Below are 72,089 nucleotides of genomic sequence, written 5' to 3' on the forward strand. Positions count from 1 at the left end.
TATCACCTGTGGTTTAGATATAGAGACTTAATTAATTTCAGGTTGGATTTCTGGCAAGGCTGTGTCACAGGTCGCATTATATACTTGTGTCAGGAGGCACATTACATCAGGTTATCTCTTGTTTTGTGATGTTAGCAGCCATTGACAATCGGTGCCTAGATCCATCCATTAGTCAATGTGGGATTGTGAAATGAAGATTTTATCGGCCATCACTACATAAGAAAGGATCAAAGTATCTCTGCGCCATGACTTTCACTTCATCTTGTTTCCAAAGCAAGTCATATGGCCAAAGCCAAAGTTAGGAGGTAGCAACATAGTTCTGCCTGCAGTGATAGGTGAAGAGTTAGGCCCCAGGCCACAACTCTGTGTGCGACCTCTCAGACCTATGGGCAATTACAAAGCTTTGCCAGGAAAGCCTCATAGGGGGAAGTTGGCCCTCCCCACACCACACTTGGTACAAGGCACAGTCTGGAGGTGCAGAGAGGGACTCGGGCCCCTCCCCCAGAAGCCATGCTCTCACACATGGCTGCTTTCTTAGCCCAGGTGCCTCCATTCAGACTTCACTTTGCAGGAATCTCAGGTGAGGCCCTTCCCAGGTATAGGCTCCAAGACTCATCAGGACCTTTGTTGAGGCGTTTTTCTCCACTTGGACTAGTAATTTTGTTCTCTGAGCTCTTCCCTCTCTCCTTCCTCTCAGTCCCTGGGTCCACAAAAAGGCAGGAGCCTTGGGTCCAGGCTTGTTGGAGTGAGCTATTCTCCCCATCTTTAGGGCTTCTACTTGCCCCTGGGCCCGTGTAGTTCCCTAGGGAAAACCTGAACACTGCGGGGGGGGGGGGGGGCGGGGGCACTGGTGCCTTTCTCCTTTGCCTCTTACCTGCGTTGTTGCCGTAAGTAAATGTGGCTGAACTGTTGCTGTCAGTTTGGCTGTTGCCCTAATGGACTACCTTGACAACTGTGGTTCGACAAGGAGCATTGCAAAGTTGCATGAAAAAGGATGTGGATCCTGGAGAGAGTGAAGAATTGGGCCAAATGTATCAAATATTATTTTTCCCTTATTAATTAGCTAGAATATTTCCTTTAAAAGATTTTTAAAATTTTTATTTAACAATTATTCATTTTTTGTGAGACAGAGAGAGAGCATGAGTGGGAGACGGGCAGAGAGTGAGGGAGACACAGAATCCGAAGCAGGCTCCAGGCTCTGAGCTGTCAGCACAGAGCCCAACACAGGGCTCAAACTCATGAACCATGAGATCATGACCAGAGCTGAAGTTGGACGCTTAACTGACTGAGCCACCCAGGCGCCCCCCCCCCACCCAAAAATGTTTATTTACTTATTTTGAAAGAGAGAGGGCACACATGCTCACAGGGGGAGGGGCAGAGAGAGCGGGAGAGAATCCCAAGCAGGCTCCCTGCTGTCAGCACAGAGCCCAACTCAGGGCTCAAATCCACAGACTGTGAGATCATGACCTGAGCCGAAATCAGGAGTCAGATGCTTAGCTGGCTGAGTCACCCAAGCGCCCCCAGAATATTTCTATAAAAAGAAACTTACTAGTTTTTCAAAATAGTTGGTTGATACTTAGCATGTTCAAAAGCTAACAAATAAATCTTATAAGATTTTTTAAAAATTAACTTATGGATTTCAAACATATTTGTTACTTCAAAATCTATTGCAATTACTAATCTGATTTTGCTTAAATGATTCCATCTTTTGCTTAGTGAGAACTTTATGAAGTTACACCTGAACCTTTCTTATATGACCAAGTAGTCTTTGATAGCTTCATTGTTTCTGGTACGACAGGAGGCTTCAGACTTCACATCAGGCATTCAACACTTAATTTTATAATATATAGACAGATCCAGGGATGGAGGGTCAACTTAATTTTTAATATATTTGAAGAGAGTTTATTTTCAGTTGGAAGATTAAGTAAGTTTGTGACCAGGACAAATTGTATATAAAATATGCTTTAAAAATTCAAAATTTTAAATGTGGTAGTGAGATTGTTTTCACCGTGTTTCAGGAGAGTCAAGCCATGTCTGGTGAGGGCTAACTTCAGAGAGAATAAGGGGGGACAATCACCATTGTATCTTATGTCAGCTTCATACTCCCTTCAGTACTGAATCCAGGGCCCAGAATGTGACATCTTGCTATCATTGCTAAAACCTAGTATTCATCTTTGGCTTTACTCAAACCTTTTAGATGGCACATACATCTCTCCTGTAGTCAAACGTATTTAATTCATCAAGTACTAACAAGTACTAACTGAGCTCTACCATTGTATAGAAGCAACAAACTGAAGCATCTGGGTGGCTAAGTCGGTTGAGCGTCCGACTTCGGCTCAAGTAATGATCTCGCGGTCTGTGAGTTCGAGCCCTGCGTCAGGCTCTATGCTGACAGCTCAGAGCCTGGAGCCTGCTTCGGATTCTGTGTCTCCCTCTCTCTCTGCCCCCTCCCCTGCTCATGCTCTGTCTCTCTCTCTGTCAAAAATAAATAAACATTAAAAAAAAAAGGCAACCAACTGGGCTCTGTAAAATACAGAAGAAATACATGAGAAAGGTGAAATATATTCCCTGCTTATACAGTCAGGCTGGAGAGACAAGATACAGGAAGAATTAGATTTTGATCCCAGATAATATGTAATTATATGTTCAAACAAGTGACACTAATACTTATTGCTATGGGATTTCAGAGGACAGAGATTAATTAGCTTAGCATGGTCTGAGATGGATTTATGGAGGATTGTTCCTTGATCCAAATACTGAAAAATGAGTGTCATTTCCATGGGTTGAAGTAGAAAGGGAGTGGGGAACATGAGCAGTTTATAAAGATGAGAGTAAAAATGGCCTGGAGGACAGTGGGGTGGCTGGCCACTTTGCAGCAGAGGGCACAGGCTGGAAAGCTGAGTAGATACATTGGAATACATGGGCCAGAATCAATCTCCTGGCAATTTGAGCGCTAGGCTGAAGAGCTCAGATTTCAGAAAAGCATTTGCCCTTCGTCTCAGCTGCCAAGGTCTTTTCTGTTAACCAATAGCTAGCATATTTATTTCAGAAAAAAAATCCAAGTGTATGATTAAAGTAGGAAAAAACTATCAGAGTTTGAAGTGGTAATAGAGTTTGCAGAGTAGAGACTTAAGTGAATGGTAAGGAAAATAAGGTAGTAAACTCAAAGAGAAGAGTCTACTCATTTATGTAACAAATATTTATTGAATACAAACATGTGCAAATCATGGGCTAGGCACTGAGAATGGAGAAGAGTACCATTCATTAAGAACTTATTAATGGTTTGAATAATTGAAGAAGAATCAACACCTTAATATAGATGACTTAATAATTTATTTCCTAACAGTAGAATTTCAGGCTGTGTACTAGTCCACAGAGGAGGTGTTTTTTGTCATACTTGCCTTTCCTGTCATCTCAGGTGATCCCACATGCTCACGCCTACACTACACCCATGTGTTATGCCACACTTGAAAAGTGAATTGAACTCCTCCAAACTGTTAATCTCATTCTCTACACTCTCGTGTTCTTGGCTTTTAAGAGCTCCCAGAAGGACAAGGGAGCAGTAAAGCAAGAGTTCTGAAAAGTTGAAGACAACAACATTAAGCGTAAGCTAGCTGCTCTGGAGCAGGGACCTTATTTAGGAATATTTGTCAGAGAGCATTTATCATGTACTCATTCCATCAGTAAATATTAATTTAGGGGCGCCTGGGTGGCGCAGTCGGTTAAGCGTCCGACTTCAGCCAGGTCACGATCTCACGGTCCGTGAGTTCGAGCCCCGCGTCAGGCTCTGGGCTGATGGCTCAGAGCCTGGAGCCTGTTTCTGATTCTGTGTCTCCCTCTCTCTCTGCCCCTCCCCCATTCATGCTCTGTCTCTCTCTGTCCCAAAAATAAATAAAACGTTGAAAAAAAAATTAAAAAAAAATTAATTTAGCTCCTTTTATATTTTAGACACTAATCTAGATGCTGGGGATACAGTCGTGAACAAGACTGAAAACCTTCCTGTACCCATGGAGCTGATAATCTGGTGGAAAACAAATGAATAGTGGTAAGTGCTATGAAGAAAAGTATACAGCGAGGCAGGATGATGAAGAGTGACAGGGGTGGGAGTGGGTGCAGTGATGGGAAGGCAGTAATTTTAGATTGGGTGGATTGGGGAGAAACCTCTCTGAGGAGATGACATGGAACACTTCAGGAATAGTGTTCCAGGAGAAAGAATGGCAGATACAAAGGCTCTAATGCAGGAAGGGCTAAGGATGGCAGAGGTACTGCAAGAAGGCAGTGTGGATGGAATCCTGTGAGCAGGGGGATACATGGCAGGAGAGGGAGGTAGGGGCCAGTGTATCTAGGGCCTTGTAGGTTCTGTAGGAATACTGGATTATTCAGTGTGATAAGAACTGTGGATGGTTTTGAGAATGGGAATGATATGACTTGATTTATATTTTTAGATGATCATTCTAAATACAGTCTGGAGAAAAAGACTGTATAGGGGAACCGTGGATGCAGGTCTGTAGTGAGGTGAGAAGTGACAGCGGTTTGGACTAGGGTGTGGGGGGAGAGGTTGTGAAAAGTGCCCAGACTTTTGAAGGTGGAGCTGGCAGAACTTGTTGATGTACTTGGGTGTGAGAAAAAAAGGTGAATAAAGGCTAACACTCCCCTACCCCAGGGTGAATGGTACGCCCATTTACTGAGATGGTGAAAGGCGGGGGGAGGAGAAGGTTTGGCACTTATTATTTGCTGAACGATCCAGTAAATCCAACAATCAATGATGGTCCAGAGTGAGGTAAGATGGTAAGTGCATGTAGTGACCGGGAATCATTCTAGATCATCAGAGAATTTCAGGCATTGGGGTATAGAAACCCTTGAAAAAAGAGAATTTACGAGTGCCGTGGCAGAAAGAAAATTAGCTAGTAGTTAGCACTGGACTGAAGCTCAGAACATTTTCAGGGTTTGAAATAAGGGATGGAAGAGAAAGAATTAGGCATTTCCCCCTAAGGCCTCTAACTTTTACGTTGACCGTGTTCCTCCATTGATCTACTATTTTAGACGCTCAAGAAAGTAAATTTTTTTCTTGATTGTGTAGGAATAAGCTGCCCCTTCAGCTGGAACAGGGAGCTAGAGTATCTCTCCATCCAAGTTTTACAGGCTTTCATCCAAATCTAGCATTGGCATATGTTGCCTAATAAGAAAAGCACAACACTTCCTGAATTGGCTTAACTCCATCTCACATGTGAACCTTGCTGTAGCCACATAAGTAAACCATGCTTATAGCAGATGGTGGAGGTGTGGTTTCCATTTGAGCAAACTGTCTTTCACTCTTCTCAGCTGTATGCATTCAAGCAACTTCCAAGAGTAAGTTAATTTTCCTTATTTTATTTTGCACATATGTAATTTTAAAATTCTTTATTTTGAAAACTTTAAAGTTCCAGAACATTGCCAAGAATTGTACAATGAACTCTCATATACTCTTCCTCTAGACTAATTGCTGGCATTCTGCTATATTTGCCTTACCACCATCTCTTTAGATGTATATATTCATATAACTACACATACATGTGTATTATTATTACTGCTATTTGTGTTGTGGAACCACTTAGTGTAAGTTACAGATACCATAACCCTTTATCTTTTCCTGATGTATTTCCTGATATTCTCTTATATAACCACAGACAAGGACCAGGTATCAAATTAACTTTGATACCCATTACCATCTAATGCACAGTCCATATTCAAATTGTACTTGATGTCCTAGTAATGGCCTTTATAGCTTTTTTTCTTCTGATTCATTGCACTGTATTTAGATGTCACCTTATGACATATTTGATGTTCTTCTTTTCCTGTCTCTATAGTCATAACTTATGTTGTAAGTCTTTCCCTCCCTTATTTAAGTCACTAAGCCATTAACCATTTAAGGGGAGGGGAGGACAAAAAAGTAGAGAAGAAATTTCCCATTATGTTATTTCTTGAGAAGACAATACTTCCATTCATGACATGACAAGACTATAGCTTCAAAGCTTCAAGTGTGAAATAAGGTATATGTAAGAGCTCAAGGAATTTAGAGAATAAGGGAGGAAATAGAAAAAGGAAGGAGGAAAAGGAAGAAGGAGAGACAGAGAGGGAAAGAGAGGGAGAGGGAGAGAGAGGGGGAGAGAGAGAGAGAGGCAAAGCACCATAGGGTCAGGGTTAGCCTCCAACTTAGAGAGCCCAACTCTCTGAGGTGGGTTGGGCATTTCTTTACTGGATACTAAAGTAGGAGTGTAACCTGCACCAAAGGTTTTAATTCATGTAATTCTACCTTGGTCCTTAGGTTGAGAGTCATTGTAACACAATCCGAAAACATCACGGTAAGCCAAACAAACTGCTCATCCTGTGCGTTCTTCTGATGTTGGTTGGATCTATTTTGGTTTGCAGGTTTGAGACGTCTATATTGACCTCAAAACACATCATTCGACGTATGCATTCCCAGTAGGGGCAATCCTCCAGGGAAAATTTAGTCTACTGTTCAGTAAATCTGTGAGTAACATATTTCCATTCATTACACCAAGGTATCTCAGCCTCAGCACTATTGACATTTTGGGATAGGACCATTGTTGGCACTACCGCCATTCTTTGTTAAGGGGATATCCTAAGTTTTAAAGGTGTTTAGTACCATTATTTGCCTCTACTCACTAGATACCAGTAGCACCTACCCCATTGTGATAACCATAACATATCTCCAGAGGTTGCCAAATGTCCTTTGCAGGGTTAAAATCAGCTCACTGAGAACCACATTAGACGGAACTCCTCAGGGATGGGTCCATTTCTGATTAACTTATTATTGTGTGATAAGCACCATGTTTGCTACAGAATAAGTACGTGGTAAAGAGCAAGCTAGTGAATTAAAGTGCTATATTTGTGCTAATTTGCTCAGTATCCCTATTATGTTTGTACTCCGTTGTCTCCACTACAGACTTTCTCAGGGATTGAACAAGGAAGGGCTGGCTTGGCTCCGTGTAATCTTTATGATGAAAATACATTTCAATTAATAATCAAAGTCCTCGTTGACCCATCAAATGCAGATGAATAAATACAACCCAGTATGCAATTACTGATCTTCCTCAACTGATGATAGAGTTACGGGCTGATAAGCCCATCATAAATTGAGACTATTCTAAGTCGAAAATGCATTTAATACACCTAGCCTACCAAACATCATAGCTTAGCCTTGCCTATCTTAAATGTGCTTAGAACACGTACCTTAGCCCACAGGAGGACAGTATCATCAAACACAAAGCCTATTTTATAATGAAGTGATAACTGTCTCATGGAACTGATTGACTATTGTACTGAAAGTGAAAATCCGAATGGCTACATGGATACACGGCGGTTGTAAGTGTATTGCTTGTTTGCCCTCGTGACTGTAAGGCCGGCTGGGAGCTGCAGCCCGCTGCCCAGATCACAAGAGAGGATCCTATCGTGTATCACTAGCCTGGGAAAAGATCCAATTTCAAGTTTCAAAGTACAGTTCCAAGTGAATGCATATCACTTTCACATCAACATAAGAAAAATTAAAAATTGACATACGAAAAATCATTAAGTCCAACCATATTTAGCTGGGGACCATCTGTATGTTCAGATCTATTCATTTCATTTATTAAAGGAAAAGATCATTGACAGTTTAAGGGGGGGGGCAGGGAAGGTGGTGGGACAAAGACAGCTGACATCTCTCACTGAAAATTCCTGGGTGGAATATACAGAGGGGCGGGTTTTAATGCCCTTGGGGGAATGATCAACTTGGTCTGTCGGGAAAATTGAAGGGTCAATCATCTAAACTACAAGAGACTCCTTTTTAGCTGTAACAGATGCACAGTGTGCAAAAGAACCTTTTGTTTATTTTCATCAGACTGGAAAGGCACGGAGAGATGGGGTGTATGTTAAATCACCGCATTTAAAATACTACCTTAGGGGCGCCTGGGTGGCTCAGTCGGTTAAGCTTCCGACTTCAGCTCAGGTCACGATCTCGTGGTCCGTGAGTTCGAGCCCCGCGTCGGGCTCTGGGCTGATGACTCAGAACCTGGAGCCTGCTTCCCATTCTGTGTCTCCCTCTCTCTCTGTCCCTCCCCCATTCATATTCTGTCTCTCTCTGTCTCAAAAATAAATAAACGTTAAAAAAATAAAAAAATAAATAAAAAAATAAAATACTACCTTAATCTGTGCAGGATGCTAGTAGGGGGAGGCTGGGTGGGTAGGGGGCAGGGGGTACACAGGAACTCTATATACTTTCTGCTCAGTTTTGCAGTGAACCTAAAACTGCTTTAAAAAAAAAGTCTATGGGGAAAAAAGAAATGTCATAACATTTGCTAAGACATTAATGCTAAGTTTAGTGGACTCAAACTACATTTTTCAAATTTTCCTATTTCATGTGTCCTTCTCATACTTAATGACCTCAAAAATCATACGGTTTCAGTGATAACAGCTGCTCCAAGGAGACGATAATGATGCAAACTCCTGGCAGGGGGAGAAGCTGAAGTGAAGGTCATTCTAAGATGAGGCTTTTCTGACAGCTTCGGCTGCCTGGTTTTTTTCACCACCCGCACCTCCCTGATTTTCAAAGTACCTATTTTATATCTTAATTGAACTGCAGTTTAAAACCCTTGAAAGCACAACACAGGATTTTTGGAAGGTGAAGCAACACTTCAGGTATTTTAGATTTTGCAAGATTCGGCTTTTAACATCTGGCCTAACAATATCCACATAAATGATAGCTCACTACTTAAAAAAAGAGAGAGAGATCGAAGATTTAAATGCATCTTCTAGGAGGCAAATTAAGGAGATTTTCAGCAGGATTTATACTCCCCCCACCTCCTGCAGCACAGTGTTCTGGTTGCCACACCCTATCATTACATTAGTTGGTTCCCCTCCTTTTCCTGGCTTGGAGCAGCACTCTGCTTTGACACCTGTTAATCCCATTTCATGCTTTGGAGTTGCCCACTTGACCACTGGTTTTATCTTTGATATTTTCTAGCAGCTGTCATAGATAGCACAGGATAGGATTTGACAACACTGTTCTGTATTTCTTGCTCAGTTCCGACCCATCTACCTGCTCAGCCAGTTTTACCCACTCAACAGATATGCGCATATGCTCCAGGGACTCTCTGAGGCACTGAAGATATGCACATTGTGCTGTTGGGAAGATATTTAATACTCTTGGTGGCGATACCACATCCAATTCATCGGCAAGTTCTGTTTCTAAAACCTATCTTAAGGTTGTCCAGTTGTCTACATTTTCATGCCTTCTCATCAAGCCTGAGACACCATTGTCTCAGGACTCCCACAGTGACCTTCTGATCTCTCCACTTCCTCTTAACCCACTCCCTATGTGTGCTTCCTATGGCAGCCAGAGCAATTTCTTTTTTTAACATCACCCAGAATGTTGTCGCTTCCTTGCTTAAAACTGATCAATGGCTTCCCATCACACTAAGAAGGGAATCTTAACTCTTTACTATGAGCCTCAGGACTCTGCACATGGGCTGCCACTTGCCACTCCCATCTCATGTTCGTGTTGAACACCTGGTCTTCTTTATTTTTTGTTTAATGTTTTGATTTTTTTAAACTTTATTTATTTATGTTGAGAGAGAGAGAATGAGCAGGGTAGGGGCAGAGACAGGAAGGAGAGGGAGAATTCCAAGCAGGCTCCATGAACCATGGAGCCTCGAACCCATGAACCATGATATCAGGACGTGAGCTGAAACCAAGATCGGATGCTTGATTACACCTAGTCTTTCTTAAACCCACTGCTGATTCCTCCATGGGGTTGTTCTCCCCACAGACTGCAGTTCTCCATTCCTGGCTCAGTCTCAGTCTTTAGAACCAAAGTCATCTGCTTAGGGTCTTCCCTGACAGATCTATTGGAAATGAGCCTTTCCTACTTACTAACATGTCTCCATGTTTACTTCCTTCTGAGCATTTATCACCATCCATATTTGCTTATCTATGTACCTCTCCCTTCTAGAAAATAAACTTCATAATATAAGAGCCCTATTTGTTTTGTTTATTGCTATGTCTCTAGGTACCTTGAGGTTAAGGTCATTCTTAGATGGTCCAGTATCTTGAATAGAGGATGGAACACAGTTGGCACTCAATAAATATTTGTAGAGCCGATGGATATTTGCCCCATATTGTCTAGCAATGGTCATTCAAGAGAACATCAATAAATATTTTTTGATCAATTGCCCTATGAGGGCCTATGATAGAAAACAATACCTTGGCAGAATTATGTTTTGAGTTATAGTTCTACATTTTATTCTTCAGAGTTACTAGGAATTATAACATCATAAACTTACGGTATAAAATATTTAGTGTAAGTGATATATATATTATATATTATACATATATATGTATATGTATATGTATATATGTATATATGTATATATAATAATAATATATAATATATATACACATATACATTAGTACAAACATGTATTGCAACACTTTCTAAAGGATGTCCTATGCATAAAATGGCACACTTAAATATTTAAAAATTATAACATTATGAATAAACTTCACTTACTAACATGTATTTTTTGTGAGCTCCAGAAGCAAAACCAGGTCCTTGAAGTCTTGTCTGAAGCAAAGGTCCCAGAGCCATCTTAGGATCTCTCAGGAATGTAACTCTGGCCACAGAAGCAACTCCCCTTCAATAGAATCACTTCCTAGGAAACACCCTTTCACTTGGTTACGGGTAACTTAGTGATGTGGTCATTTTCTGTGCCCCCCACACATTCTTGGGTACAAACCAGGAGAATGAAAGTGGTGATGGAGAACAGCTGCTTTTAAGGAATGGGCTCAGTCATTTTAGGTCACTAAGTATAAAAGTCTCCCTTTTTAGACTTAGTATTAGTAAGTTGAATCTTTTTATGAATTAATTAATCTCAAAGGGTAGAGGAACTCTTTCACGATTGCAAAACATAAGCCTGTCTCCATGAGACAGATGACTCTCAAAAGTCAAATGGGGCCTGGACAAATTGAACTCCTACTACATGAACTACCCAGCATGGACAACTTGTAGCAGGACACTATTTTTAGTACCTTTGGTTTATAACCTGAATTCACCCAGGCTTTCAAGTGGGTACAAGTTCACAGTATCAGCTAGATCTCTCGTTTCACTGGCTTGCACTCTTATCTGTACACATACATAATGCTGGGCCTCATGCCCTGAAAGATCTCCTATACCCCCTAGTGATTTCTGGAATCTAGATGCTCCAAACATGTGCTCACACAAGAGCCTTCTCTCTCTTTTGGATGGTGCTTAATTCATGAGGATGAAACCATAATGAATGGGATTCATGCCTTACAAAAGCAGCTCCAGAGAGAGATCAGTGAGATCAGTGACCATGTGAGGGCAGTGAGACACAGTCCTGTCTATGAACTAGGAAAAGGGCCCTCACCTAAATGCAACCATGCTGGTGCCTTCATTTTGAACTTCCCAGCCTCCAGAACTGTGAGAAATAAATTTCTGTTATTTATGAGTTACCCAGTTTGTGGTATTTAGTTATAGCAGCCTAAATGGACTAAGGTCGCCTCCCTTTGGGCCACAGTGAATAGTGCTGCTATGAACATGTGTGTACCTGTAAGTGAGCTTTCTCTTACTGGGTGAAACCACTACATTTGGGGCACCACAGAGGGCGTCTACCTCTCAGCATCATTGTTGCACTGCTATGCACCCTCAACAATGACTTTGATGGCATTAAGGTTGTGTGGTTCTCATTTTGTGTGTTGTGTTCTATTCTTTTAGAACGCTGCTTGTTTCTCAATTTCTTACAGAATTTTGAAAGGAAGAGCCCTTTCTCTGTTACTTCTTTCTGCTAGTGTTCAGTGAGGCTGATATGCTAGAAATGAGAATAATATAAGATTTTACTTAACATTGCTCCTTTTCTCTGAGGACCAAGACTTTCTTACAGGGCCACAGACTTGCTCCTGGCTTCTTTCTTTCTTAGGATGAGCCATTTTCAAGAAAAACCTTGGTCTTCACGTGCCTGCCAATGAGTCCCAGATAATTCCGAATGCCTCTTAGACTCCAGCTAGAGCTCCTATTACATATAGATAAAAGGATTCATGGTTAAACCTTCAATAATGGGTACATAATGGTTTGGGTTAAGTTGACTATAGCAAATACATGTGGTTGTTTATTCAGATGTTTACTGGTTGTGGTTTTAAAATATGTCCACAAATTTGATAGTTCCTTCTATCAAAGGTGGAGCCTAATTCTCACACCCTCTATCCTTTCCACCTCTCCAGTATATGGGCTGGACTTGGTGACCTGTTTCTAATGAGTAGAATATGGTGAAAGTGATGAAGTTGCTCTAGGAGCTAGGTCATAGAAGACACTGTGGTTTCTTCCTTGCTGTCCCTCATACTGCTTGCTCTGGAGGAAGCCAGCAAGCCACCATGTCATGAAGACACTTAAGTAGTCTGTAGAGAGGTTCACTAAGGGAGGAACTGAGGCCTCCTGTCCTTAGCCATGGGAGTTTCCCATCTTAAAAGCAGAGCCTTCAGCCCTGTTCCAGCCTTCAGGTGATGGCTGCCCAGCCGCCATCTTGATTGCAGCTTCATGAAGAAACCTTGAGCCAGAACCACTAAGCCAAGCCACTCCCAAATTCCTGACCCACAGAAACTAAAAATTTGTTATAAAGCAATATATAATTAGTATATTTATTGAATGAGCTAGACTTTGCAGGATGCAAACAGGTAATAAGAGTATTCTTTCTCGCTTTTTTTACCTAATAAATATGCCTTCTCTGTTTTTTGCTGCTCAGAATGAAATAATAGGCATGTTGTTTAGCTTTTCTGGACATTTTTGGGTATTAAAGAGCCCATTTTTGTCTAATAATCTTGTAATTTGAGCTCATATACAATTTAAGTTTCATCCCTCTGCCAACTCAGGGGTATATTTCAGGCTGGAAAGCATGTGGTTGGGAGGGAAGTGTGGTTGGTTTATTTCCCATCTTTCTCTACTTCCTCTTCCCCACTCCATAGGCTGTGTCTGATGCCTCTGCAGGTAGGGGGTTGGGTAGAGGAATGAAGCCAGGTAAAGGTCTTGACTGGTTTGGTGGCATTATGACATTTGTGACTTCTGGGAATGGCACAGTGGTACACTCATTTGCCTGTACCAACTTGCAAGAGCTAATTGTTCAATTATCAGGGATATTAGGTGGTTGTTAAACCTAGCCATCATTAAAAATTAAATTGTACATAAACTTACAATTGTTTTAAAATAAAAGATAATAAATTCTTGTCACCTCCTACTTAACTGCATTTGACTGCAATCTATGTTCCTGAGTTTACTCATGTCTACTGCATCTGCAAGGTGGAAGTACTTTATAATGGTGTTCTACCTTGCATCTTTTCCCAATGCCACGCAGATGTCATGTGGGTAGCCTGAAGTTGGCTGTGGTGGGAGTCTGGAGCCATGGAATTATACCTTGTAAATCAGAAATGCTACAAATCTGGATCCTTTTCCTGAAGATCTAGTTGTTAAACCTTTACCAGAACACCATTGCTATGGTATATTCCAGATGCAGATCTTCATTCTCCTGGAATGCCTCTGGTGGAAAATGTGTTTTCTATAGTTGCCTTTGCACATGCTGTCTCATCTACTTGACCACTTATAATTTTCCCCCCAAGTAGTTTTCTGTTAGGAATACCCCATTCCTCTAGGCAGCCCTAGTGTAGAGAGTTATCCAAATCGCTCCTTCCTATGGGGTTCCCTTCTGGCCCAGGAGGAACTCACCTTCTTTTGCCTCATCTGAAAGTACAGGCCGTTCCCATCAGAATTCCCTTTGCTCATCTTGCGGTCAGAGCTGCAAGCCTTCTGCAGGCTGCAGCTGCATCCTGTCACTCTCAGATTTGGACACCAGTCTTTGTGTTCCTTACTTATAACATGTGCCACGACGTTTGAATGCTCTTTTGATGTGCCTGCCCCCTTGGTTGGCTTGAAGAGAAGCACACGTCCCAATTCCCTATGGGGATATTCAGATTACATGACAACTGTCTTCAAGCGAATATTTTCCCATATTTTGAATCCTTTCATGGATTCTTAGTCTGCATATACAGCTTGGATACAAATGGTGTGCTAATGGTACAAATGGAGTTGGACACCCCCTTTATAAGTCTCCCACAGACTGTTTGAGACCTCACCTTAAAAATGACTCTCTTTGCTACCTATTGTTTATTCTGTGTTTTGGGGCCTCTGCTCAAAGCAGAAGACAAGAATAGTCACATCTGGGGTGCCTGGGTGGCGCAGTCGGTTAAGCGTCCGACTTCAGCCAGGTCATGATCTCGCGGTCTGTGAGTTCGAGCCCCGCGTCAGGCTCTGGGCTGATGGCTCAGAGCCTGGAGCCTGTTTCTGATTCTGTGTCTCCCTCTCTCTCTGCCCCTCCCCCGTTCATGCTCTGTCTCTCTCTGTCCCAAAAATAAATAAACGTTGAAAAAAAAAATTTTTTTTAAAAAGAATAGTCACATCTAACAACCTGTTACACGTCTTAGCCTCAATCTGTTTTTTCTTTCAAGTCTTTTCAGTTGGGAGTTGAGGCAATGCAGGCCGTACAAAGGCCACATGGGCTTCATAGGTTGCATGGGCTGAGGAAGGGTTCCAGGGACTATGAAGCTCAGTCTGAGTTGTTTACTTAGTGCCTAGCAGCAGATGGGAGCTCAGCTGTTGGTGCAAATGATAAGAGAGGAAAGATCCAACTCTGTGCTGGATGAGTGCTATCAGGTATCAAGTATCAGGAACAGAGTACAAGCCAAAGATGGGGGATACAAGAATAAGTTAGAAGCTGAGGTCAAGATCACGTTGGGAAGTGGATATGGCTCTCAGAGAACTCATTACCATGCTCTAGCCTGCTGGCATGGGCCACTCAGCTGGCTGGGGCCTGGTCAGCTGGTTGAAGGCACAGGGTGGGCATGGACAATGCCATTTTAAGTTCCTCGCGATTAATTAGATGGCCTTTAGTTTCTTGTCTAGTACCTTGCTGATTATGTTTTCAACGGGAAGATACAAAAGGAAGTAATATTCAAGTTAAGACCCTTTTCAAAATGAGCATCAATCTGGTGGCTAGCACAGAGTGCTAAAGGGATACTAGAGAAGCACATTTAGATTCAGTATTTCCTAGCTTAGCAAACACTTGCCCTATTTACATAGTCAGTTTTGCCTATAACATGAATTTCTTGAAGGCAGGCTCCTCGTTGTATGCAATGTCCCCACAGTACTACCACACTGGTAAGTGTCAAGTGGGTAGTCAGTAATTTCTGATTTACTAAAAGTGTTTCTCTTATTTAAAATTCTTAGTTTCCATCATATATAAAATAAAAGTCCAAACTCTCTAACCTAGTTTCCAGAGCATGCTGCAACATCAGAACTCATCTGATCTGTCTCATTTCCCACTGTTTCTCTACATACATGCTGTGCTCTGCCCGATCAGTTTTATAACTTGCCTCTGGACACACCTTTTACTGTTGCTCACGTAGGGGACCAGAATATGCCACCCCAAAATATGCTACTTTGGCATAAGGATTATTTTGAGCTGGAGACAAAAGAGAATCAATAGACGTAGAAAGAAGTCTTCCCAAGGCTTCCCTTATCTGACTAAAAGGAGAAATTTGTGAAAAATGAGGACTGTCATTAATAGGAAGTTTCATGGCCATGAAGAAGGTGGAAGGTCAGTGTCAAGATGAACCAACACAAACCTTATTCCGTTAGTTTCTCTCGTATATTTACCTTCCATTGGTTTAGTGCTCTTAAAAGTTTAATAAAACTCTTTCTCTGTTGTTTTGTTATTTCTCTACAAATTATTGTTTTGTTAAGAGCCTATACTAGCCCATGTTCTAACCACCCCTTTGAGTTACTCTTCATTGAGGTTTCTCCTGAATGATGAGTGTTGTACATGTTAATAAACTATTTTTATTTGATCAGTCTGTCTTTTATCAGTCTAATTTTACACCGTATTAGCAGGAGAACCTAGGGGGAAAATAATTTTTCCTCCCTGACACTCAGACTTTTACTCTCTTAGGAAAAAAAAATATCATTCTTCTCCCTGCTCCCTCATTAAATCCTACACATCACTACACACTACACTACACTACACATCACTCAGATTCTGCCTGTTCCTAAAGCCTTCTCTACTTAGATGTTTGAAGTGATCATGCCTTCAGAACTCTAGTCCATGCCCTCAAAGACATGGCAATGAATGATCATCAATCAAGCACTGACTTGGCATGCCCATTCTATGTACATTTGGAACTTTTAGTCAAATTTGTGTTGATATTTTGCTCATCTAACCTGCCTTTAAACCCTTTAAAATCTAAGACTTGGTTGTATTCAATAAACCCCAGTACCTGAGATACCTCAGAACCTCCCAAGTTTATGACTTTCCCTGAAGCATATGATTTACCCCATAAAATTCAGTAAGGGACACATTCAAAAGCAGTCTTTTCTATACCACAATTTGTTTAATTGCAAACCTCAATCCATTAAACTATGTCTTGGAAGCAAATAAAATCAAATATTTATTGAGCTATATGCCCAGCATGCTGGTAGCTACTTCAGAGAATAGAAAGATACATAGACTTTTGTGAGACTGAAAATACAAAGGGACAAAGACCAGAGCATATATAAAAATAGAACTCTGACCCACAACCATTGCAGCAGTCAGTTCAGAAAGCCAACCACAATCTCTGCGACAACTGGCCCAAAATGGCCAGGATTTGATCAGTAACTCCTAGTCATGTATAATTTTACTAGAGCTTGAATTGAATTGTAGTCTTTGAGGCTGGTGCACAGGAGAGTTAGCTAGTGGCTGCTCTGTACATACACAACTTTGTTTTCGTACTCATATTGTGACATGTGTATTTTGTGGGAGAAATTACAGTCTACATTTCTGGTGGGTTTTTTTGAAGGTGTCAGGCTTAATACCTGATGAATTTTAAGGGTCTACTTTTGTGAGATCTCAGTGAAGAGTGATCAACTTTGAAGAGTAAAAAAGGAAATTAATAAGTTAACCGTTTAGTCCTGTGAGACTAGAATAAAGGTGGTACCAACTGACAGAAATGGAGACTTGGGAAAATTAGGTATAAAGGTCAAGAGACTGCAGGAAGTTCAAGTTCATTCAACAGATATTATTGCCAACTCTGTCCTAGGTATTGTTCTAGATGGTGAGGATATATGGAGAATGATATTGACAAAAATCCTTGCTCTTGTGGAACTTATATATGAAAATGTAGACAGTTGGTATTTGGTGTGAGATTTTGAAGTTACTGAGGACTTATCCTTGAGTATATATTATCCAAGATATATACTTGGGGTCCAAAGAAAGCAATGCCTGAAATTAAGATGGTATCACAGCACAGAAATCACACTAGAATCTGTTGTCACAGAGCAATACAGTGGAATCTCCTTCAGAGGGAACTGGGGAAATACATTAATGGACGATTAACCTAGGGTTGGAGACTGCTTGAAGAGCTGGTCTAGAATTAACCTTATCTTCACTATCACAACAGTATCACAGCATTGTCCTTTAGCAGATGCTGTGGAAACAGGTGGTAATAATGGTAACCTGCATTTACATACATTTACAAAGTACTATCATTTGCATTATTTAATTAAGAAAAAACCAACTGCCTCCCTATGTTTACAGATGAAAAACTGAGGCCAAATTGAGAGTAGAATCATCCTCAAGATTAGTAAACAAATTGTGGTCAGATTAAGAATGAGAAGTTTTCATGATCCTTAGATACTCAGAGGTATTTATATTATTATTTTTTCAGTCTGTATATTATAAATGTAGCATATAATGAGCTTGTCACCCTAAAGAATGTTAAAGAAAAGAATAAAAAGGGTGCTGATTATATTACTTACTATATGCAACCACATTTCCCCTAAGTAGTAATTTTAAGAACATGGTTAAGATTTTTCCAACTCTCAATGACAGGTTTCTGAATAATTCATTAGAGGTGCTTGATACTGATCATTTATTAGAAACTGGTTGAGCAACACAAAAAATGTCCATTGATATTGTTTCATTAGTCATCTGAATATGTAATTTCAGTGAAACAAAAGATTTAAAAGAATTAAAAAATGTAGTATATTGTCACTATGGCAAAAAAGTTAAATTCTTCCTATTTCTTACTATTGCACTTGAAGATGTTAAAAACGCACTGGTGGTGGATAACTCCAGTTAAATTACAGAAGCCTTTAGTCTTGTTTTTCTTTTCTAAATACAAATTAGGACGTTGATCAAGCATTTTTTATGGGATAGTCAAAAGATAGTTAAGAAAAAAATCTATACAGCTTACTATTTACATTTGTGGAGTTCCATGAGCCATGAAATTGATCTAAGCCCTTCACATTTGTAAACTAATGTAATCCTGGCATGCATATGTATGTGTGTGTGTGTGTGTGTGTGTGTGTGTGTGTGTATACACACAAGTGTGTAGATATACATAAACAGATGAGGCAGGTGCCATCATTTTCTCACCATATGAGAAAACTGAGAGCCAAGGAGGTGAAGTAGCTTTCCCCTAGGGACACAGCTTCTACCTCCGAGAACTGGGATCTAGTTTTACACACAAAAGGTTCCAGAAAGCAAAAGTTCTGCCAAGCCACTTTGCTTTTAGGTCCTCTCCAACTCTAGGAAACGGAGCTGCTAGCTTTGGTTCTAGGGCGGGGCCATGTGGAGCCTCGGCCACCTCCCTCGTCCTTCATTCTGCCCCAGCCACCCACGCCCGTTTCCCTCTTCTTCCACCACACCCGGCTTTACTTTTTCTATCTCCGCTCCTCCCCAGCGTCACTGAATGGTCTTCGAGCTCCGCGCCCTTGCAGCCTGTAGTACTCCGCTCCAAGCAGCCAAGTCACCTTGGAGACGCGCCCACGCGCGGTGGGCCGTCGCGCCGCCGTGACGTAACCTCAGCGCCGCCGCCAACGGGCTGGGGGGGGCGGGGCGGCGGGGTAGGCTGGCCGGCTGGGGGCGTGGCCGGGGTCCAGCTTCGGGCCTCCGCGGCCATCGCTGCCTGAGCGGTCCCTTCCCCTCGCCCACTCCCGCCCTTCTGGGCCGAGTGGGGCTGGGTGGCGTCCGCAGCCTCGCCCCGAGGGACACCGCGGCTTCAGGTGCTGGGCCTCCAGCGCAGCGCAATGTCAGGCGCCGCGACAGCTCTGTGAGTCCGAGGCCGCGGCCGTGGCGCTGGGCGGCGGCGGGTCCGGGCCGAGGCCGCTCATGGTGCCGCCACGACACCATCGCGGGGCAGGAAGGCCAGGTAGGCAGGCAGGGGAGGGCCGCGAAGTCAACCTGCGCCCAAACCGGCACCGAGTGTTCACGAACGGTTCCACCCCCAGCTGTTGGTGGCGGTCGGAGCGCCCTGGCCGAAATGGTACTGGTCTCCGAGGGGCGGCGTGAGGGGAAGGCTGACAGGGGCGTGTGAGCCTGGTGAGGACTCAGGCACTAGTGGGAGCTGCTCGAGCGCCGCCTCCGGGCTTTTTCTCACTCCCTGAGGAGGCGTCACCGGCTTAACTTTTGTGTTTTTTTTTTTTCCCTCAAAGGAAGAGGATTCCCTTTAACAGCTGTTTCCTCACTCGTCTCGTGAATTTCTCTTTCGATCTAAAGAAACTAGATGCGGTGACAGGCAGGGGTGGGTGCGGGAGCGTGGAGTATCCTCCCCTTCTACCACGTGAGGCGTTTGGAAACGTGCCCTCAAGACTCAAATCACTTCCTCTCAAATAATCAAACTCCCCTGCCAAGAGACAGGGGACCCAGAAGACACTCAGAAACAGGCGCGAGTCTAGATCTTGCCCCCTGTGGTGGATTCCTCAGTAGGGAGAGGCGAATGGAGTTGTGTATTTACGAAACTTGGAGGAGCTATTTACCAGTAGTTAACTATTGTTAGATACTGCCGTTTGTTGAATGCTGGCCCCTTTTTTTTTTTTTTCTGTACTGTGTACGTTTCTGAATATAATTTGAAATATACAGTGAATACCATTAGAGGCTAGAGAATAGTGTCAATTGTATTTAACACACTTAGGTGTTTTTCTTTTCATTTGTTCATTTTGAATTTTAAGACTTAAAAAAGATGTGATGAACCTTATTTTGAGTCGTTGATGTTTTCATAATCATCATTTTATGGTTGTTTTTAGGTGTGCTGAGTTCTTTACCTCCTTTTAGACTCAGATCTGCCAAGTTTCCAGGCATTCCTGTTGAAGATCTCAGAAAGGCCTTCAAAGTAAGGTAAATCCAACTTTTAATTTACCGTGTGACCTTCAAACTGAACCTTAGCTAACAAGTGATGTTTATGTTTCTCTTACGCGAATTTCTCATTTTCTATGGTTATTTTTCGAAATCTTCTCTAATGGGATCTGTATTTTCTACAAAACAGACTGCAGATGGTGTGTGTATTTATCATGAACCGGATGAATTCCCAGAGCAGTGGTTTCACCCAGCGCAGGAGAATGGCTCTTGGGATTGTTATTCTCCTACTTGTTGATGTGATATGGGTGGCATCCTCAGAACTTACTTCGGTATGTAATTCTTGTGTAGGATTGATGTTGCATTCTAGTAATGCTGCTGTCAATCTGCAGTATCTCTCTAATCATTTCTGTCTCTCGTGCTTACTTCAAGCAGTATTTTGGGGGCACCTGGGTGGCTCAGTCCTTTAAGCATCCAACTTCGTCTCAGGTCATGATCTCACGGTTTGGGAGTTCCAGCCCCGCTTCCGGCTCTGTGCCGACATTTTGGAGCCTGGAGCCTGCTTCAGATTCGGGGTCACCCTCTTTCTCTGCCCCTGCCCTGCTCATGCTCTGTCTCTCTCTCCTTCAAAAATAAAATAAACATAAAAATATTTTTTTAGAAAAGCAGTATTTTGAACGTTGAATTACTTATATTCTTTGATAAGTGAATTCGTGTCAAGTTGAAACAAAAGATACTCTTTTTTGTATCGTAGAGTTTTCATCTGTCTTCTAGAGAGTTTTTTTTTTTTTTTTTTTTAACGTTTATTTATTTTTGGGACAGAGAGAGACAGAGCATGAACGGGGGAGGGGCAGAGAGAGGGAGACATAGAATCTGAAACAGGCTCCAGGCTCTGAGCCGTCAGCCCAGAGCCTGACGCGGGGCTCGAACTCACAGACCGCGAGATCGTGACCTGAGCCGAGGTCGGACGCTTAACCGACTGCGCCACCCAGGCGCCCCTAGAGAGTTATTTTTAAAAAAATGAGACTATGTGCATGTTTTCTTAATATTTGAATATTGAATATGTATCTGCTGTTTTCTTGTAAATTCAGGGTTTTTGTTGTTGTTTATAAATACTGTTTTCTAGTGGAACAAGTATCTAGGATGCAAAACCATTTGTCACCATTTAGTGGATAGTAAGAATGCTTTTGGACAAATGAGTGAAAGTGATCAGAGTTTTCATTATTGTGCATATACATGAGTGCATGCACAGTTATACATTTGCCGATTCAAACATTGTAAAATACATGGTACACAGCGCATTCAGTTAAATTTTATTTTGCCTTTATCAGAGTACTCGTGATAGTAATGTGTTATTTTGAGTGCACAAAGTAGTTTTTCTTTTTAATTATATATGTAGTTATTTTTATTTGTTTAGTTAATCTCTATAAAAAGACATGCTTTTTATAAAGAAGCTTCACTTTCAGAAATTACTTTTCAACTTACATGTTGCAGTCTTAAGGCTAATATACAAAAGGAAACTAGCATTTATAAAATGAACTTAAATGTGAAAAAAAGCAGTTTGCTACTGCTGGTCATCTCACATCATAGCTAAGTAAATAATTGATATTGACATTGTAGCCAATGAATAAATAAATTTTTAGCTGTTTTGGAAGTAGGCTCTGGAATACAACAGCCATTTATTTTTCACTCTTCTATAACTTTTTTTTTTTTTTTTAGATTAACATTCTGTAGTTTAACCACAAAGAAATCTCTTTAATGTTGACAGGGAAACAAGCCTATCTTTAAAAATTTATTTTAGTTTTAAATAAATGGTTTTATTTTTATTTATCTGGTAATAAAATTTAGGACAGAAGAGGACCTGATCAAATTATAATTTAAGCAATTCCAATCTGTTGATAAGAGAATATTTTATAATTTTGTTATCCAAGAGCATATATGATGTGTCTAATTTTTCAGCCAAATATGCTCATTAAACTTTTGAGATATATTGTGTATTTCAACAAGAAAATCAATCTTTGTATTATAAAAATTTTCTAACATCTACAAAGTAGAGAGAATGGTATAATGGATCTTCATATACCTAACAACTATCAAATTTTGCCAATCTTCTCTTACCAACCTCCCAGACATGTTTTCCTGGACTATTTTAAAGCACATTCTAGCCACTTATCCTTTCACCTATAAATTTTTTCATATTCATCTCAAACTGAAAGGTCCTAATTTTTAAAAATATGATCACTCTGCCATTAACATATCTAACAAAATTATAATTTCTTAAAATCATCTGGTACCTGATCCATATTCAAATTGCTTTTAATTCACTTTTGTTCCTTAACTATACTCCCCCACCCCTGCCTTTTTTAAAAATCATGCTATTAATTTATCGGAAAAGCTGGATCATTTTTCCTATAGGATATATCACATTCTGGGTATCACAACAAGACTGCCGTTAGCCTGGGTGACTCAGACAACAAACATTTATTTCTCACATCTGTGGCCTGGAGAGCTCAAGATCAAGGCACTGGCAGATGCAGTGTCTGGTGAGGATATGCTTCCTGGATCTTAGGTGGCAGTGTTCTCACTGTGTCCTCTCAAGGCAGAAAGGGCAGCATCCTGTGGTGTCTTTATAAGGCACTAATTCCATCCATGAGGGTTCTGTCCTTAGTTATCTCCAAAAGCCTCACCTCCAAATACCATCACATTAGGGGTTAGGATTTTAACATATGAACTTGGGGAAGACATACATATTCACTTCATAACACACATCCCAGATTTTGCTGATTGTTTCCTTGGGGTGTCATTTAACTTGCTCCTCCTTTTCTCTTACTTCCTGTAAAATGGTACTTAGGTTAAGTCTTGATTTGATTCAGGTTCAGTTTTTCGGGAAAAATACCCTGGTGGAACTGGGTACCTCCTGTGATAACACATGAGTCACAAATGGCTGCAAGTCTTACTTTGGGTGATGCCAACTTTGGCACTATAAAATTTCTTACCAACCTTTAGGTAGTAGTCAGTTATCCATATGATTATTCTCTTGATGGACTATTTCATTTAGGGGTTGTAAAATGATTATTTTTCTAAGGGTCATTACTTCCGCATTTATTAGCTGGAATTCTTTACAGAGAGCTTTCTGTAACTACTATGTGGTTATCCTGAAACATGGTTCATATAGGAAGGGTTGAATAAATCTTGATTCTTTTCTTTTGTTCATTTTAGAGTAATGTTGCTTAGCAACTTCCATTAGTAACCATAGAGTATCATTATACATTCATGGATTTTTGTATATTTACTGTGTTTCAGACAATTGTAGTTACTCCGTTTTATGCTTAAACTGTCCTATCTTTGACCAGTGGGGGCCCCTTCAAATTGGCTCTACTGTCCTTTGAGTATGATCCTATTAATCTTTAACATCCTATTTGTTTTCTGGTGCAAGATGCCCCAGGCTCATCTGGTACTTTTCCTGCTCCATACTTGGATTTGGTCATTTTTTTTTTTTTTTTAATTTTTTTTTTTTCAACGTTTATTTATTTTTGGGACAGAGAGAGACAGAGCATGAACAGGGGAGGGGCAGAGAGAGAGGGAGACACAGAATCGGAAACAGGCTCCAGGCTCTGAGCCATCAGCCCAGAGCCTGACGCGGGGCTCGAACTCACGGACCGCGAGATCGTGACCTGGCTGAAGTCGGACGCTTAACCGACTGCGCCACCCAGGCGCCCCAGGATTTGGTCATTTCTTTAAGAACCCATGGTTTCTTTTAGTGGAAGATAATACAGATTACCATCAGGATTCTATAGGTGCTTACTCCTCCTGGGTCATTTTTTCCAGGCCTTTCAGTATACATAACTAGGAATATTTTTTTAGGAACAAGAAAATCATGAGTTATAAGTTAAATGAAGGTGACAGGTTTTATATAATTTCCTAACAATATTAAACTTCATGCAATTTTATTCATACACTATTCTGCTTTATTACCTTCCTTTATGCTGTTTCCTCTGGGCTATTATTCAGTCCCCCACACTCAGCTCAAGAATAGCTTCTCTTAGGAAACTTCCATAATCCTCAAAATGGTCTGTCTCCCTTTGGTAATTCCATGGTACCTGTATACCCCTATTGTGGTACTTAACACATTATGCTGTTCTTTTCATAAATATATGAAAAGAACGGCTGTCTTATTTTTCCTTAGCCTTTAGCACAAGTACTCTTTCTTGCATAGTAGGTTTTGATGAATGTTGAACAGAACATTTTTTTTGGAAGTTGTTGCTGTTTTGTTTGGGAATATTCTTTGTATACAAGCAAATACAATATTTAGAAATGAGTATAAAATATTTTCATAATCCTTTTTGATTTTCTGTTTCACTTGAACTTCTAGAGTTAAAAATCATGTAATAGGCTTATTTTATTAGAGATAAGTAATAAGGTTTAAAGTCATTTCATAGTTTCTGTAAATTTTTCCTCTACAGTATGTTTTTACTCAGTACAACAAGCCGTTCTTCAGCACCTTTGCAAAAACATCTATGTTTGTTCTATACCTTTTGGGCTTTATTATTTGGAAGCCATGGAGACAACAGTGTACAAGAGGATTTCGAGGAAAGCATGCTGCTTTTGTAAGTTTTAAATTTTAAGTGCTTGTTGGAGAGGGGATTTATTTTTTCAAAGTGTAAAGTTAGTAGTGTCTCAAAGGACTGTCAAATTTCAAGTTGTTAAAATGAATGAAGATAACATAAGAGAAACCGACTTTTGTCCAAAATTTTAAATTCTTCTTCTAATCAACCTGGTATCAAAACGTCTTATGAGAAATCAAAGGTGCATAATCACTTTCTTGCTGTTACCTCATAACATCCTTTGAGTTGTTAAAAATTATTAAGCTGGCCCAAATCAATTAATGTGGAGATGAAGATGAAAGTGAGGAGTAAGAAGAATATCTGGAGTCTTTGGTCATTTGCACACTGGTTGAATAGCATCTAATTAGTGGTAAAGTTGATTGTAGAAATGAAGTAATTCAAGGTTTTATTTATTGAAATGAGAATAGCATATTTAGACCATGTTTCAGATGTTTGGCTAACCAAATTATATTCTTTCATTGATAATCAGCACATAATGTGCTGATTCATAGAGTTGAGAGAAATGGCAGTTTATATAGTGATGTATCTTCCTTGTAGAAGTAGACACTGAATTTTTGAGAGTGAAGAATATTAAACTGCCTCTTACATTCTCTTCTTTTTCCCATCTCTCTCCTTTTCTCTTCTTTTAAAATTGTGATAGAATATGCATATCATCAGATTTACCATTTTAGCCCCTTTTCTCCCCCCCCTTTTTTATTGTAGTTAGATATAGATGGCATAAAATTTACAATTTTAACCATTTTTAAATGTATAGTGGCATAGAGACACTTTGGTGGCTCAACTTGATTGAACGTCCCACTTTGGCTTAGGTCATGATCTCACAGTTTGTGGATTCGAGCCCTGCATCAGGCTCATTGCTGTCAGCACGGAGTCTGCTTCAGATCCTCTGTTCCTGCTCTCTCTCTGCCCCTCCCCTCATTCTCTCTCTCTCTCTCTCTCCCCCCCCAAAAAATAAATTAAAAAATAAAAATAAATGTATAGTGTCATATAATGAACATTTTAAATGCTCGGTGGCATTAAATATATTGTCTTTGCTGTGCAGCCATCACCACTATCCATCTCCAGAACTTCTTCATTATCCTGAACAGAAACTCTATCCATTAAATAATAACTAACTCCCATTCCCCACTCTTTCCAAATACTTTCTTTCTCTTTTATTTTTTTGGTGTGTATTATTTTTTGTGCATTAGACTAGTATTATTTCTTGTCTTTTCTAATGAACACGTTCTATTTTTTACTTTGCAAAGGTAATGTACATTATATAAATGTGTATACATTGTAGTATTACATGTAGGAATATGTTATGTGTATATAATACATGCACATTATTGAAAATTTAGAAAATACAGAGGGACAAAAAGAAGAAAATAAGTAATTCCAACATTCACAGAATAACCTCAGAGTATTTTGGCATATATCCTGCCATTCTTTTTCATGTATTTTCATTTTATATTTTATAAATTGGAATTGTACCATTATGTCCTGTTTTACAACTGGCTTTCTGTTCTTAGTGGTATATCATGAACAATAATGTAGTATTCCTAGAACATTTTTTAATGTTTTTTTTATAGTAGTGATGAATGTTTATTGTTGAAGACAAATTATGGTAATAAGAAGAACAAGAATAGTCTGTCCATAATCTCACCATTCTAACACCACTATATATATTTGATACTTTCTAGAGCTGTGTATTTATGTGCATATATTTAAAATTATAGTAGAAATAAGTTTAATATCATTGTCTAACCTGATTTTGCCTTTCATGTAACAATATATCATAAACACTTTTCCAGGCCAATAAATAAACATTTGTTATTATCTTTTCTATTTTATTTAACTGTTCCTTGATAATTAGGTTGTTTTCACTTTTTCTTTTGATGTAAATAAATAGGAATATTTTTTATACACATCTGTAGTTATTTACTTAGGATAAATTTTGCAAAGCCTAATTGCTGGATAAAAAACTAATGCCATTTTTCAGGCTTTTGCTTCTTACTGCTAAATTACTATGTTTCATATCACTGTTAGCAATGCATGCGATTGAATCCTTACCAAACCCCAACATTTATTAATTTGACAGGTGAACAGTGATACTTTGTTTAATCTGCCTGCTTTTGGTAGCTTTTTCTTTTATTTGTTGTGTAATAGAATTCTTTTTGAGTTGTCTATATCTTGTTTATTTTTCTACGTTGACTCCTTCTTATTGACTTATAAGAAATCTTTTAAGAGCCTGGGCTTTGGTGTTTGAGTCTTGTTCTGTCATTTGCTTATTGCTGACCTTGAGCAAGTTATTTAACTTCTTCAGACTTTAAGCAGAGATAATAAGGTAGCTGTGGGTATGAATAAAAGCATGCTTCTGCAGCACTAGCCCAGAGTTCTCCCAAGTGCAGTCCAGGCCCTGAGATCCATTTAGGGGGTTCTTGGTGTTAATACTGTTATCAGTGTAACACTAAGATGTTTTTTGTCTTTTTCACTAATCCACCTGTCCTTTTCCTGCCAATCTGAAATGTTTTAATAGTATTGTGAAAAGGTTGTAAGTTTTATATTTAGACTGACTTGAATTTTAATCCTGGCTCTGTCACTTAGATGAAATCTCTCAGCTTCAGTTTCTTCATCGGTAAAATGAAGTTGATAATACCTACCTTGCATGATTGAATACTTGGCATTAGCTGCTATTTTTATTAATAATTATACTCTTAAAGGTCTACTCTGGATTCCTGATTCTGTTCCTTTGAGCTGTGAATGACAGCAGCCTTACTTTATAACATGAGTTTAATCATATTTTATGTCCCATTATCTGTAGTTTGCAGATGCTGAAGGGTACTTTGCTGCTTGCACAACAGATACAACTATGAATAGTTCTTTGGTAAGTGCTTTTTTTCTCATCAGAAGTGGAATGGGTGGAATTGAGCCATGACAGGAAGGACTGAAATAGCTTTATAGCACCACTATATTAAGATATAGATATATCTTAAAACTGGGTGCCTTCCATAAGAATTGTAACTTAGTACTTTGTTTCCTGGGACCTAGAAGTAAGCAATTCCACCTTCTAAAGAGAGAGGGGAAGAGTTTATTGGTTATGGAGTGAAAATACTAAGGGACAGTCCTTTGTCCTTTGTTTCTTACTAACTTTGTCACTTTGTGTTCATTATTATTATTATCACTTAGAAACAAATATATTTGCTGGACACTGACAATATATAAGCAGATTATTTATTCCACAAATTTTTATACAAATTTTAAGAGCACTTAATATTTGTTAAGCACTTGTTCTAGGCTCTAGAGATACAGCTTATGTTCTAGTGTGTGAGAGTGTGTGTTTGGGGAGGGGGAAAGAGATAATAAGTGAACCAGTAAAGTAATTAACATATTCACTTATTTTAAGCATTTATAATCTAGTTGGAGAGAAAGTATGTAGAAATCTGGGTTTTTGTAGATCATTGTTAAGGCCTTTCTGTAAAATGTATTGGTCCAAATGTGGCATTCTATCTTATAAAAATTTCAATGTTACTCTAAAGTTTAAACACCAGTTTATAAAGTACTAGTGTGGTGACTTTATTATTGTTTGCCTTTTAGAACTGTAGTTGTATGCAGGATAGGCTACCAGATGCTCTAAAGAATTTATGAAGCTTAGAGAAAATCTCATTTCTTTTGTCTGGGATCTTTAAAATCAGTAAGGTTAATATCAGTTGCCTCTATCAGCGTAGAAGGAAGAGTTGAGGTGGCAGACTATTCTTATAACTACTCTTCTACTGATTTTTGCTGTTATCTGTGAGATGGATATGTCAAAATTTTCTAGACCAAATGCTGTAATAAAAAGTTTAGTGAATGAAGAGACTATGTCTTTTTTAAGATCCTGTTGCCTCTTCATTTACTGAATATTTTCCATTGGCAGAGTTCTATGCCAAGAGCTAAAGGGAAATTAAATTAAAACATTTTCTGTTAATTTAAGAAACAGCCTAGTTAAAGAATTGTGCCTTAAATATAGATCATTTAAAGAACATTTGTAAAAACAGAAGAATTCAGAACCATTTAAAAACATAGACCTTTAACGCATGGTTAGATAAACCTGGTAGTTCTGTTGTCTACCACTTGATTATTTTATATCTCGGCTTCTATAAAAGTATTTTTTTAATGTTTATTTATTTATTTTGTGAGTGAGAGGGGTGAGTGGGGTGGGGAGAGGCAGAGAGAGAGGTAGAGAGAGAGAATCCTAAGCAGGCTCAGCCTGGAACCCAACTCTGGGTTTGATCCCACAACTGTGAGATTATGACCTGAGCTGAAATCAAGAATCAGATGCTCAACCACCTGAGCCACCCAGGTGCGCCAAGTTTTTTTAAATACCATTTTATGAGGTTGTTATGAGGACTAATGGGAAATATATGTTTAACTGCTCTGGACTTGGTGTCTAGTGCATTGCAGGAACTGATAAGTGGTAGCCATTTTTTTTTTCTGTCCATTAAACCTGTAATAGTTTTAGGAATCTTAACCTTCAGTTGAATTTTAAGTAATAAGAGGAAATAATTTGGCAGATATTTACACATTATCTACTTGATTATCTCTTTATTGTCTGCTTTCCCCTTTAACCTACATGATCATTGATGACAGAGACTTTGTCTTCTTTCACTTTTATAACCCCGTTATCTACAACGGTTTCTGACATAGTAGAAATTTAGCATGTATTTGTTAAAAGAATACATGAAAAGGAATAGGAGATAATCTGTTAGCTTGAGAAAGGGGTCTGTTTTTATAACATTTAAAGGCTAAATATCATAATGTACCAATGCTGTTCCAATATATTTTGGAAAATTCTCTGTAAATATGGTGGTGAACAGCTGTGTTTTGAGCGGTATATATGACTATATACTCTCATCTTAAATTTTAGACAATATATCAACTATTATATTTGCTGTTTATATTTGTTTCTGTTTTTGTTACATTCTAGAGTGAACCTTTGTATGTTCCTGTGAAATTTCATGATATTCCAAGTGAAAAACCTGAGAACACAAACATTGATACTGAAAAAAGTAAGCAAAATTTAGAATTTTATAACTTAGAAATGGGAAGAAATTTTAGTTTCATTTAAACCATCCCCAAACTTAGTGATTTTGTGGGTTGACTAGGATCACCTGGCATTTCTTCTTTTCCATGTGGTGTTGGCTTCGCCTGTAGTCTTCCAGAAGTTTTGTCTAGAAGGTTTTCTTAATTCAACTAGAAATAATTTAAAAATATCAGAAATCTGTATGGTTTTATTATATATATATTTTCAAATGGACAGTGTCCTCTTCAGCCATGCCACTAAACACCCCTAATAGCAAATTATAAGAGTTTCTTGTATCTGTGAATGGTGCAAAGAATGTCAGCTTCAGTGTAAGACAGTGTTTATCCATAATACTCTCTTGCAAAGAGTGAACCTCTAGAGGAGTGTTCCGCATGCTTGACCAGAAAAATAATTCTCGTAAATTGGGTATCTATGAGGAAAAATCCAAGTAAAGTTACACAATAAATGCTAAAATAATAACCATACTATAATCCTGGCCAGGCAATATATGTACATAATTGCAGAACTCTTGTTTGAATATTTGGTCTCATTTTAAAGCCTTTAAAACATTTTTATAGATGAAAACCGTTTTCCTGTTAACTCTGAGCAGAGCTGCTCCAGTTAATGATATAACTGCTTTTCTTTGCTGTCCAAGTCTGATCATATATGGATTAAAGAATACACATTTATCAGTAAATTAAAATTTATGGGTTTTGTTGGATGTGAGGGGAGACATTTAATGATTTTGTATTATACTTTTCCTTTTAAGCTCCCAAAAAGTCTCGTGTAAGGTTCAGTAATATCATGGAGATTCGACAGCTTCCATCAAGCCATGCATTGGAAGCCAAGCTGTCTCGCATGTCACATCCTACTGTGAAAGAACAAGAATCCTTACTCAAAACTGTAGGGAAACTTACTGCAACTCAAGTAGCAAAAATTAGCTTTTTTTTTTGCTTTGTGGTAGGTCTTCTCTTTATTATATGTTTAGAACTTGAATTTTAAGACAGTGTACATACCAACAGTATGCCATTTAAGTGTAATACTGTTAGTTTGCTTAATCGTGACTTTAAACTCAGCTATCTAGCATCATTGGGGAATTTGAGTATCAGAGTCAATAACTGCTTGCCATACCTCAGAGAATTTGGTAATTACTATAACATTATAGCTACTTCTGTATATATTTGGAATTTGACATTGCTTCAGGGTCAGAATAATTAATAGTTATTTTATACTATGATGTATACAAGGGCTAATAAATACCCAGATAAGAGTTTACTGTATGCATTGATTTTGTCAAAAAAGTGGTTTGGTGGTTGTATAATAAATTCATGTAAATGTGGTCAAATATTTTAGCAACTACTCGTAGTAAACATTTCTACAGAATTTTTTGTAGTATTGTTGATAGCTTCTTTATTCTATTAATATAGAAACTGAAAAATGTGCTTAAGATTTCATGATAGAACAATCGTGTAGCAAATACGCTTTTTGAATAAGCTGGGATTACTTGTCTGAGTTAGTGAAAACTCTGGAGTTTAGAATTTAATAATGAATTTCATTGCTCTTTGCTGTGTATGTCATTGGAAGCAGCCTAATCCAAGGTTCTTTAGTATGAGCCTATAAGATTTAAATTTATATTGAACTTTTTTAAACACTAGATAATGCATGTTAATGTCAATATCATTAGCCTGATTATAAGATTTTTTTACTTCCCAGTTTTGCCTCATTGTGTAGCCCACTCTTTTCTATCCTCTTCCTGGATAACATCTAGTTGAGTGTTACTTTGATTAATATATTCAGCAGTGCAAATCAGAAAATCTTTGTGAGTTATGATAATTACATATATACTAAAAAGCTCATACATTTGGATTATGCTGTTAATGAATTTCCAAATGTTTGCTTATTTTAAAAGAATGTAAGGCTCATACATTTGGATTATGCTGTTAATATGGATTTCCAAATGTTTGCTTATTTTAAAAGAATGTAAGGCAAGACTAAGATTTATTAATTATATGTTACCTAATTTTCAAATGAGACTTGAGGTAGAGAATAATAAAAGCATCTATATAGTAAAAGTTAAACCTGGGTGGCTCAGTTGGTTAAATGTCCAACTCTTGATTTTGCCTCAGGTCACTATCTCACACTTCATGAGACTGGGCCTCACACTGGGCTCTGTGCTGACATCATGGAGCCTGCTTGGGATTCTCTCTCTCTGTCTCTCTGCCCCTCCCTTGCTCATGGTCTCTCTCAGAATAAATATATAAACTTTAAAAAAAAGAGGGAAAGATAAGAGCCAGATTAAATGGTTAGTGTGTGTGTGTGTGTCTGTTTAGAGGGGGAGCTGGTTGTGGAATAGGATGATTATATCAGGAACTTCAATTTAAAGGAAGAAAGCTACTTCAAATGAGCACACAGTTTATCCCTAGGCAAATTGGTAAAAGGAAAGGCAAATAGGAAAACCTCATGAATTACACAACTTATTGCCTATTAAAAAGAAATACTGTATTTCCCTTCTTTGGATAAAGCAATTTTCCAACTCACGACTCTGAGAGAATGTATTACATAGATTAAATACATTACATAGGTACTATTCCATGTAGCAGGTTTATATACAGATAGATATGTGCATATAAAAAGCCTTTTAAAAATTGTGATGAAATATATGTGCTATACATTTGCCATTTTAACCTTTTTTTTTTTTCATTTTAACCATTTTTAAGTGTATATAGCTTTAGTGGCATTAAGTACGTTCATATCATTGTACAACCACCACCATCTATCAACAGAACATTTTTCATTGTGTAAAACTGAAATTCAATATCCATTAAATAAGTCCCCTTTATTATCTTCCCCAGCCTCTGACAACCACCATTCTACTTTCTGTCACTATGAATTTGACCACTCTTAAGTACCTTGTATGAATGGAATCATATACTGTTTTTCCTTTTATGACTGGCTTACCTCAGCATAAAGTCTTCAAGGTTCATCCTCATAGCATGTGTCAGAACTTTCTTCCTTTTAATTTTTTTTTTAAGTTTGTTTTGAGAGAGAGAGAGAATGCACACATGCCTGGGGGAAGGGCAGAGAGAGAAGGGCAGAGAGAGGATGCCAAGCAGGCCTCCACACTGTCAGTGTGGAGCCCAAGGCAGAGTTTGAACTCAGGAACCATGAAATCATTACCTGAGCTGAAATCAAGAGTTGGATGCTTAACTGACTGAGCCACCCAGGTACCCCAGAACATTCTTCCTTTTAAAGGATGAATACTATTTCATTGTATGGATATACCATGTTTTGTTTATTTATCCGTTGATCTGCATTTGGGTGGTTTCCACTTTTGGTAGTCTTTAAAATAAAATAAAATAAAATAAAATAAAATAAAATAAAATAAAATAAAATAAAATAAAATAAAATAAAACCTAAATAAGTTACAAGCCTAGAAAGCTATGTTAGTATTTAGTAAAGACATTTCTATAGAAAGAATAATAAAGCTTTTTAGAAACTTATTTAAGAGAGTGATAAGCCTTGATAAGGTTTAGAGCAGTGCTATTCAATACAAATATAATATGAGCCTGAAATGTGGTTGTCCTATGTATTTTTGAATTTTCTACAATTAGAAAATATTTAAAAAAATTTTAAATGTTTATTTATTTTTGAGAGAGAGAAAGAGAGAGACAGACAGACAAAGCATGAGCTGGGGAGGGGCAGAGAGAGAGGGAGACACAGAATCCGAAGCAGGCTCCAGGCTGTCACCTGTTAGCACAGAGCCCAATGTGGGGCTTGAACCTACAAACCCTGAGATCATGATGTGAGCTGAAGGGATGCTTAACTGACTGAGCCACCCAGGCACCCCCCAAATTTTTTAAATGATATTTTAAAAATTTTTAAAAGAGAAATCAAGAGAAACAAGTAAAGTTAATTTTAATACTATATTTTTATTTACTGCACCATGTATAAAATATTTTAACATGTTATCAGTGTAAGAATTGCGATAGTTTATATTCTTTTTCTGTACTAAAATCTTCTAAGCATTTCAATTTCATTTAAATTTCTATTTTTATTTAAGTTTCTATTTCTTTTCAACTTCAGTTTTTCAGTTTTAGTTGCAAAACATTTCAGTTCAGGCTAGCTACTTTTCAGTTCCTCAGTAGCTACATGTGGCTAGTGGCTAATGTACAGTGCAGGACAGAAGGAGTTAGTGATTACTGTATTTGCCAGTCCACCTTGAATGTCTTTTGTCTCATGAGGACTTGTGGTGTTTTAATTTTTCTCTGTAAGATATAATTTGGGTCATATAGTACTTATCTAGAGTACCTTTTATGATAATTTTAAAATAACTTATCACTCATGAAATAATGAAATATATGACTTATTTGTGATAGATTATTTTATTAGTAAGTGGTTGTCCTCACCTCTGGAATAATAAAGTGAAACACTGTAAGGTTAATTTTTATTGGAGGGTAATTGAGATGAATCTTCTTTTGTGATAAGAGTGTGTTGGGTTTGAAAGCCAGAGAATGGGGAGAGGTGAAGAATAGGAAGGTCTTTCTAGAAAGAGTTTATTTATAACTCATGATGAATTCTTAGGAGTTTTGAATGGCTGCTACCTAAGTGATCTGTTTTTATTTCTGTATCTTGTATTAGCAGAGACAGTGAGATTGTTTGGAAAATGAGTATTTATGTGTTAAAGTGGTAAGGAAAGTGGGTCCAGAAAGCTCATGATCACCCTGTAAGTTTTATTGGTTCTTGCAGACAGATCTCCAAAAGATAATTAAGAGTAGAATCTTACTTTTCTAGCACTTGAACCACAAGCAGATTGTGGCTTTTATTGCCATATATGTTTGATACTGTTCATCTTAGCAATTGCTACCTCATTTTCTCGTTTAGAAAGTCAAGTGAAATTATCTAGGGAGTCAGAGAACTACAGATGGTGTCAGAATCACTTTGCTATAGTTTTACTCTGGCTTTCACTTTGAGTACAGTGTAGACTACATGAATCTACTAGACTCAGCTATCTGCTGCCTTCTAGCAGTGGTCTAAGATATGCCTTTGTTGCTTCGCTGAAATGTGTATGCTAATAATTATAGTACTCACGTAACTAAAAGTTCTGAGAGAGATCAAGAGGTGTACCTTTCTTAAGAGGACATTCGTTCTTCAGTGGAATATGAATGTCTAAGTAACAGTGATGCCAAAAACAGAGAGGAGTTAATTGACTTTGATCCAGCAGTCTGCTTCTTAGTATATATATTAGTGACACTCATGCACATATGTACCCGGAGGCATGCACTAGAATGTTCATAGTATCATTGTTTGAAATAGTCAAAAAATATCCATTAACAGAAAAATGGATGAGTTGTGATAATAGGCATTAGGATATCTAATAGCAGTGAAAATAAATGAATTTTGGAACACCTGCCCCCAACACACACAGCAGGCTTCATCAAAAAGAAGTCTTACTTCTTATTCCTTAAATTAGGCACAGTATTGAGGATATAAGAATATCCTAGCCTGGATGAGCCTAAGAGAAAAAAAAAAAAATCCTCAAACTGGAAAACTTCCTTAAATTATATCCAGTTATGAGAACTCTTTGTATTGTGTCTCCAAACTGAGTATCAGAGAAATAATCATAATTAGCTAGCAAATTCACATTTTTTATTGTACTTTTTTAGATTTCCAAAATGAATGTCTTTTTATCTATCAGTCTACCTAGTTGGTAGCTACCTTGATCCATCCCCATAGGCATCATCTCGTTGAGTAGATTTCTCATCATGCTATGTTTATCTGTACATATTTTAATATTGGAGAATTTCCCCAAATTCAAATTTGATTTAGATAAACTTTAATAGAATGCTAGAAGTGTTTGGATAAAGCAAATTTTAAAGTTGATACTCAGTTTTACCCTCATTAAAAAAAAACTTGAATACTAATTTTAATGAGCTATTGTTAATTTCTTAAGGGAAATTGAATAGCAACGATCTTAGATCTAATTGTAAATGCCTTCTTTTTTGAGCTTGTAATTTTTCAATAGAAAGCAACTTTTAAAAGCTCTTATGATAAAATATTTAGGGGGAGAAAAAAAAGGAGGGTCCTATAAACTGTGACAGATGTAAGCATGTCATTCAATTGGGTTCACTTTGTTTTCTTTGTCTTTAGTGGTTTCTGGCAAATTTGTCATATCAAGAAGCACTTTCGGACACACAGGTTGCTATAGTTAATATCTTGTCCTCAACCTCTGGTAAGAAATTTGTCTTCAAAATTTACATTATAACTTGAAACCTTTTTCTGTTATATGTGTATGTACATATACACACATTTTTATCTTATTACAAATTACATTCATTCTAATAATGTACATTAGTGTATTGTAACTACATAAATGTTTGTAGTTTTATGCTGTGGCCTTGTACTGTTTACATTCCTTCGACTATGTTATGGCATTTTTTATATAACAACATATTAAAGTTTGATGGGCTGTTTTTTTGTATTGTGGTTGTCATTCCTTTCACATATTCTTTCTGAAGATCTTTTTCTGGACCCTTTGGCTAAATGTAATTGCTTTTTTCAGAACCATAATTTACCCAATGAAAGATGTTTTATTTTAAAAATTGAATCACCTTCCAAATCTGGGAGAGAAAAAGTATTTTTGAAGCTGTAAAAATAACTTGAGCACACATGCTTGATTATGATGAGGTCATAATGTTACTCTGAATGCTCAATTTAAGTCTTATTAGTTTAAAATAAGTAGGGTTATACTTAATCTGTATTGTTGAAATAAACATGATTTAGTTTAAAGGCTGCTTTCCACAGTATTAAAGCTGATGTATCTTTTTTCCCTGCAGGACTTTTTACCTTAATTCTTGCTGCAGTGTTTCCAAGTAACAGTGGAGATAGATTTACTCTTTCTAAACTACTAGCTGTAATTTTAAGGTAAGAATGTAACATAATAGCTAGTTAATTCTGCTTAAAAATATAATGTTTAAAATTTTTCTGTTAGTGACATAGGATAGTTTATATTATACTATGGCAAAGCAAGACGAGGATGAAAGAAGGGTTTATGTGGATATCATGCTATGCAGCCTTGGATCAGGTCCTTCTTTAGTTTTCTAAATGGTCCTGGGGAGAGTAACTGGAGGGAGGGACCCCAAAGCAGCTTTGGTTCCCATTCAAGTGAGGACAGACAGTATACTACTGTGTATTGTACTGATGTTTACATTTAACTTAATGTGGCACCTTAATCCTCATCACCTCCCAAGTTCCTGTTTCCTTCTCCTAAAACAAGTTCCTCTTTCTGTTTTGGTTTTGGGTTTTATATCTTCTACTTCTAGTAATCAAACGTGCAGTCTTCTCTGATTATTTCATCCTCACATGATCTTTCAGTTGTTCTCTGTATAAACCATCTGGCAGTTTTGAATTAGTGTGTAACATCAGTCAATAACTGTATTTAAATCTTTTATGTAACTTTGTGTATGTTTGTCTTGTCTTTTCTATGGGTTATAAACCTTTAAAGGCCAGAGCCTTGTTTGCTGCTTATTTGTGCTGCCTGCAGTGTAGCGTAGGGCTTTGCTTACTGACAGTACTCAACAAAGATGTATTGGTTTGATAAAGCTGTTGTCTTTATGAGAAAAAATCAGAAATCAGAGAAGAAAGTTGAATGATTTAATGAAGAGAGTAGTGTTTCTTAGCTGTCAGAGCTGGGTTTGAGTCAGAGCTTTGTTCTTTTTTCCTGTCAGTTTCCTTAAGCTCTCTGAGATAGTTTCCTAGGTGAGAACATGATGATCGTATTAGCCTCGTTTGAAAGTTTGGAGCCAGTGTATATAAAAAGCAATTATCACAGGGACTGAGGTATTTGGTAGTCACATACGTGGTAGCTCTTATTACAGTGTGTTTTTCTCTTTTAGCCATAACCATGGTAGTTTTCAGGGATAGGCCGGTTGACCCAACTAATTTATTATTTAGATGTTATGCCCACTAGAAGTTTATTATACTGCATGTATGATTAGCTAATGTTTTAGCTAAACCTATTCTTGTGTTAGGGGAATACAATATATTTGTATTGGGGAAGTAAATGAAGTTTAATTTGGTTGAATTTTTTGTCAATTTATAATTAATTTAATCGTTCAAATATTTAAGTATGGTTTTATTGTTAATTTAGGTTTTACCAATAGGCAGCATTTGTGCTATCGCTAGGTTTGTATGGGTATACTGTATGTATATCTTCAAAAGCAAGTTTGGAAGAGGCTGAAAAGTTGGTTACTTCCTAACCAAAAGCAGTAGGTAGCATAAGAGGTAAGAATACTTACCTAGAAGCAGGCTACCGATAGATTCAGTCCCATCTGTGTGATTTTGGTCAAGTTACTTCATATGTTTGTGTGAGAGTTTTCTCATGTGTAAAATGGTAATGGTAACAACAGTAATACCTTTATTGTAAAGTAATTTGTACATTTTGCAAGAATTAAATGATTTGAATACAAGTATAGCATTTACACTGTCCTGTTATCATTGTTAAATATTATTAATTAAATCACTAAGTTCTTTGGCAGTTTAAGTTTTGCTCAGTTTTGAGCATAGTCTTGATTACTTGTAAATAATTTTTATCTTCATTACTAGCCCTTTTAAGGAATGTATTATTTTGCTTATTAGTAATGCTCTTATTCTCACAGCATTGGAGGTGTTGTGCTGGTTAATTTGTCAGGGTCTGAAAAATCTGCTGGAAGAGATACAATAGGTAAGTAAGTACTTGACTCTGCATTCTTTCTGTTACAGTATACAAGACAGTTTGTACATATCAGTGTTTATGTCCTTGTGTGCATGTATGTGCATGTGCACACACACACACAGAGGGTGGGCACTAATGGGGCCTTTTTTTTTTTAACTTTTTTTTTGGAAATCATGTAAAAAAATTAAAAAATAGTTAATAGAATTCTCATATAGCCATCACTCAGATTCTCCGCTGTGTACATAGCTTCAGTATAGTTACAAAAATCAGGAATTAACATTGATTATAATTTAGTTAATTTGTATATCCTTTTCATATTTCACCGTGTTTCCCATGAATGTTCTTTTTCTGGTCCAGCATCACTTGTTGCACTTAGTTGTCATGTCTCCTTAGTTTCCTTTAATCTAGAACTGTACCTCAGTCTTTTTTTTTTTTTTTTCTTTTATAACCTTAACACTTTGAAAGGATACTGTCCAGTTGTTTTGTGGTATGTTCCTCACTCTTGGTTTGTCTGATACTTCCTTATGGTTAAATTTATGTTGTGTATTTTTGATTAGAATGCCATGGAAGTGATATTGGAAGTGTCCTCATCAGTAAATCATATTAGAAGGCACATGGTGTTGTCCCATTAGTAGTGACTAATTTTTAAGGTAGTGCCTGCCAGGATGATCCAGTGTCAAGTTACTAACTTTTTTCTTTGCAACTAGTAAGCATCTTGTAGGGAGATACTTTGAGACTATGCACGTACCATGTTTCTATTATACTTCCACCCACTAATTTTGTGGTTCACTCATGATTCTTGCCTGAAACATGTAGTGCTATGGTGAACTCTCAGTTTTGATCTATTGTTTAGACTGAACAAAAACAAAGATAGTAGAACCCAGTTTTATGGCTTCCTTCTGGATACTTTGTTTAGATATTTGAAATTCATTGAATGGAACACTGCTTTCTAAACTATCCCTGGTTATTGCCCAGGCATAGTTCATGCCTTGAACTGCTTATGTCTTTCTCACCTTGAACTGATAGCTATGCCTTGAACTATATCATTTCTCACCCACAGCAGCTTTGTATATGTAAAACGATATATGTATTTGTTGTGTATGCGTGAGGTTTTATTGATAGACTTTTTTTGCTTTCTTAAAAAAGTTAAATTTTTAAAAAATAGATTCAATGAAACATTGGAATTTGGGATAATTAATTGAAGTATTAAATGTGGTCACTTGGCAGACAGCACATTAATTTAGCTGTTTTTAAAACTTACTTAAATGTCTTTGAGAATGAGTTAATATTAAAGAGAATCAGCATTTATTATGCCCGTACTATACGCCATGTATTAGATATTTTAGAAAACATTAAAAAGTATGTTTGTACTTTTCAAGTTCTTGACTTTAATCATTACCTAGACTTACAAAATAAAAACACTAGAGAATAAAATAATATTACATTTAACCATGTAAATATTAAATTGTCTAAAATAGAAGACCAGGAGGATGGAAATTCAGTGGAGTAGGAGGAGGATGCTTTGTGGCAGAGGTGGGACTTGAACAGGGCCTTGAAGATGGTAGTACAATATATACTAAAGATGATACATGACAGTGGGGAGGACTGTATAAGCAATGGCTTAACCATTATTACACCGGACAGTGTCAGGTGTCAAACTGAAGTAGCATTTCAAAATTAAAAAACAAATAGTTACTTCCATGGTTTTAACATTACGTGTGTTTGTATAGGTCATTGGATGTTTGCACATGCGTTTGTTCACTCTTTAAACTGCTTCCTGAACTCCTGGAGGACATGGAGGGGGTGGGCTATACTTTATCTTTTCATATTTTTGTACTTCTTGAAATAGTATCTGACACCATATTAGATTTTAAATAAGTGTGTGTTGAATGAATTAATGAAAAATGCGTGAACTCATTATGTTGATTTTTACAGGTTCCATTTGGTCTCTTGTTGGAGCCATGCTCTATGCTGTCTATATTGTTATGATTAAGAGAAAAGTAGACAGAGAAGATAAGTTGGATATTCCAATGTTCTTTGGTAAGAATATGTTTAACCTGTGAGGCTATTTACTCTGAATGATTAGCTTAGGGTTTTGTTCTAGAGGGAATAAGGAAGCCTTTCTCTTTTCCTCCATATGATTCTTTAAAGCCGTCAGATTTTAAGGCTCATGAAGTCCAGTCTCAGTGTTTTTCTCATACCTTGCCCTGCATAACTGTGTACCTCTGACAGAAGGCCAGTTTCCTCAGTGTGAAGTAAAGAAAGAAATTCTTCCTAATGTCTTTTTTGCATTCATGTTTCAGCCTGTGAATCAGATATTTTCCTCATTGATAGGAAAGAATTATGCTATTATAAGCATGTGAGAGTATACCTGTTGTATTACACATTTTACCATTTTTGACTTTTTAGAAGCAAAGAATACTATTCTAGTCTATGTACTTTTCATTAAAACTCATGGGACACTTAAAGGCTTTCCATCTGCTCTTTTAAGATATAGGCTCTTTTATGACATAGATTTTTCAGATTACCAAAATGTAGTTTCTGGCATCAATTCTTAATTTTTGTAAATAAAATACTGAATATGAGAACTTATAAGTTCTCATTTGCCTGATATCAGCTGAGTAAAATAGTTGTGTTATCTGTCAGTTATCTGTAGATATCTTCTAAAAGATATCTGAATATCAGTAGATTAACAAAAGCCTGGTGATGAAAGTTCAAAGTACAGCTTATGGGGAATTCGGAGACCAGGAATACAGTTGTTATAATTTCATTTATTTCATATTCATCTGAGAAATAAGGAGATTGGACAGATGAGTAGCTTTCAAACTGATTTGCAGAGGATCCTGGGATGGGTGGGAGGAGGTGGAGTTGCACGTATGGTTCTGGTTCTTAGAGCCCTTTGCTGCTTCAGCTGGAACAGCTCTGTTTTCTTGGGCTTTTGCATTATAATTTGATTTGTAGAAAATATTTTTCTGCTAAGAAATGTTTGAATATCTTCACCTAAAGTTTAACAGAAACAAAACATTTGGAAAGCTACCAGACCAGGTGGTCACTCAAGTTTAAGTATGGAATTCAATAAATATGCCTTAAATATGAAGGTAACTTTAATAATGTCTTATTTTAGGGTCATAGAAAATTCCACCTGGAATGGAATGAAATGCTAATATCTTTTGAGCGTGTGTTTTTTTTTTAAGATTGGCAATTTTCAGGAAAAATTGTTTAATTTATTCTTATTACATACAGACAAAAAAATCATATGTGATTTTTATATATCATATATGACATGATCTATAACACAATATTGATTTGATCTGGGCTTTATAATAGGCAGGACCAGAAAGAAGTTAGGATTGGGTTGTGGAGGGTTCTTTAGGGATGGAGATGTGAGCAGAGCATAACAGGGAACAGTGAGTGAATCTGTGCGATTGTGCTGGAGAGCCCACTTTAGGGAAGAACAGGAGGGTATACAGGCCAGATTCTGGAGGGTGGAAGCAATTGGGACCTTTGTTTTTAGGTTCAGAGGTTGGTAATACATGTGGGATTCCATAGACTTGATAGTCCAGGGTTGGCAAAGTAGATTTGGTTTTTGATAATGCCAAATTTCGGTGTTTTGATTATGACAACTTCTTAATGTTGTGTAAGCTTTTCAGATCATGAGTCCCTTCTGTATGTGTGTCGTTTTGTTTGTTTTTGTTTTTATCACTAGATGTCTTAAATTGGGTATTCTAAAAGCAGGATATGAGACAGGAGTTTCTTGTGGGTGATGTATTGAGGGGAGGCTCTGCAGGGAAACCTGACAAGGGAGTAAGAAAAGCAGGATAGAGTAGGGGAAAGAACTGTTATGGTCTCAGTATAATTGAGGTTTGGCCCAGTTCATGGCATGTCGGGGCAGGAGATGGAGAGGGAAAGGAGCTGGTAATGTCTAGGTACTCCTCACAGGCGTCCTCACAGACAGTAGGATTTCAGCCATGAGAGGAGCCTTGTGCATCCTCTATGGGTTAGTTGTGGGATGCAGACAGTGTGGGGTGATCACTTCTTGGGAAAATTTGGCTTGTTTGCTCTCCGAGACCATTCTTCAGAGGAGGCAGGTAACTGTGAATCTTTAGGAGCAGATAGAGACTAGGTGCTCCAGTCCTGTAAAGATTTAACTAGGCATCCGAAATACTAGCCTATTATTTAGCAACAAATATGAAATATATATTTACTATAACTTAACTTTGAAGAAAGCTCTATAGTTATCTAATGAATCTCATAGTGGATCTGCAATGTTAAACTGTACAGAAAGTGCAATAAAAATTACTATAAAATTGTAATTTTTTTCTTTACAGTCTTTGTATTCATAGGGACTCATATAAACTTGCATTTCTATAATAACAATAATAGCTCACCTTTTACTAACTTTTTACTTTATGCTGGTACTATGCTGTATTTTGTAAGTGTTAATCTAATCCTCCCACTAACCTATTTAGATATGATTTTACACTCATGGATTGGAAAACTGAGGCCTCAAAGAGGTTCTGCATCTTGCACAAGGTTTACACTACTAGTGAATGGTGGAGCTGGGATTGGAACCCAGAGCAATTAGACTGCAGAGCACATACAGTCAACCACTAAATGTTACAGCCTTCCTTTATGAGTAGTCAGTCTGTCCTTAGTTCATATGTTGAGTAGCTATTTATGTAGGTATGTTCTCTCACCAACTAGTTTATAGGCTCTTGGAAGGCAAGAACCAAGAATGTATTGTTTTGGAAACTTCCTTCATTATTCCGAGCATGCCACAGGTGTTTTATACATAAATATGAGTTGAATCAGGGAGCAGCCATCAACTTCCTCATAATTTAGGCTGAATATCCATATACACACCATATACCAATTGTTTCTTTAAGTTTGAAGACACTAAATTATTAGTAGCTAAGGTTAGCAATCTTTCTTTCTGAATTAAGTAGTTTATTCCATAGGAGTTGCTCCGTGCAGTGAATAGTTGAACCTTGAAGATTCAGTGATCACCAGCTGCTAGTGTAGTTTTTTCTGGTGTTGAGTTGTCCATAGATATGAACCAAAGAAACACAAGTTCCAGTTAAGAAAACCAGTTAGAACTCTTTGTGCAAAATCTAATGTTCTCTAATTATAGAGTTATAAGTTTGAAAATTTTAAATAAATCACAATTACTAACTTTTGTCTCTTTTATACATATTTAGGTTTTGTAGGTCTGTTTAATCTGCTGCTCTTATGGCCAGGTTTCTTTTTACTTCATTATACTGGATTTGAGGACTTTGAGTTTCCCAATAAAGTAGTATTAATGTGCATTATCATTAATGGCCTTATTGGAACGGTTCTCTCAGAGTTCCTGTGGTTGTGGTATGTACTATTTATTACACTATCATTTATTAGTTACCAGTTTATGGACTTTGGGATAGATTAAGTATTTTATATTTCTTCTGTCTTTTGATGGTTCCTCCTGTGCACCTTCCCACCCCGCACACTTCACAATTTAATAAAGTAACTCTACTAGAGCAAGAACTTTGTCTTTTAACTTCTGTGCACCCATTGTGTAGAGTATTACCTTGCATATAGAATGAGCTCAACAAATATTTGTTGAATAAATTTCTGATGAACATAAATGATCTACATTTGTAAAAGTGTTTTAAAGGTAGAATGTTATATAAATGAAAGGTGCCATTACCTAATGGACATCTAAACTTACAAGGTTTATATTCTAAATATGAATAACATGAGTTCTGAGTGAGAATCTAGGGAGCTTTGCTTATTTAGGAGACTTTGGAATGTCTGGTTGTTCATAGATGCTTTTTGTTTTTTTATTCTTAGGGCTTTTCGTGTAGGTGAGCCAGATGTGTAACCCTAAACCTCGATTAACTTGGAATGATAACATGCTTTGAAATGTTATAATACCAAGTATGTTGATATGTCATAATGATCCTAAAATAGTTTGAAGACAATATTATGTGTGGTGTTTAAGAAATCTTTCAGATATAGAGCTTGATACTTAGTCCTGTCTAATAGGAACTGAAAAAAAAAAAAAAAAATCAACAACACAAATTGTACCTAAACTCCTAAAAGGAATTTTTTATTATACGCTAGTTAAGACTACTAACTAGCGTTCCCTTGCAAAAGACTACAACAAAAGTAGCCTTTTCCATGGGTTTCCTTAATGCTTTGCCTGTACTTTCCCCCTTCCTCAATTAAGGAAATTTCTCTGTTTTCTTGATAGTCTCCCACACTCCCTTTCATTTGTAGTACTGAAAGATTAACTTTCATTTGTAGTAATTTATGTATTTAAATTCCTTTGCTGATCTAAAACTCTTTGATATCAGAATCCATTTACTCATTCATTCTTCCATCTTTCATTGCATGTATTTTAGGTGCGTATCAAAGAGAGTTATGTATTTTATTTCCTATATTATATATCATATACTCTCTTTCATCCTATTCTTTTCTATCAATTTTGGTATTTCTTTTGTCTCATTTCTCTTGCCTCTCTCTACTCTTGGGTCTGGACAGGTAGAATTACTTACTCTGGTAGAGTTTTGATTGAACTCAGTTGAGTTGTTGATCTTCAGCCATTTTTTACTGCAATTTAAATAATTATGTGTACTTAACTATATTTTAATACAAGTTCATGTTTTCTAGTTCTTTAAGTTTAGTTTAAATTAGAAAATTTCAAAGCAAATGAATATATTTCAAAGCAATAATTAAATTTTTCTTTGGGTGTTGGCTAGAGAAAGGGTTTAGTATGATGCTTATTACATTAAGACTCATAGTAAACATGGACTGTGCCACCTGTAAGTATTAAAATGCTCATTCTTTATTGAGAGCTTTATTTTTAATAAACATATACAATAGAGTTTTATTATGTTTAGCAGAATTTGATGTAGGTTCTGGAGGATGATCAAGCATGACATGTAATTTCTCTATGTGAGTTTTTTAGTTGCTCCCTTGGAAAAACTTTACATTTAAATAAATAATAACATGTTTTGAAATTTTTTTAATATAACTTTTTTAGAATGGAAAGAGTAATTCATGCAAAGGTATACAAAAGGGTGTGCAATGAAAAGGAAATCCTATTATCTCTTTTTCACTCCAAATCTCCATTCCTTTCTTTCATAGACAACCACTGTTAACTTCTAAGCCTTCTACAAATTTTTCTGTACGTGCAGAAGGGTGTGTCAGTCTCCTAATTACCACCCCCCATTCCAACAAATTGTTTTATTTTTAAGACACAAATGGAAGCATACTATAGATAGTGTTCTGTACTTTGGTTTTTTTTTCACAGATTATCTTATAAATCTTTACATATCAGCACTTAGGTTCAGTTCATTTTTAAAAGCCTATGTATAGTTCTAATACATTATGTTTCAATCCATTATGTAACATAATAAGTAGAATATAATGTATGTTACTTGTTCCTTATTGAGAGGCATTTTAAGTTTCCATTCCTTTACTTTGTAAATAAAATAGCATTGAATATTCTCCTATATGTCTTTGGGTATATATGTAAGCATTCTATAGGATAAATATCTGTAAGTGGAAAAGACTGAGTCAATTATAGGGACTTCAGATTTTGATAGAGAATTCCAATGTCATTCTCCACAGAGGAAACACAACTTATATTCCCAGCTGTGTATATATGAGTATTGATATATGAGTATATGAGTATTGTTGAATAGTTAAATTATACAAAGTCATATATTATGATAAAAGCTATATTTATCCTTACCTAGAATGGGTTTTTCAGGATCTCAAGAAGGTGTATTTTTCAGATACACTCTAATACTCGAGTGTTTAGAGTACTAATGATAACAACTCAGTAGCAGCAAACCAGTCAGTGAAGAAACAAACATATCCCTTATACTCTGGGTGTTCTTGGCAACAAAACAAGTATAAGAAACATATCTCTCTATATTTTACCTTTTTTTAAATTATAAGAAAATACACATTTCTCAGAAGTCATAATTTGCATGTATAATGATTCCCTTCTTTGGGAGAAGCAGGGTTATTGTATGTTTAACTGTAAATGGAACAGTAAACTTCAGCGTACATAATCAAGGGCTGAGTAGTAAACTACAGATTTAAAAGTATGGTTGTGAACTTTTTTTTGTAAATTAAAGATGTGTTCTTATCCCTCATTGTTTATTTTTAAAAAATTGAGGTGTGCTGTAAAGCGCATATACTGTACCATTTGTATTAGATGTTGAATGGTAGCACCTAGTTCTCTGTCTCAGCGTTTCCCAGAGTGTGCCCCTGAAATGATAATAGATGATTAAAGGATTCAGCCATCAGCTAAATTAGGAAAAGGCAGTATAAGTCAAATAGTTTTCTTTTTCTATATTTATTTTGAGAGAGAGAGCATGCATATGCAAGCACAGGCGGTGGAGGGGCAGTGGGAGACAGAGAGAATCCTAAGCAGGCTCCGTGCTCTGCGCTAAGCTTGATCTCATGACAGTGAGATCATGACATCAGCTGAAATCAAGATTCGGATGTTTAACCAACTTAGCCACCCAGGCACCCCAAATAGTTTCCTTTTTAATACTTCATCTCAGACTCTTTATGATAGTACTTTGTGTTACAAGTCTCTAAGTACATATGCTGCATTAAAAAAGGAAAAATTGACCTTCTGAACTGTCTTTTCACAGAGCAGCTAGCTCATAAGTAGTGGGAACCACTAGTACTTGAGTTCTCTTTCCTGCATTAAGAACTAATGGTATAGCCTCTAGTGAATATGTTGAGTGACACTTTATCAAGATAGCCTCTTTTATTGCAGGATAGCATTATTAATACTAATATATACTGAGCTAGAATTTACTAACCTAGAATTTCCATGGGTCGGTAAGTCACAATTACATGCATTACAGTTTTATCTTGGCTTATAATTTCTTTTTTTTCTTTTTTTCTTTTTTAAAGTAACCTCTGCCTGCAATGTGGGGCTCGAACTCATGACCCTGAGATCAAGAATCTCATGTTCTACTGACTGAGCCAGCCAGGCGCCCTGTTTTCTTTTCATACAAATTATTAGTCTGTATAAATGGCTTACCTATTTGGTATAATGCTTTCTTTCATTTTTTTTTTCTTTCAACTAAACAAAATCATGTGCAGATTGCTATTTCAAAATTTGATACCAACATTGGTAGTTCAAGGGGAAAATAAAGTGAAGAGCTTAAGTTTGGTTAGGACATTTGCTAGAAAAATGGAAAGCAATAAAGAAGTACCATTAAAAAATAACCAGTCCTTTTCAATGCTGAGCCAAACCAAAAGAACAACACAGGTCAGAAGACTATTTTAGTTTTCATGAGGGTGAGGTATTTTTGGTTTGGTGAAAGACTCACGTGTTGGCTTATCACTTTCTTAGAAGTCTGTGGTGTGAAGTGTTGTCCTGCAGTTTAATAAAGCTGTTTCCTTTGTTAGCTAAGTATCGTCATTACAAAACTATGAGAACTCTTTCAGCAATTTTATTAAAAATGTTAATGAAATAGAAGCTATGCATCCAAATTGAATAATATCTGTAAGCAGATCTGGAAAAAGGCATAAAGTACTTTGAAAGTTTTATTCTTACATATTTGGATTTTTAGTATTTGAAGGTAAACTTTAAGAATCTTTCTAGTTGCTTTATTGTGTCTGAGTCTGTCCTAAGCTTTTGTTTTTGCTCCTGATCTCTCATGTCCATATTTCCTTTGGTTGTTTTACTCTTCTAATATGGAAACATGTATTTTCTTCTTTTTCCTTTTTAGGGGCTGCTTTCTTACCTCATCGTTGATAGGCACACTTGCACTAAGCCTTACAATACCTCTGTCCATAATAGCTGACATGTGTATGCAAAAGGTAAGACGCACTATTTATTAGATATTTTAGATGTAGTTTTAAAACAGAGACAGTGAAAGTTAGGGCACATGATTAAATGTCCCAAGGTGCTTTACTACATAGAGATATATAAAAAGTACCAAAGAAATGGATAATCTCTTGCATTTTTAGCTTTTCAATTTTTTTTTTCTTAATTTCTTAGTGAAGAACAAACAGTATCTTTATATGTAGTTCTCCAGTTTTAGAGCTGATTATTGCATGTTTTCTTTGGTAAGTCAGTGGTATAGAATAGAAAATGGGATATATCTTATTATATAATTAGTGGTGTTTTGATTTCTAAGATAAATTCCAAAGTTTCTTTAATAGTATGATACTATTATCAGTCTGAGCAACAGGAATAATGTTTCTCAGCAAATGCTCATTTCTGTCTGGTTCAGGAGGGGCAAGTGCTCTGTTCCTCTTCTGTGATGTCCTGGTCTGGATGCAGGGACTTTTATGATGAACATTGGCAATGATAACATCACAGAAAAGAGAATACCTTGTAACAGCCCGAAGGGAGGAGTTTCTTTAGTGCTTTTGGGGGTAAAGGGGAGAAAGGCATGCCATATATATTCAACTAAAAGATGTAGTATAGTCATTTATCAGTTTAGTGTTTGTAAAACTTTGAACTCCAGGAATTAAGTAACAAAATTGTGTGTGTGTGTGTGTGTGTGTGTGTGTGTGTGTGTGTGTGTAGTTTGGTTTAATACAATTTGAAGAGGGAATACTTGAAAGCCCTAAGGCTTATAATGTGTAGAAATTATAATCAAAGTTTTAAAGATTTTTTTTTTTAGATCTTTGTGCAGTTCTTAGGATAAAGGCAAAATACTCTCAGTGATATGTATTTTCTTTATTTAAAAAACGGTTCTGTGCTGATACTTTGTTTCATGGCTCAGTAAATTCTTGCTTATATGTCATGGTTATTAACAGAGTTTCTCCTTAATTTAGGTTATCTTCTATATCATGCATTTTCAAAGAGCAAGAATATTGTAACATATACATAACACTAAAGTTATACATCATTAGATTCTTTATAGGTTTAAATAATATCCAGGTCCTTCCACATCTCAGGATTTTGAATATCAACCAAAATTGCTCTAGTGAAACTAGGGGAGTGCTGTATAAGAGGATTTTGGTAGACTACTGTGTAAATGAGCTTTTCTGTACTGATATTTTGAAAATATCAGCTTTTGCTGATTTGAAAAATAAAAATTGAAGGTTAATTTTAGGATTTTTAAAACACTGTCACAGGGGATCTAATTTTATTTAATGAGTATGTAATTTATGGATTCAGATATTTTAAGATGAGGGCAAAACATAAGGAAAATGAAGATAAATGATTGATTGATTAGAAAACCATAACCAGTCTTTTCTCGATTGTCTTCACATCTCAAATTGGACAGCCAGTTAAATGAGTTGGCTGGGCCTCCAGTGAGAATCAAAGGTAGGAAGGTACTTTCTAGAAAAAGTGGCAGGGTGTCCCAGAACTGTAATAGAAACAGGAGAACTCTACTTTCATGTTTTTTTTTTTTTAATTCTAATAAGCAACTATATTTATATATAGTTTCTGAAATTTCAGCATTTATCAATATTTTTTATTGTGCTTAAAATAAATTATTTAAACCTATTTATAATTGATATTTTGTATGAGAGGAAGCATCTCTGCTAGTATTCACATTTATATCCCGATATGGTCAGGTTTAGACAGTAATGTAGACAATTTTTTGTCATTGTCTTCATTTTATTTTATTTTTAGTTTTTTAATGTTATTTATTTCTGAGAGAGAGAGAGGGCAAGCAGGGGAGGAGCAGAGAGAGAGGGAAACACAGAATCCTAAGCAGGCTTCAGGCTCCGAGCTGTCAGCACAGAGCCCAACATGGGGCTTGAACTCACAAACCACGAGATCATGACCTGAGCTGAAGTTGGACACTCAACTGACTTGAGTCACCCGGGCACCCCTCAGTGTCTTCATTTTAAAATGCTGTCTTCATAGCTTGTTGGAAATAAAATCAGAACTTTTTTATTATGTGGCAACACATAAATAACTGCATTGTTACAGGTGAACTTTGCTTTTAAAGGTCAAGTGGGGTTTTACCCACCTTTACAAAGTTTACTTTTACTCAATTGTAAAATAGGGTTTTAGCTGAATATTCATGAAATCACTCTTATCTACTATATCTATATCTTTAACTTTCATTAGTCATAAGTTTTCATACTTTTTCTGGTCTTGGGTCATTTAAATACGTCATGGCTTTTCTAGATTATTAATATTCTGGCAAATATTCCAAGAATATGTTTTGCCAATAATTTGATAGCATTGTGAAGGCTTTTTAGTTTCTCTTACTGACTGCTCTTTCCTGGGTATTCTTACGCTCACAGCCTGTGTGTGTATATGCAAGCAGGACATGCATATTAAAAGTTGTCAGTGGTTATTCTTGCATTATGCATTGTGAGTCCTTCATAAAAAATATTCTCACAAAACCCCTTTGCTCTGACTAATGGTGCTGTGAACTGGAGTAGTATATGTTTCCCACCAGAGGGAGTCTTGCTTATGATTCTAAACTGCACTTTTTTTTTTTTTTTTTAATACTTACAGAGAACAAGCACAGTTTTTCTTATTTTAAAGATAGGAGTTACTATTTTCATCAGTATGTTGAAAGCAAATCACACCACTGGGTTGCAGCTGAGTCTCAATCAGTGCAGCCTTCTTTGACAATGGTTTTGATTCTTAGTTGAATCTAGATGGTAGAGGTAAACTAATGAAGGGAAAGATTTTTCTTCACTTTATGGCATCTCATTATCTTCAATTTTCTTGACAACCCTGATAAAATGATGGATTGGAGGCTCAACCTTGATGATATCTGATGGGCCCTTCACCCCTGAGGCCCTGCTTGCTGCTGTCTTCTCTGGCTCACGTTTCTTAGTAAAAGTGTTCTTGTTTGTTGTCTTTAGTGTACTTAAGCCATGATTTCCTTTTGGAATTTTTTTCATTTGTTACTACATAATCAAATTATTTTAAGAGTAAGCAGGAGAATTTGTTGCAAATTTGAAAAAAATTTTTTTTAATGTTTATGTATTTTGAGAGAGAGACTGAGAGTGAGCAGCAGAGGGACAGAGGGAGAGGGAGACATAGAATCCAAAACAGGCTACAGGCTCTGAGCTGTTAGCACAGAGCTCAACGTGGGGCTCGAACCCACGAACTGTGAGATCATGACCTGAGCAGAAGTCGGATGCTTAACTGACAGAGCCACCCAGGTGCCCCTGTTGCAAACTGTTAATTAAAGGTTTGCACAAGTTGCACTTAAGGGTTTTTGGTGCTGTCTTTGGGAAGGAATGGTAACATAGCACAATGTATCACAACATATTATAGCGTAGTTTTTTAAAATGTGAGTTTTTGGAGCACCTGGCTGGCTCGGTTGAGTGTCTAACTCTTGATTTCAGCTCAGGTCATGATCCCAGTGTCATGGGATTGATCCCCATGTCAGGTTCCACACTGAACCTGATTCTCTTTCTCCCTGTGCCACTCTACCCTGCTCGTGCTCGCTCGCGCGCTCTCTCTCTCTCTCTCTCTCTCTCCCCCTACCCCCCTCTATCTGTAAAATAAAAAATTAAAAATAAATAAAAATGTGAGTTTTTGAAGATGACTTCAAAACTGAAGGGAGGATCTACTCGAGGATTGGCAGTAATCAGTACAGGAAAAAAATGGGCAATGTGTTGTGGAAGACAAAGCTAAATGGTTTGTAATTCTGCTCTCAGATGTGCTATGCCTAATACAGGAAAAGCATGCCTTCTGGCTTTCCTAGGCCATTTTCCAAGCAAGACATGTTTTTGTTGGTAATTTAAGCAAGTGGAATCATATGCTGAAGTTCTGAATCCTCATATTTAATAATATACTTAATATATTATTAATGCTAAGTATTATCTTCTTGGTGTTTTGACTTATTCCTGCAGATTTTCATAAATGGAAAACTTATTTTAAAGAATAAAGTTGTCTTAATGATAATGGTGGGTTGTTTTTATTTTTCTATCTTTTATTTTTAGGTGCAGTTTTCTTGGTTATTTTTTGCAGGCGCGATCCCTGTATTTTTTTCATTTTTTATTGTAACTCTCCTCTGCCATTATAATAATTGGGATCCTGTGATGGTGGGAATCAGAAGAATTTTTGCCTTTATATGCAGAAAACATCGTATTCAGAGGTATATTTGGTTCCAGTATAAGTTTTTGAAAATATAATCCTTGCTAATTAAACTGGAAATCGTATCGTGCTGGACTAATTTGTAGACACTTTGGGAAGAATTACTGAAATATTATAATTTTATATGTACTATGCCACATAAAATTAAAATAAGTTGTTTAGATCCTTTGTGTGGTAAGATAGTTTCTTCACAACTACTTTAAAAAATGTTTTGATTTATAGGTAAAACCAAAGTGCTTACTGTTTTGCTGTGATGAATTTAAATGTAGAAAACTTTCATTGGTGTGAACAAAATTTAAATAAAATATGATAACACTGCTTCAAATATCTTTCTTTTTTAAGAGAGAAAGATTTTTACATCCTACTATAAAAAGAACTTGGGGCATGTTGTTGGGAAGTCTTGCCTTAGTCTTAGTGTTGACCTCACAGCTTCGGCCAGTAGAATAGATAATTTTTAAGGGCTCCTTTCCATTCAAAAGCTTTCCTTAACTATTGCCTTAAAAACATTTTTTTAAGGGTTCCAGAAGACAGTGAACAGTGCGAGAGTCTCATTCCTATGCACGGTGTTTCTCAGGAGGACGGAGCTAGTTAGCTGTTGTCTGTAGTCCAGGTTTGTATGTTAGCTAGTATTAGTGCTGAATAAGGTTCTTTATTCCTGTAATCTCAAATACTGTCTAGAGGGTAAGGGAGTCAAGCTCTGGACTCATACTGCCTGGGTTCCAATTCTAGCTTCTCTGTGCACTAGCTGTGTGACCTTATACAAGGTTCTTCACCTGTCTGTGCCTCAGTTTTCTTATTTGTGAAGTGGGGTTGTGGTAGTCCCTCCTCTCTCATAAGATTACTGGGAATATTAAATACTTGGTAAGATTTAAAGTGTGCAATAGTGCCTGACTCAAATTAAGTGATCCCAAGTTCAACTATTTTATTCACGCTCAGGATCATAATTTTATTTAATAATACACTTTAGAAAAATGTTTTTCCTCTAGTATAAAAGTAAGAAAAAATATATTAATTTGGTGTATATCCAGTCTTTTCTCTGTATGTCTGTGTGTGTTTTCCACAACTGGCATAGTGTATATCCTGATTCTCTGACTATGCTTTTTCAATTAATGTTTCAAGAACATTTCCCCATTTTTAAAAAATTGTAAAAAATACTTTTATATTTCTGACAAGACAGATGAGTACATGGTGTTTTTATCTTTCACTGCATCAATGCTTGAAATACATCTAACATATATTTTTGGCAGCTATAAAAGTAGTTATGTACTTATTTAGAATGAGAAATCACAGTAAATAACTGAAATTCTGCAGATTCAGGTCCCTTTCTTCTAAGATAACCTGAGGCAGTTTATATTGAAATGTTTCCTGACTCAGCTGGGCTTCCCCTCCTCACTTAGAACATTTAACAACTCCTGTCAACTCCTTGCACTCAAATTGGCCTTTGAAGGTTAAGTGTCATCATCTTTGTGGCAGATTCACCTCTAACCTAGGACTAAGTGTCTTGGTCTTGTGTTTTCCTTTGGTCATTTTGTATTCCAGCTTTTACTGTTACGATAGTCACCCATGCACATAGTTGAGAGAGTTCGAGTTCTAGTTCTACGAGATTGCTCGTACAGAGCAGTTGCCGCCTGCCCTGCCCACCTGCTTCTGCTCTCGTCCCACTCCAAGAAGTCAACGTGAAACTCGCCAGTTGTTTTGACCCCCCTCTTCCCCCCCCTCCCCCCACCCCACCTCACACGCTGTCTTCAAGTACCACACTTATACTTCTGTTTCTTGATTTCTCTGTTTTAGGCATCTTCAGTTGATGTTCCCACTTTGGTAGATGAGGATAGATTACATTCAAGTTTCATCCTCCTCTCTCCCCACCCCATTTGCCTGCTTTTCCACCACCTCCTCATCCCAGTGTACTTATTGTATAATTATGGATAGATTTGTAAGCAGTGTTTGCATGGTCATGGTGATGTAAATGTTACTTTTACCTGAGTCATGGTGGATTGTGCTTGGCATTTCCACAGTCCAGAGACCCTTTGTTACACTTTTAGAGAATACACTTCACATTTTCTCTGGGGATAGAGAAGGGGCACTTGACCAGCTGTAAAAAGTAAGGCAGGACATTTGAATGTCTAACTGCTTTTTCTATAAACCGTGCCAGTCTTTCTGTTTTAGCTGTTTCTTCACTCCTCCTTTTAGAGATACCTGCTTCGCTGTTGTTTTCTAGTCTCTGCTCTTCCCTTTGTCCATGTGACTTTTTCCTTAAGAAAAATCCCTTTATTTTCTTTTTACTGAGGTTTTGGCAGCAAAGTAGAACCAAATATGTTTACTTACCATCTTTAAATTTTAAAAAGTACATATAGTTATTTTTTAAAGCTTTGTAGTGCTGTAACGTATGCACTCTCTCCCTACTGTGTGTGCATTATTCCCATGGTCACACTCATGCCCCCCCCCCCGCCCCCCCCCCCAGCAAGGACTCAGTAAATTTGGGAGTGAGAACTGGATAAGAGGAGATAGTGAAGACGGACCTCGGCAGAGTGTAAAGGAAAGGTGTGGCAGGAGTCTTTGTTGCATCGGGGTAATGGTGGGTATGCCATGAGTCAAACTGTCACCACATGATCTGTAAGCAGCGTTGGCCTTAGACACTGCTGTGGAACTCACTCCCATGCGCTTTTAGTGCTCACCTCCGGTTCCAGTATCCAGTTGTTAAGTGTAATAAACTGTGTTTGTTATATATTTCAATGTTAAGATAATTTGCTTTTTACAGTATAAACTGTAAAAATTAAAGCTATGACAGTTATAATCTAATGATGATTTTGTGTTTGTTTGTTTTTATTTTTAGCTTGATAATGGAACATTATGCAGCGAAGAGACAATCCCTGGCAAGTTTTTGTAGAAAATGTTTCAGTGCCTAGTCTGAAAAATAACAGTTTCAGTTCTTTGGAACTCTAAAATATATTTTCCTCATACCTGTTTTCTTCATTTCATAATGAAGTACTTTGCTATGTAGCTGTGTACATATCACCACAGTTATAGGAAGTTCCAGTCCACAGTCCCGCTAAAAGACCAACCTGCCTTACACATCTCAAGGAATTCAGCTGATGAAATAATTTGAACTAATCAAGGAATAAAATTCTGATGTTCTGGAGACTTTATTTTCACATTATTTGTTAAACACTGGGCTATATTATGAAAATGTTTTCAAGAAATCATTTAAGTATATAGATCAGTGTTTCTTACAGATAAAATGATAAAATAAGCTGCCTATAATAGGTATGGATTATACTTTTAAGTTTCGTAGAATATTGCAAATTAACAACACAGAAAAATGTTTAATTTTATGCAAGTGTGTCCATGCAAATTTAGTGGGACTTTAAAGAGAATCAATCTCTGAGAAAAATCTGGTTCACTCACACTACATATGCTGTATTACCCTTTCATAGCATTAGGTGCCTTGTATTTTAAATCTGTGACAAACTATGACAAATTTTTAAAGGGGAAGTATTATTGTAAAATGAAGAATTATGTATTTCTAAAGGCCGTATTGCTGTAAATTTAATTGATAAAGCTCTGCTTAATTTAGAGTTTTGAAGAAATATTCTCTCTTCAATTAAGACATTTTCATAATGGAATGATTTAAATTGAAGTGATGAAGAGTATTATTGAAATAAAATGTTTATATATATGTATTTGCGTGCTACAGATCTATGAATTGGTTTCTGATTTTTTTTTCATATATGTGCCAAATTACTCTAGAACTGGATGTCTCTTAAATAATTCTAGTTTTCCGAAATAAATGTTTAATGGTTAAATATTTTACCTTGTTTGTTAAGAAGGTAAAAAAAAAAAATACTTTAAAAATTCCATTTGAATTTTTCCTCTACCAAGCTTAAGTTAAATATAAAATACTCCTAATTACAACTCTTAAATTTGAGTTTTATATGTACTTACTTTGCAGCTGCCCCTGTTCATTGCAGACGTCAGTGAATGAACAGGTGTCTCAGGATTCATCTAGACTTTTGATGAATCACCCATTTCCTTTTCAAGTTTTGTGAAAATAGTTCATTTCTCTTCAAAATTTCCTAACAGATCTGATTTTTAAAAATCTCTTTGCAGTGTTTGGCTTCAGTTTGTGTTATTCACACTTTTAAAGTTGTTTTGGTGTTACCATAAGTCTAAAATGGAGTTTAACCATCTTTTTGCTTGTCCTGAGATCTTTTATATTAGCTTAAAAGATTGCTTATGACGTTAAATTTAAAAAACAAACAGTCGTTCTCCTATTTAGTGCCACCAATAATTCTTGTAAAGCTAAAAGTAGTATTGATTTTGTTACTGTGACCCAGGGTAAAGGCATTGTAAAGAATATGGACCTATAATGAATTTTTGAAAAAAAAATTTATTTAGTTTTGGGAGAGTGCAAGTGGCGGAGGGTAGAGAGAGGGGGACAGAGGATCCTAAGTGGGCTTTGCACTGACAGGCTGACAAGCAGCGAGTCTGATGTAGGCTCCAACTCATGAACTGCGAGATCGTGTCCTGAGATGGCCGAAGGTGGATACTCAACCAACTGAGCCACCCAGGTGCCCCTGCCTCTTTTTTTTAAGTAGGCTCCATGCCCAACATGGGGCTTGAACTCATGACCCTGACATCAAGAGTTGGATGCTTTACCGACCGAGCCAGCCAAGCTAAGGAATTTTTTCTTAAAAAGAAATTAATGAAGTAACATTTCAATCGCTCAAGCTTCAGTTGAGGTTTATTATCTAGATACCTTTACTTTCTGTTTTTTTCTGTTTTGTCACCAATACCTTCAACAATTACAGGGTAAAATCATTGAAACAGTGAAGGCAGAATTCAAAATTTAAATTATTCTGTAAAAATGGTAGGAAATAAGGTTGAACTTAGAGTTTTTTGGGTTTTCTTATGCTCTGTGTTCACATGTCTTACAGATCATGTGTTGTCACTCAAGGACTCAGTAATAAGCCTTAGTTAGCATGCTGGTTAGACTTCTTCCACTAGGCTACTATGTTTTGTTTTTTGTTTTGTTTTGTTTTTTGTATTCTTAATTTAAGAACAACCTCTTTAGAAGGAAGCATTATTAAATCAGTTAACTGAAAGTACAAATTATTGCTGCTTCACTCATCTACCTATTGCCTTTTCTCTCAGGTGTTGTCTGAATGATTTTTTTGTTTGAATACTGCAGCCACAAAGAGTGAGCAGTTGGGGACTTCCTTTCTGCACCTTTGTAGTCAAGGGTTCATCTGCTCAAAAAATAAAGTTGTGGATTACTTCCATTCTGTGATTTCCCAGACATGTAGGTCCAAGGCCCTCAGATTGCAGCAGCCTAATTGCAGGCCTCTGCAAATGTTGGCAGGGTTACATTCTAGTAACTGCTCCTGTTCTCCCTCTGTTAGAGCAGTACTGGTCCACAGTTCTGTTTTTCTGAATCCAAAGACCACATGGAGCAGGGGCGCCTGGATGGTTCAGTCGGTTGAGTGTTTGACTCTTGATTTCAGCTCAAGTTGTTATCTCAAGGTTTGTGGGATTGAGCCCCTCGTCCCCAGCTCTGCACTGAGTGTGGAACCTCCTTGGGATTCATTCCCTCTCTCCCTCCTCCCTCTCTCTCTCTCTCTCTCTTTCTCTCTCCCCCCCTCTGCCCCTTCCCTGCTCACACGCTCTCTCTCTAAAATAAGAAAAAGTAAAAGACAAAATAGGGATTTCTGATTCCTTCTTTCAGTCTTGGGCTTTTCTTCCTATATGTAATTTAAATCCCACTCTTAAATGTTTCAAATTATGACCTTATGTTTGATGAACATCAGACTCTGAATTGAAACAAAACTGAAAAATGAAGCAGCCATACAAGTGCCTCGATGAATGCTTGTTGGAGCTCATAGAAGCCATTAGCTGTAGGTGATACACCTATACTTTAAACAAATTTTGAATTTTTAAGAAGTTGATATATTGGCTTCTATCAGCCTGGCTTAGTTAATTCCTTACATTAAACTGATTTTCCTCTGGTAGCTGATGAATAAAGTTTATTGTTTCTATAGAAGTGAACTTACAAGGTTAAATGTTAATGTTCTCAAAGGAATACTGCCTTGTTGCAGGAAGAATGCTAATATCCCATTATGGTCGTTCATGCAGAGCTGATTTGCGGTTGCAAGGTATTACTTCTCTGGAAGCTAAGGGTTTTCGGATGTCAGTGTGGTAAGGTATGTGAGCACTAATCTTCAGTGTGCTGGTTGAAGAAACAAAGTATCTGGAAAGAAGAATAAAGTAGGAATTAATTAGAAAATATTTTTTTCCAGAATCATATTAGCAAATAAATGAAATGTTATTTTTATTTTAAGCAATTCTAGTTGTTATAATTGTTCATTTCTCCCTACTTTCCTTTTGAAATATTCTTTATTACTGAATAATATTTTAGGAAGAATTCACAGAAATAATTAGTATTTGTGACATCTGCAGATTTAATTTCTATTTTGTAATGGTGATGTGACTAATACGAGATTTTCAGTTTAAAGAATTTGAAGTTAGGGTTCTGTTTTAATATGTCATGTACCAAAAGTTTCATTTAGATAAATTGAGATATACTTTTTGCATAGACTTGCAATTTTTAGACTCCCCCCCCCATTTCCTTATTTTAATATTATCAGCTTTATCAGTGTGCACAAATTTTGTTTTGTAGTTCATGTACTGTATTTACACAGGTAATCTCCCTTTAAATCTTAATAAACTGGGGACACAGATGAGTTCATTATAAATTAGAAGCAAATAATGACTTGGAAATTCACTGTTACATTGACATGAAGCTTTTCTGTTTTGCTGTCAGACATAATGATTGCATGATAATTGAAATGTTTATTTTAACTTTAACTCTTATTTAGATTACCTTATTTTCATTCTGATTTTTGGTTATCTAGAAAAATTGTGGTTTATATATTTTAAAAACTAAGCACCACTTTAATGTCATTGCATTTAAAACAATGTTTTCTGGTAAAATTTTTCATGTGCAACATACGTTATTAGAATCTCAACAGTGAAATCATTGACATATATTTAAGGAAAAGTTACGTGGGGAAACTAGTACTCTGGTTAGGCATATTTGCTGAAATGCTAAAAATATCTAATGAGAACATTTTGAGTTTTCAGTAAGATGAATGTGAATTTATTTTTGAGTTGGGAATTTGCAGTGGGGAAGTACTCAGATGAAGACATTTCCTTCATGATATTTCAAAGTTGGAAAAGAAATATTTCCAAATTGGAACTTTTAAAGTGAAACTTTTAACAAGGAATATCATGAACTTTTTAGTTTTTAATTTTACATATTGTTTCATTCTTAAGAGTTACTTTTATTAACTTTAACTTAGATCCTATATACTAAGCCTTCAGTATTTCTTTACTTGGTTTCTCTCTCTCTCTCTCTTATTTTTTTTAAGTGTTTATTTATTTTGAGAGAGAGAGAGAGTACACTAGCAGGGGAGTGGCAGAGAGAGAGAGAGAGAAAGAGAGAGGAAGAGAGAGAATCCCAAGCAGGCTCCACACTGTCAGTACGGAGCCCGATGGGGGCTCGATCTCACAAATTGTGAAATCCTGACCTGAACCAAGATCAAGAGTTGGACACTTAACCAACTGAGCCATCCAGGCACCCCTTTACTTGGCTTTTCTATAATTAGTTTTAATGAGAGCAAGTAATTAAATAAGATCAGTCAGGCAAGAGTACTTATTAATTTCAGCAGGTCCTTGAAAGGCAGGCAGATTTGTTTCAAGAGTCTTACTTTTTGACACAAGGTCAAAACAGTTCTTTAGAATCTTACTACCAGTATTTGCTTATTTGGAATAGTTTTCACATTTTTTTTCTTAGGAAAAAAATCAGTGTCAATTAAACCATGTAACATCAAAACAGAATTTTGTTGAAGGCTATCCTTGTCTTACTCTGGTATAAAGTATAGTAATACATTGTGTGTGTGGTAGCTTAGTGTAAGATTATACTTTAATATACATTCTCCAAGGAAAGCTTATAAAAGACAACATGCTAAGAGCCGTGGCTCTCACTGCACGTGCATCAGCATCACCTGCAGGGCTTGCTGGATGTCCCCCCCCCCCCCCCCCCCCCCCCCCCCGACCAGGGCCCATTCAGTAGGTCTGGGAGAAGGCCTGGGAATTTGCATTTCTAACAAGTTTCCAAGGAATGCCCCTGGTACTGGTCCCAAGTGTAGATACCCTGAGGAAAGGGCATTAACTCTGAAGTTGGATTCTCCCTTTTCCTATTAGCAATCTAATTTGGGGGCAATTACTTAATGTGAAATATGATAGTGAAGTCAGAAGTGCCCAGCCCCATGTGCCTGGATGCTTGATAAATGCTGACTTCCTTGATTAGTGCCCCATCACTCTTCTCAAGTGAACACTGACGAGTGACATCCCTCTAAGTTCCTCCCCAGGTCCCAAATCCTGTGATTCTAAAAGTTCTCTAGTTCAAGCGAGAATGCCAAACAACGTAAGTGTGTGTGGTGCTTGAGGGAGTAGTAATAGCAGTAATACTGCTTAGACCATAGTTCTGTTTTGCTTTTGTTAGGACTTAGCAAGTGGACTCTAAAAAGCTTTCAGTCAGATTTATAAAGCAACATTGCAGAACTTAAATTCCAGCACAGTCTGCATCCAAGACTGTTTTATGGAGCCTGAGTATATCAGATAAATGTGCTAACTTTTCTAAGTGACCGGCCTTATTAGAGTCTCACTACATTGCCTCCTCTAACGCATGTTTAAAATATGTAGTTTTCATTACTTGCTTGGCTTCTAGATGGCATTAAATAAGCTGCGAAACAAATCCAAGCTAAAATTGTGAGCACATGATTTTTATAGCATGAAATTATTCAATGTTTTATTTAAAAGTAGTCACTAGTGTATTCAGTATTGTGAATTTATAATCTTAAAAATTGGGATGCTAAGAATACCAGGGTAAGGTACTGTTAGATTTTTGCATCTTTTAATTCCATCTTGTTAAAATAATCACAGCCAGGGTCCTTTTGCTTTCTCCCCACCATCTTAATCTGCTATACCATAAATATGGAGATGAGTACATGTAATAAAAAGCTTGTGTAACTAATTGGTTGGGGTTTGGAGACATCAGTGGAACTTGAATAAAGCATTTGCATTCGTCCAGAATGGTCTCCTTAAACAACTGACTGCTGGGCGTCTGCAGGATGAGCCCCAAGGGCGGCATGGGTTGGGAGGTTTTCCCCACACAGTGGATACTGCAGCTGCATTTGAAATACCTATTTTTGAAAACCTGAGTGAAAGAGGCTAGACAGAATGTAGACATGGCATTGAAAATGCTAATGCCTTTTATTATATGACATGAAATATGAGATAATGGCAAAAAGATGTCAAGATACAATGTAAGGTCAAGTTCAACTAGTATACTCTAAAGTGGGTCTTAATATTCAGATTAATGTTAATATTCAGATATTGTGTGAGGCCAGGTATGTGTACTTATTTAGTTTTCTTTATAGTAATTCTGGTAAATTCTTGTGCAGATTTGTTTTACATCCGTGATATTTCCCATACTAAAATTTTATAGTATATTCTTAATCCCCTTAGGCAGGTAAATTAAAGCTGAAGTTATTGAGTGTCAGCATACTGTGATTTATATTTTTATATAAGGCAAGAGTGCATCATTCTGATAAAGTGGCAGCGTTTTAATTTTATATGATAGGTCTGTACTAAGTAATCGGGAGAAGTGTTCAAATACTCCCTGGGAAGTAGTAGTATAGAAGTAATTTTCTATAAAAGTCAGCTTCAATTACCAGACCCGGAAGGCCAGATGTAATGAAAGAGTACTTTAGAAAGATGAAATGTTTATGATAAATTAAGGACATACTTTTTTAGGTATGTTTTTCTTGGTGTGGATAATTTAATGCAGATTTTTACCTGAAATTTGTTATTATAAACTTGATAATTTTATTCATCTATTTAATAATATTTTAAGATCCTGGAGTATTTTTAAATTTAAACATAATTATAAAATCAAATCTAATTATTATGTTACTAATTCTGGTATAATTTTGGGCCAAAACTATCCTGGTTTTGAAGGCCATTTGAAACACTGCTTATTTTTATACTATATTATTTGGGGAAGATTATAGACTACAAATAGTCTAATGTAAAATATGAATGATTTCTTTTAATTCATTTTTTTGTAAAATCATTTACACTTATAGTATGTATTTTCTATTTCAGTAAAAATACATAAAAAGTTCAGGTCTGTCTTGTGCAAACAAGCATTTGATTTCTAAAGCTTCTTTTTATTAAAACATTTCCACTCCATCATTCTTTCATCCCCCAAAGAATGGGGGAGAATGGGGGCCCCAGAATGGGGGCCACCCAGGCGCCCCCAGGTTTGCTTTTTAGAGACACAATCTCTAAATGTGACTCAGGTATTTGATCAAGCAGATCTCCCTGTGGAACTCGGTTCAGCGTGGAGAGACCAAACATGAAGCACAGTGAGTGGCATCTTACGGTGAGGTCTAAAGCCAACATAAAAGGTGAAATTTTTTAATCAAATCACTTTTAGGAAGGTTCCTTGTAGGAGAGATCTACATTCCATACCATGAATAAGCCCTTCCAGTGAGTTTTTTTTCCACAGTTAGAACAGCTATTTTATTGAATATAACAGAGTCAGGGTTCCACCAATAAAACAAAAACTACCCTTGAGTATTTTAAACAGAATTTAAAACAGAATTGATAGCTCAGGTATTAAAGGCACTGAGAGGAGAAGCAAAAGACCCAGGTAACTCAGAAATAAGCAAGAGCAGGATTCCAGGCTGGCCCTAGGCTGATGAGGCAAAGCCCGAGGCCAGGGCTGCCCAGAGGAAGCCCAACCACAGCAAAACCACAGCCAAGAGCAGGAGCCTTACAGGTGATGCCACTGAAGGCAAAGGAAGCAAAGAAATGCTCTGGCTTCTCTTTTCTTTATGCCATTCACACCCATGGGCAGGATGTGACTGGAAGCCAGCAACCAAAAGAGCTGGGAAATGGAGCCTTTGGGTGTCCATGCCTCAGCGTTGGAGAGGAGATCATTCATAGGTGCAAGCATTGAGTGGCTAGCTTGGATTTGGAGGCCGGATTTTATGGAAAACACTTACTGTTAAACAACAGAATCATAGCACGTGAAGATGGCACAGTACAGGGAATACCTGGGAGCCTCTGCTGGCTTTATCCATCTCAAGTCCACTCCATGAAGAGGAGTTGAGGGAAGATGCCTGCCCTGGCATCTTTTATTGCTCATACCCTTCCCTCTTCCTCTGCTTACTTCCCGCTTCCTGCCTTTCCCTTTTCCCTCTCTCTTCACACTGGGCTAAAGGAAAGGTAACAGGTTTGCTTTTTTTTTTTTTTTTAATTTTTTTTAATGTTTGCTTATTTTTGAGACAGAGACAGAGCATGAATAGGGGAGGGGCAGAGAGAGAGGGAGACACAGAATCTGAAACAGGCTCCAGGCTCCGAGCTGTCAGCACAGAGCCCGACGCGGGGCTCGAACTCACGGACTGTGAGATCATGACCTGAGCTGAAGTCGGCCGCTTAACCGACTGAGCCACCCAGGTGCCCCCAGGTTTGCTTTTTTAAAAAACAAATATGAAAAAAGCACATGAAAAAAATTTGTAGTGCCTGAGAGGAAGAACTAAAGCATTCAGGACAGTGTATTCATGAAAGTGTTGGGAAAGAAGAAGAATAATTTCTTAATTTATTAGAAGACTTATGAAAGACTGAAAAATAGAATCTTAGAATCTTAGGGAGATAGTGTTCTAAGTCTTAGGGGGCACCTGGATGGCTCAGTTAGTTAAGTGTCCAAACTCTTGATTTGGGCTCAGGTCAGGATCCCACAGTCCATGGGTTGGAGCCCCATGTTGGGCTCTGCTGACAGCATGGAGCCTGCTTGAGGGTCTCTCTTCCTCTCTCTGCCCTTCCCTCACTGGTGGACACATGCTCTCTCAAAAGTAAACATTGAAAAAAAATCTTGCTCTCAGTGCTTAAAACTTCTGTTTTCTGGGGAGCCTGGGTGACACTCAGTTGGTTGAGCATCTGAATCTTGATTTTGGCTCAGGTCATGATCTCATGATGCTTCATGGAATGGAGCCCTGGAGTCAGGCTCTTTGCTGACATCACGGAACCCTACTTGGGATTCTCTCACTCCTCTACCTGCCCCTGCCCCCTTCTCTTTCTCAAAAATAAATAAATAAATAAATAAATAAATAAATAAATAAATAAATAAATAAATAAAACTTCTGTCTTCATCTACCTAATTATTTTGAAATGTCAATCATTTGTCAACCCTAACCTTCAGAGATAAAAATTTAAAACTAGTTCACTAATCATGCTATCATTGTTTTACAACTGCAAGAGTCTCTAGAGAATATCTAGGGACAGAATGTGGATGATGATGTGTTCTGATTTGCTGAGGGCAGTCCCAGTTTATAACTGCTGTATTGGTATAGTTACTAACAGTGTCTGCCATCACTGAAGTGTCATAGTTTAGATTATGTGACCACCATAATATACCCTATATTTCCTGACAACTAAGCTGCTAAGTTCACATTTTCTGACTCCCAATCTAGTGGGGTTTTTTTTTTTTTTTGTTTGTTTTGTTTTGTTTTTTTTTAATATTAGACTTCTGTGCTGACATAATGGTGCTGGCCAAGAATTAATCTTGGATCTTTTTTTAAAAAAATTTTTTTCTAATGTTTATTCATTTTTGAGAGACAGTGAGAGACAGAGTGCAAATAGGGGTGGGGCAGAGAGAGAGGGAGACACAGAGTCCCAAGCAGGCTCCAGCTCTGAGCTGTCAGCACAGAGCCCAATGCAGGGCTCAAACTCAGGAACTGTGAGATCATGACCTTAGCCACAACCAAGAGGCAGACACTTAACTGACTGAGTCACCCAGGTGCCCTTAATCTTGGGTCTTTTGATCAGGAGTTGAGTCACACCTCAAATCTGTTTTCCTCCTGGAGTGGGTTGCTAAGGTGCTTTGTGGAGTGAAGAACCAGATTATCCAGCTTGCTGTATTGGCCTGAGTTTTCCTTCCTAAGGAAGGCCATAAACCAGTTGTTATTATCAGGAAACAAAAGTTAAGCAAATTATTTTTTATTCATTACTTTATTCATACCAGCTTTAATGAAGTATAATTGAGAAAATAAACGTTAATATATTTAAAATGTAGAACACATGCATGTACATGGTGAAAAGATTTCCACCATCAAGTGAATTAACAATCCAACACCTGACATAGGTACTTTGTGTGTGTGTGTGTGCTTAAGATCTATTCTCTCAGCAAATTTTGATTATACAATAAAGTATTATCAACTATAGTCACTATGCTATAGATTAGATCGTTAAAGCTTATTCATCTTATAACTGAAAGTTTGTAGTGTTTTAGCAACCTCCCCCCATTTTCCTGGTCCCTCAGCCCTTGGCCATTACCATTCTACTCTCTGTTTCCAGGAGTTGGACCTTTGGGTTTTTTTGTGTTTGGTTTTTTTTTTTTTTGTTTTGTTTTTGTTTTGTTTGTTTTAATATTCCACACGTAAGTAGTAGCCTGCAGTATTTGTGTTCTGTCTGGCTTATTTCACTAGCATAATGCCCTGAAGCTTCATCCATGTTGTCACAAATGGCAGGATTTCCTTTTGAAAAACGTCTGAATATTCCGCCGTATGTATAAACCACAGCTTCTTTATCAATTCGTATGTTGACAGACATTTACGTTGTTTCCACACCTAGGCTATTGTGAATAGAGCTGCAGTGGACATGGGAGTACCTCTCTAAGCTAGTGATTTCTTTTCCTTAGGATCATATACCCAGAAGCGGGATTGCTGGACGACATGGTAGTTCTGTTTTTTTCATGTCTTTAAAAATTTTTTTTAATGTTTATATTTTATTTTTGAAAGAGAGAGACACACACAGTGCAAGTGGGGGAGGGGCAGAGAGAGAGAGGGAGACACAGAATCCTTAGCAGGTTCCAGACTCTGAGCTGTCAACACAAACCTGGACTTGGGGCTCAAACTCACAAACTGAGATCCTGACCTGAGTTTAACCAATGGAGCCTCCCAGGCACCTGTATTTTTTCATTTCTTAAGAAGTCTTCTTACTGTTCTACACAGTGGCTGTGTGAGTTTACACTCCAGCCAACAGTGTACAAGGGTTCTGAAAAAGCAGATGTAGGCCAGCTGACTCCATCTTGTTCTGTATCCTCCATCTTGAGTGACTATGTCCCCGACATGGCCGCAGAAAGAAGTTCCCGCTCAAACCTCAGACCACGCCTCCTCCCTTTGAGTAACTTCCCGCTCACCCGTTCAACATGAGTTGGGGCCTAGGCATAGATCTGTGGTCAGGGAGTCATCCTGAGGATGTAGAACAGGTGGAGGAAAGCCTTGAGTTTCCTTGTTTCACCTGGGGGTGGGCTGGGATGAGTCACTGGGGAAAGGAGAGCTCAGATGAAGGTGGAAGGATGGCAAGAGAACCCTACATCCAGCACTTACTCTCTCTGCACCCCTGAGAAAGAGGCTGGGTGACCTGAGGGCCAGACTCTTCTGATTTGGGGAAGCAGGCCCAAGACCACTGACACTCTGAGAGCAGGAGCTCAAGGACAGGAGGGGGATGGGATTTCCTCTTTGTAATCACTCTACTTTAAACCTTTCAAACCATGCCCAGCAACCTGGTGAGGAGACTGATCCTTCCCCAGCCAATCGGCTGAGGCCATGACCCTTCCCCAGCCAATCGGCTAAGGCCATGATCCCTATAAAACTTTTGTGCTCTTGAAACCTGCTCTCTCTCTTTCTCTCTCTGGTATCTTACTGCTGCTTCCGTGCAGGTAGGGGATTGAGCTTGAGCTAGCTCGAATAAAGGCTCTTTGCTTTTGCATCCAACTAGGCTCCCTGGTGGTCTTTGGGGATCACGAATTCTGGGCATAACAGTTCTCTTTTCCCCACGTGCTCACCAGCTTTTCTTCTCTCCTGTCTTTTTGAGAATAACCACTCTAACAGGTATGGCTGCTCACCTGACTGTCAGGAGCCCTGTTGGGGGGGGGGGGGGGGAGGGTGCTCTGTCTCAGCCTTTCCTACTCATTTCAGGGTTGGGAATTTCTCAGTCACCCAATGTGTCAGGGGCACTAAATTAATTAGTTTCTGCATCTCTTTGGGAGGGAACTGGGAATCGATCCTGGTGTAGCTATTTGATGTATGGTGGGAGAAGGGAAAGTCAGGAGTCTCCTATCTAGCCACCTTGGTGATGTCCTCTCTATGGTATTCTTAAGGGGCAACTATCTCCTCCTCTGAGCACACAGCCTTTCCTCTTGTCTGAGCACCTCTATGTGAACCTTGCTGGACACCACAAAACTTGCATTTGCATTAAGGAGACACAACTAGAATCGCATCTAGCCACATGGACCCAAATCACCCCAAGAGCTAAGAGAAACAAAATTATACAATGCATACTGCTTTCATAGAGGTTAAGGAAAAAGTCCTAACAGGTACCTTAACACACTGTAGCTTCCAACAGAAAATAGCGGGTAACCATGATTTTGCCAAATGACCAAACTATAGCAACATAGCAACATCTCGGAAGTGCCTTGCATTCTAGAATGAGCTGAGACCTAATCAAAATGACAAGTCCTAAAAAAAACCAGTATGACTTTGGTAGGTGCATTTGCAAATCACTTTAATGAGGGAGCAGTAATTACTTCCCAGGCCAGTAAACGTTTCTGGTGTTACTCCCAAATAATGCAGATATGTAAGGCTATGTAGGGAATGATAAGTTATGTGAGCATAGGCAAAGAGCCTTACAAGGAATGTAGTCAGTGAACACTGTGAAGGATGTGATCAGGCGTTTTAATAAACATCAATTATGGAAGTTCTCTAAATGTGATGAAAACAAAAAGAAAGCTGGCCATGACCAACAGCATCCGTCTCTGCTGAGCTAAACCCAGTCCGAAAAAATTCAAGAAGTTCAACCAAGAGTCCACTGAAGCATTTCAGCAACCAAAATAAGGATGTAAGTGTGCTACCTTTTCTTTTGGGTGTGCTTATTTCGGAACGGTTAACCCTACTTTCGTGGACAGTGTTGAGAAACCATTCCATCTTGGATATACTTGTGTGATTCTGAATTTTCATCTCGGATCATTTTTTTTCTTGACATTTATTTTAGATGGATTATTTGAGCATACCTGCATGAAACTATTTCTCACTTCAAGTCCTGCTGAATGTTAGTGTCCCACAAGATTAACTTAATAGATATTCCAAAAAAAATTTTTTTTAAAGGCTGATACCACGTTTGAATAAATTAGGAAACATGTTTGGGTGTTCCTGCTTCACTGCAAGACCATGTGAACTATTTACTACCCTGCATGAACAATGACCCCCTAGAGGGGATGGGGGCCAACTTGCAGGGTTTTTTTTAAACTTATCACTGATCCCCCTCCCCCACATAAACTCTTGCTTTTTTGTTAAATCTCTATCCATATATGTGGAGACACTTCCATTCCACAGAATATGGTTTGGAAAATGCTAATATTGAAGATGGCAAATGGCTGACAAAAAGTCAGGAATCCTTATGTATTTTTGCTGGCTTTGAGTTTTTGGTGGAAGAAATGTTTCCCTTCCTGAAATAATGAAGCAGCTGAATAGATGACATGTTTTTTCAACACAGGCAGCTGATTTGACATGCTCTGGCAAACAACTTTGTGTCCCTAATAAATACAAAGTGTTTTTACCTTCAGCTTATATTAAAACATCACACAGCATGAGATTGATAAGCAGTAAAAAATTAGGTCTCCTATCGTTTTAAAATTAGGTTCAGAAAAACCTAAAGAAGTGTTGCAATTACTACTAAAATGTTTCAGAGGGTGTGGGATTGGCAGGAGCTGGAGAGGCGTGGAGATGAGGCAGGTGCTCCCCATCAGGAGTAAGGACCCCATTTGCTATGAGGATTTGCAGCAGTAGCATTTTGTGATGGGTTTGGTAAGTGCATTTGTTTTGAAATTGGAATCCTATTTTGTTGAGTTTTAATTATAGGCAGGCAAGTATTTTCCTTAATATAAGAATATACATTAGCTAATTTGGACCATAATCATCAAAAATCCCCCTTAGTGTATGGAACAAAACAGGAGAAATGATAACTTTGTGATACATTGTTTTTTTGGGGGAAAGTTTTGCTTCAAGACCTGTTGGGTTTAGCAAGAGAGAAAGGGATGAAGGTCAAGACCTGGTTATTTCTGCACATGACTGCAACACACACACACACACACACACACACACACACACACCCACACCCACAGAGCTTCACTAAACCCTGAGCTGTATTTTATTCAGCAGGAACCTTTGCTATCAGAAAGAATTCTACTTGCATCTTAATTTTGCTTCCCCCATGAGTATGTTAAGTGTTTTTTAAAGTATACCTTTAAAAACATCATAAATATATTAAACAGCCATTGTCTAATTGAAAGTGCTAATTCAAGAAATACTTTTGTGGATAGCACTGTTTGCAAAGCTTCAGTGAATACATGGATGAATAAAATAGTCTTTCATCTCGAGGAGTTTATGACCTTTTAGGGAAAGATAAGAAAAGTAAAAACAAGAAAAAAAATCGTTACAATGGTTGCCATTATGGACAGTTGAAAGGAAGGGTTATTTAGCCTATCGAGGAATGAGAAAAGGCTTTATATGAAAAGTGGCCTTTGAGATGGACTTTGTTTTTTTTTTTTTAATTTTTTTTTACGTTTATTTATTTTTGGGGCAGAGAGAGACAGAGCATGAACAGGGGAGGGTCAGAGAGAGGGAGACACAGAATCTGAAACAGGCTCCAGGCTCTGAGCTGTCAGCCCAGAGCCCGACGCGGGGCTGGAACTCACAGACTGCTAGATCGTGACCTGAGCTGAAGCCGGCCGCTTAACCGACTGAGCCACCCAGGCGCCCCGAGATGGACTTTGAAGGTTTAAAGGATATGGCAAGTTTCTGGACCAGGGAATATGGTTTGCAAAAACGGTGATTTTTATAGTGTGTTCGTGCGTGTGTGTTCTAATTCTTTAGGGTACTTGTTATAAATGTAGGTTCCAGAGATTCCAGGAAGTCCACATGGGGGCCCAGGAGTCCACATTTCAGGCAAGCAGCCAGGTGAAATGTATGTCCAGGATCCACAGACCTCATTTTAAAGAAAGACTGGATTGAATAATGAGTGGGGAGTGGGCAAGTGCAGTGAGTGAGGGAATGGCCGGTTGTTTGTGGCTGCCAGGCTCGAGTGCAACGTGGGCACACTGTTAAAAGTGGCCAATGAAGAAGCCAACAGAGGGAATGAAAGAGGAAAACAGGTAGAAGAACTAGAATTGCTGAAGAAAGGGGGAGGGATAAGGCACAAGCAGCCAGGACACAGCAGCCAAAGCAGCCAATCTTTTTTTTTAGGAGGTAAAGTGTCAAGGGTCTTTGTTCTTTAACTGAGAAGTAGGGGGCAAGCTTATCTGACACAAGAAGGAGTTGAGAGCTTGAGCAGAGAAAAGGTAATAGGTAACTCTGTATTTAATGTTTTGAGGACCTGCCCACTGGCAGGCAGGAGACGCAACCCTTTTAGCAACCGTTGAGAAAAAAAAAAAAAAAAGTTGATGCAAACCTACCTCAGGAATTTGTTTTGCATCGGGTCAGCAGGGGGCGCTATGGTAGCACATATGCTGATAACCCGGCCCCACTTCCTAGACATGGCGATGCCCGCTCCTGTTTAATGGGATTAACCCGACCCACAGTGTAGTATTGGGGGAGCTTCATTTATTACATTTATAGCTGTGAACCTTCATAGAAGGAACTTTTAGGTTTTCTCTAATTATTAAGGCATCTAGGTTTTTCTTGAACTGTCAGTTCCTGTAGTCAAAAAGAAATTAATTCCAAAGTTTAAGGGGATTATTACCCATTTATTGACCTCACTTGAGGCACAGAGCCTCAGAAGATAGGAGAGCAGAAAAGACTGAGGAACGAGCGAAATGCAGCTCGTCCTAGAAGAGGAACCACCGGTGACAGGATGTGCGCAGTGTCTGTGATGTTCGATGCTGTCCGGTTGTCTTCCAGAGAGACTGTACCAGTTTCATTTTGCACCAACGATGCCTGAAGGTCTTAACACCTCGGAAAACCCACCAGCTAAGTAAGCTTTTAAATATTTGCCACTCTGACCGAAAATATAGCCTTTTGCGATAGTTTTAACTTGCATTTTTCTCTTATGAGAGGATGAGCCCCTTCTCATATTTAAACCTTATTTTTACGTTTTTTCCCCCTGTGAACTGTATTTTCGTGTTCTTTTCCCAAAGGGTTATTGGTCTTTTACTTAATTGATCTTTAAAGGAGCTCTTTTGATGAAGTCAATGGAAAGATTTAGTTAACAATAGAATAAATAAATGGTGCTTTTCCACAGAGGGGTAATGGCTTTCCAAGCATTCCCCTGCCTCCCTGCTCCC

At 37.6% G+C, this 72,089-nt stretch overlaps 1 protein-coding gene across 3 annotated transcripts; it reads left to right on the top strand.

The window, feature by feature from the left end:
- Positions 1 to 3,969: 3,969 nt before the first annotated feature.
- On the top strand, positions 3,970 to 56,307 carry SLC35F5 (solute carrier family 35 member F5). 3 transcript variants are annotated; one of them, XM_045479569.1, is made up of 16 exons: positions 3,970 to 4,045; positions 20,156 to 20,246; positions 20,395 to 20,536; positions 24,668 to 24,811; positions 27,633 to 27,695; positions 29,775 to 29,856; positions 30,640 to 30,830; positions 36,018 to 36,099; positions 36,704 to 36,791; positions 38,525 to 38,589; positions 40,516 to 40,620; positions 43,779 to 43,938; positions 48,324 to 48,414; positions 52,474 to 52,628; positions 53,144 to 53,237; positions 55,461 to 56,307. In XM_045479569.1, exons 1-15 carry the CDS (start codon positions 4,036 to 4,038, stop codon positions 53,217 to 53,219), a joined length of 1,545 nt encoding a protein of 514 aa, XP_045335525.1. In that variant the 5' UTR covers positions 3,970 to 4,035; the 3' UTR covers positions 53,220 to 53,237; positions 55,461 to 56,307. The 3 variants fall into 3 exon arrangements, with proteins under 3 accessions (XP_045335525.1, XP_045335523.1, XP_045335524.1); XM_045479567.1 differs by lacking the exon at positions 3,970 to 4,045 and adding an exon at positions 19,176 to 19,281; XM_045479568.1 differs by lacking the exons at positions 3,970 to 4,045; positions 55,461 to 56,307 and adding exons at positions 19,176 to 19,281; positions 54,167 to 55,432.
- Positions 56,308 to 72,089: the final 15,782 nt, after the last annotated feature.

This window comes from Leopardus geoffroyi, chromosome C1, assembly GCF_018350155.1.
Source record: "Leopardus geoffroyi isolate Oge1 chromosome C1, O.geoffroyi_Oge1_pat1.0, whole genome shotgun sequence".
Lineage (NCBI taxonomy): Eukaryota > Metazoa > Chordata > Mammalia > Carnivora > Felidae > Leopardus > Leopardus geoffroyi.

What these genes read in the sequence shown, in the direction of transcription:
- SLC35F5 (XM_045479567.1), top strand. Translation starts at nt 19,242, where the DNA reads ATGGTGCCGCCACGACACCATCGCGGGGCAGGAAGGCCAG. An exon ending in AAACATTGATACTGAAAAAA is followed by an intron (nt 29,857 to 30,639) that starts GTAAGCAAAATT and finishes TTTCCTTTTAAG; the next exon opens with CTCCCAAAAAGTCTCGTGTA. An exon ending in TGCTGGAAGAGATACAATAG is followed by an intron (nt 38,590 to 40,515) that starts GTAAGTAAGTAC and finishes TGATTTTTACAG; the next exon opens with GTTCCATTTGGTCTCTTGTT.